At 36.0% G+C, this 72,089-nt stretch overlaps 1 protein-coding gene across 8 annotated transcripts; it reads right to left on the minus strand.

Annotated features, from left to right (window-relative positions):
- Window positions 1-21,800: 21,800 nt before the first annotated feature.
- Window positions 21,801-57,191, minus strand: LOC110607855 (disease resistance protein At4g27190-like). Of its 8 annotated transcripts, none has more exons than XM_043951249.1 (9): window positions 56,962-57,191; window positions 56,719-56,785; window positions 56,588-56,626; window positions 29,971-30,028; window positions 27,265-29,878; window positions 25,628-26,191; window positions 24,958-25,494; window positions 23,074-23,760; window positions 21,801-22,232 (listed from the first exon to the last, which is right to left on the minus strand). In XM_043951249.1, the coding sequence occupies exons 5-9, from the start codon at window positions 29,860-29,862 to the stop codon at window positions 22,152-22,154; spliced, it is 4,467 nt and encodes a 1,488-aa protein (XP_043807184.1). In that variant the 5' UTR covers window positions 29,863-29,878; window positions 29,971-30,028; window positions 56,588-56,626; window positions 56,719-56,785; window positions 56,962-57,191; the 3' UTR covers window positions 21,801-22,151. The 8 variants fall into 8 exon arrangements, with proteins under 8 accessions (XP_043807184.1, XP_043807161.1, XP_043807173.1 ...); XM_043951226.1 differs by having other exon boundaries at window positions 56,943-57,191; XM_043951238.1 differs by having other exon boundaries at window positions 27,265-29,894; window positions 56,943-57,191.
- Between the last annotated feature and the right edge of the window lie 14,898 nt (window positions 57,192-72,089).

Raw genomic sequence — 72,089 nt, forward strand, 5'->3', positions numbered from 1 at the left:
ATGCGGAGGCACATTCGGCCCCCGAACGTGGTCTGGCCAGCCACTATAAAAGGGTCCCTTAGCCGAAAACGGGCGAGCTTTTCCCCATTTTCGGCCAAGGTGAGCTTTCCGCCGTCCCTCACCCATTTTTTGATGTTCTTCCTCTAAATCTTTCAAGATTTTCACTTGTTTTCACTTGGTTTGGAAGATTTAAGCTTTTGAAACAAGTTTTGGAGCTTTGGGAACTCAGGAGCTCATTTTCGTGGATCTCCAAGTTTAGGTCGTCTCCCTCTCGATCTTCAAGAGGTAAGAGCCGATCCTAAGCTCCTTATGTGTTTTAAATAAGTTTTATGCAAGATCTATGGGTAGAAATGCATGTTAGGTTATATGTTGAGTTTATGGGCTATTTTTATGATTTGAGCAATGTATGTTGTTTTGGTGTGTTTGAAGTGTTGTAGTTGGGGTATATGATAGCTTGAGACCCCTAGGTGTAATGTATGTGTGGTATGCATGTTGTAGAACGAGATTATGCATGATTGGAGGTTTTGGGAGGCAAGAGGTTCGTTTGAACCAAGTTTCTGCCCTTCTGGCAGAAACCAGGTTCGGCCGCCGAAGGGAGTTTCGGCCGCCGAACCCCCTTTGTGGAGGCAGCATTCGGCTGCCGAAGTTGCCCCCGAAAAGAGACTTTCGTCTCTGTCTGGGACTTTCGGCCGCCGAAGGTGCCGCCGAAAGTGTCTGACTTTCGGATCTGTCCAGGACTTTCGGCCGCCGAACCTGCCGCCGAAAGTGCCCTGTTCAGCCATTTCATGCATATCTCTATGTGATTATTTCATGATGTTTTAGGGGGTTTTTGGGGAGTAGTTTATAGTTATGTTCAGGTGTATTTGGTCCCTCATTTGAGTCCACCCGTGTAGGTTCGGACCCGAAGAACCGAGGACCCCAGCAGTGAGTCCAACTGCTTCGGTGTTGTCAGAGTCAGCCAGAGGTGAGTGGAACTAAACTTAATCTTTTAAATTAAATGTTTTATCATGTTTCATGCATCATGATTATGCAATAGGATGATTGCATTAGTATCCACGAATATGTTGCATTGCATCGATTGTTGTTGATGTGGGTGAATGTTGGATGACCCAATTAGTCCATGACAGGAAGACCAGGACCCCATTCTACGGCCTGGCACGGAAATGAAAGACCAGGACCCCATTCTACGGCCTGGCACGATTGTGGACTCGAAGACCAGGAGCCCAGAGGAGGCCCTGGAATAATGGTAAGTAATGTATGTATGACAGGAAGACCAGGACCCCATGCTACGGCCTGGCACTATGTTAGCTTGGACTAATTGGTGACAAGTTCACCCAACCCTTATGTGAATTGTTTGTGTTATGATGCATTCCATTTGAGCATAGTGTTAATGTGTTTTACTAGCTCTACTCACTGGGCTTTTAGCTCACCCCTCTCCCTTTACCCCCAGGCTTGCAGGTACAGTGTAGAGCGGGAGTCCGGATAGAGTAAAGAAGTCATGTTTATGTAATAGCTAGCAACGGACATGATCGGACTGTAATGTAATGTCTTAAGTACAGTATAGTTATGTAATGAGGTTTATGGATGTTAGTGTGTGCTTGACCATAGAATGTTGTATCCCTTTTTATACATGATCTTGGTTATTTTATGTCACTTATGTAAACCAACTCAGCATATGTTTTGTCACCCATTGGGGACACTGACGAGATCCCACAGAGGGATCAAAGTTATGTTAATGTTATGCACAGGTTGAGTTTGGTTGATGTTTATGGAAAGAAAAGTTTTAATTTTTATGCATGTTGTTGATCATGTATGGGATTATACAGGTTTACAGGTTTTATGTCAGGCTTGCTACGGGTCCCGGCGGCCTTAAGTCGACCCGGATCCTAGCGCCGGTAGCGGTCCGATTTTCGGGTCGTTACAGCCGAACCCCTTGAGGAGGTTGTTTCGGCTGCCTAAACTCGCGCCCAAAAGCTAGGACTTTCGGCTCTGGCAGAGAGTTTCGGCTGCCGAACATGCCGTCGAAAGATGGGGACTTTCGTCTCTGGAGGGGTCCTTCTGCCGCCGAACCTGCCGCCGAAAGTGCCCTGTTCAGCTTTCCTTTGCCCGTTTTTCCATGCATGTTTATGATGTTTTAGGAGGTTTTTGGAGAAATGTTTATGTCTATGTTAGAGTATGTTTAGGACCTCAATTGAGTCCACCTGTGTAGGTGCGGACCTAAGGAACCAAGGAGGCCCCCAGAGTTAGTTGTGTTCTGAGGTGTTCAGCAGAGCTAGAGGTGAGTGGATCTACCTTATGTTTTAAATGAAATGAAAGTTTTAGCATGAAACATGCATCATATATGCCATGAATATATTAGGATGTATTGCATTAGAAACACGAATATGACGCATTGCATTATTTCATGAGATTGTGGACGGACATAGAGTATTATCCACTAGCCCTTGAGATAGAGTTAACAGAAGTCCTGAAGAGCCCCGTGAGGGCCAGACACAGAGTTTATGTATATGTTGTGTGTAACAGTAGCCTGAGGAGCTCCTTTGAGAGCCAGGCACAGAGCAAGGGAATTTTGGATCCGTCTGTCCGAATGTGATTACTTGTGATGTGATGCATTTCATGCTAGCATATGTGTAACAGCCCGAAAACCGAACTGCTACCGGCACTAGGATCCAGATCGACTTACGGTCACCGGGACCCGTAGTAAGCCTGCTATACTGTCTGTGTACCTGTGAGATCCCATACATGATCATACATTTCTGTAAAAATTAAAACTTTTCTCTGTTCCAAGGCTCAACCTGTGCATACTCTATTTCTCTACTATAAAACCCCTACTATAGCTCTCATCTTTGCTCTAGGCGGGTCAACTCATCATAATGTTAAGCCTGGTTTTCAAACATATCAAATAAAACATTTACATAAACAGACCATGTATTTATAAAAAGGGACTACAACTCATATAGGTCAAGCACCATTCTATACACTGTACAACATAAACTATCTCTTTACAGTTACATGTCCATGCTATGCTATTACAAAACTTTATACTCTTCCTGTACCCTGCAGACCTCCCTCTGGACTCTGAACCTGTAAAACTGGGGTTAGGGGAGAGGGGTGAGCTATACTAGCCTAGTGAGTAGAACATATAAAACACGTTAATAAAATATGATCTCATGGAATGCATCACCAACAAGTAAATCACATCATCTCAGACAGACAGATTCAAAATTCCCTCAGCTATGCCCGGCCCGCGAAGGAGCTCCTCAGGTCTTTACTCAGCACCCTAAGGTACCGTATATGCCCGGCCCTCTCAGGGCTCCTCAGGTCTTTACTCAGAGGGCTAATGAATCCAAAACTATGTCTGATCCGTACATGCACTGATTAATGCAACATCTTCACGATCACTAATGCAATACTATAAATATGGCATACATGATGCATGAAATATGCTAAAAATGTTTGAGTTCTCATTGTAATACCCGGCTAGAGTCCGGCATCGGAATTCCCGTAGTCCGATGGAATCTCGGGTGTCGGAACCCTCTAGAAGGGTAATAGGTATGTTTTCTAAGTGTTTTAAGATGGTTTTGATGTTTTAAAGAATAAAGGAAAATGAGTTTTTGAAAGAAAAGAACCAAGGAAGATTTGCCAGGTTCGGCCGCCGAAGGTGAGTTTCGGCCGCCGAACATGTATGGCATTCAGCTTCACGTTTGGCCGCCGAAGGTGGTCTGGCCAGCCACCTATAAAAAGGTCAAAGGTCGGTGATTTGGATAGGTTTCTTCCATTTTCGCCACCAGAGGTGAGGCTATGATCCTCCTTGGGAGATTTATATGTTTTTCTCCAAATCCTTCAAAGTTTTGATGAGTTTTATGTTTGTTTTGAAGATTTGAGTAAAAACCCAAAGTTTGAAGCTTGAAGAGTTTGAGAGTGGATTTCTCCATATCTCCATGTTAGGATCACCTATCCTCAAGTTCTTTAGGAGGTAAGAGTTGATCCTTAGCTTCTTTAATGATTTTTAAAGGTTTTATGGGAGTTGTATGGGTAGATATGCATGTTTAGGTTAAAGTGTGTTTTTGGAGGGTTTTGTGTATATGCATGATAAGTGATGTGTTGTGATGTTTTGTTTGGGGTTTTAAGTTAGTTTTGGACCCCTTTAGGCATATATTTGAGTATATGCTGATGTGGTGTTGCTTGATGCAAGTTTGAGTGAGTTTTGGGGGAGTTGTGCATGTGTTGAGCAAGGTTCTGCCCAACTGGAGAACCCAGCTTCGGCCGCCGAAGGAAGGTTCGGCCGCCAAACCTTGCCCCCGAAAGTTTAGACTTTCGGCTCTGGAGGGGAGGTTCGGCCTCCGAAAGTGCCGCCGAAGGTAGGGGACTTTCGTCTCTGGAGTGCCATTATAACTTGTTCTTTAGTTTGTTTAAACGCATATTGATTCACAACAATTTTAAATGGAGAAACTGCAAGAGTCTCCCCTATTTATTAGCAATTAACCCTATGGACAATAGTCATAAAAACTCAATGTTTGCTCATTTCACATTATCAAATTCATAGATAGAACATAATAACTTAAAATAGTAGACACATTTGTATATATTTGTACTATTTTCAATGTAATTCTTTTACAGACTCTTGATAGACTACTAATGTACATGCCAAACATAAACAACCTCTGTACAAATCTTGTGAAAGACTGGTTATGATGATGTCTCTGTGTTTTAGGATGTTTTGGGGGGGGTTTTGGGGAGTTTTATAGAGATGTTCTTGAGCTTGTTTGGTCCCTCATTTGAGTCCATCTGTGCAGGAACAGACCAGAGGAACCAAAGAGACCAGCAATGACCACTGCTTTTGAGTTAGTACAGAGTCAGCCTGAGGTGAGTGGAACTAAACTTAATCTTGTTAATTGAGAAATCAAATGTTTTTAGCATGTTTCATGCACCATCACAATGCAATAGGTTGATTGCACTAGTTCACGAATATGTTGCATTGCATTCTTTTGTTGTTGATGCGGGTGAATGATGAATGATCCATTAGTCCCTGAGGAAGTCCAGGAGCCTTTGACTACGCCCTGACAGGTATATGGAAGTCCAGGAGCCTTTGACTACGCCCTGTCATATGGTAAGTTATGTTATGTGATGGTATATAGGAAAATCCAGGAGCCTTTGACTACGCCCTGGTAACAGTAAGGTATGCTGGGACTAATGGTGACATGTTCACCTGAAATTATGTGGCTTGTCTGTGATGTGATGCATTTCATGAGAGTATGTTTTATAATATGTTTTTATTGGTTCTGCTCACTGGGCTATAGTAGCTCATCCCACTCCCTTAACCCCAGTTTTGCAGGTACAGAGTCAGGGGATGTCAGAAGAGTACAGAAACAGTATGTAATAGCCTAGTGTGGACATGTAAATATTGTAAAGGAGATGTATTATAATAGTAAGAATGATGTATAGAATTGTGCTTGACCCAGTTGTATGTAAATCCCTTTTTGTTTACATGATATGCATGGTTATGAGTTTGAAAAACGAGGCTTAACAGGTATTGTGTAGACCCAACTAGAGCTTTGATGAGTGCTCTGGTCAGGGGGTCTATGCACAGGGTACAGAGATAGTGCATGCACAGGTTGAGCCATGGAACAAAACAAAATTTTTACAGTAATGTTTAATCATGTATGGGATTTTATAGGTATGCAGAGTGTATAGGAGACTTGCTACGGGTCCCGGCGGCCTTAAGCCGATCTGGATCCTAGCGCCGGTAGCGGTCCGGATTTCCGGGGCGTTACAGATTGGTATCAGAGCCCTAGGTTCTTATGGTCGGACCTATAGAGAGAGAGTCGGGCTCATAGAGGTTATAGTTGGTCAAGCACAATAGGAAACATGTCCACTAGGATAGGATGTTGAGTCCTGTCTATATGATGATGTGAAATGCCATGATACATGCATGTGCATTAATGATATGTGATATATGCTTGAGGGTTCATGTGTTTCCACATGGCATATATGTTGCTAATGTGCTATGCTATGTGCTGTTTTCTCAGAAGTAAGATGCGGGGTACTCGTTGATCAACGAGATTGACTAGAGTTCCATCTGAGGACGAGGGCACAAGTGTCGGTCCCCCTGCTTTGCCGGGTACAAGGCCTAGCAGAATAAGCAGAGAAGGTGCGTCAAGGGACCCTAGAAGGTCCTCTGACGATAGCAGAAGAGGAACAGATAGAGGAGGAAGGTCTGATGAGGTGAGGGAAGCTATGGAGGTGGATTCAGGAAGAGATGAAAGCATGGGTGTGGGCAGGTCTGAAGAAGAAGGAATGGGTGAGTCCCAGGGAGGCGCTCAGGCCTCGGGGTATGGTTATCCACCCCAGTATCCACCCTTTCCATAGGGCTCGGGGTATCCGATGGGAGGTACGTCGGATTACTCCAGTTTTACCCCATATCCTACCTACATGCCATACATGCCTTATCCTCCCTTCTATCCACCATATCCACAGTATCCTATGCATCCCCCTACACCTTTCCATCCAAGTGCAGCACACCCAGAATCAAGTAGTGCAGTACCTCCTCCACCACCAGAACCAGAAACACCAATTGTTCAAGTACCTCAGCCTAGCTCGTCTGGGGGAAGAAAGGTGAAGATGACAGAGTATCTGAAGTTGGATGCTCCCAAGTATAATACGGCAGATGATCCTTTTGAGTACCTCAGGTCAGTGAAAATGATAACTGATGAGCTGGGGGCTGATGATAGCAGAGCCATTGAGATGGCAAGATTCACATTAAAGTGTAAGAAGGCCAGAGAGTGGTATAAGAGCTATGTGGATCCCAGAATTGACAGTATGTCTTGGGGAGAGTTCGCTAATGAATTTGCTGGGTGGGCTTTTCCTGACAGTTCCAGAGAGATGAAAGTTGTAGAGTTTGAGCAGTTAAGACAGACCGAGGAAATGAGTGTTGATGAATACACGGACAAGTTCCTGGATCTGTTACAGTATGTGGGTCAGGCCTATGATACTGACCAAAAGAAGGCAAGGAGATATACCATGAGGCTTCATCCCAGGTATTCTTTCTTGATTTTGCCAGCAGAGAAGGAGAGTTTCCACTCTATAGTGGATGCAGCCAGAAAGATGGAGGCAAGTGCTATTATTCAGGGGACGGTTAAACAGCCTAAAGCACAGTCTTCAGGGACCAAGTTGGATCCTTCTTCTCAGAAGTCAGCAGGTACAAGCAAACAGAAATGGGATAGAGCAAAGGGTAAAAAGAATAAGTTCTGGAGCAAGGTTAAATCTAGTCTGGGAATGGGCAGTGGCTCGAGTTCTGGCGCAAGTAATCCAGTGTATGGGAGATGTGGAAAGCCACACAGGGGAGTTTATCGGTTGGGATCTACAGCCTGCTTTAATTGTGGGCAGGAGGGGCATTTTGCACGGGAATGTCCTAAGGCAACCATGATGGCACCATCCCAGTAGATGACTTCTGGTAGTATGGCACAGCCAGCAGCGCCAGCCATGCCTCAGAACAGTGGCAGAGGAAGAGGGAGAGGGGCAGCCTCTTCTTCAGTAGCAGGTTCCCGAGGTGGAGGTCCTGTAGCCCCAGCACGGATCTTCACAGTGACACAAGAGGAAGCCAACACATCTAACACCGTGGTGTCAGGTAATCTCATCATTGGGTGTTCTAATGTGTATGCTTTGATGGACCCCGGTGCTTCTCATTCCTTTTTTGCTTCGAGAGCCATAGAGAGGTTGGGTCTGATAGTCTCTGGGTTAGAGTGTCCTCTCTGGGTCAGTGGACCTAAATGCGACCCATCAGTGGCAGATTCAGTCTGCAGGTTCAGTCCAGTGTTCATAGAGGGTAGATGCCTACCAGCTGACCTGGTGGTTCTAGATTTGACAGATTTTGATGTCATTCTAGGGATGGATTGGCTATCTACATATGGTGCTACCTTGGACTGCAGGGACAAGGTAGTTAGTCTCAGGGATTTGGATGGGTCTGTGTGTGTCTTCAGAGGTGATAGGAGGGGGACGCCTAGAGGCTTGATATCAGCTCTTCAGGCTCGTAGGTTGCTTAGGAGGGGTTGTCAGGGGTTTCTGGCTCATGTGAGAGAGCTAGATAAAGAGGTTAGGAAACCAGCTTCGGTACCAGTAGTCTGTGACTTTCCAGATGTGTTCCCAGACGAGCTTCCAGGACTACCACCTGATAGGGAGATAGAGTTTGAAATTGAGTTGCTGCCTGGTATGAGACCGATCTCTATTCCTCCCTACAGGATGGCACCAGCTGAGTTAAAGGAGCTGAAAGAACAGTTGCAAGAGTTGGTTGACAAGGGTTTCATCCGCCCTAGTACCTCACCTTAGAGTGCTCCAGTGCTTTTTGTCAGAAAGAAGGATGGATCCCTCAGACTTTGTATCGACTACAGACAGTTGAACAAGGTCACTACCAAGAATAAGTATCCCCTGCCGAGAATCGACGATCTATTCGACCAGCTAGCTAGAGCAGGTTGTTTTTCTAAAATAGATCTGAGATCTGGATACCATCAGCTGAGAGTCAGAGAGGAGGATGTTCCAAAGACAGCATTCAGGACCAGATATGGGTATTTTGAGTTCCTGGTAATGCCGTTCGGGTTGACTAATGCCCCTGCAGCATTTATGGACCTTATGAATAGAGTTTTCAGTGAGTACCTGGATCACTTCGTTATTGTCTTCATAGATGATATTCTAGTGTATTCCAGGGATGCAGAGGAGCATGCCCATCATCTGAGGACAGTTCTGCAGACCTTGAGAGAGCATGGTTTATATGCTAAGTTCTCCAAGTGTGAGTTTTGGTTGAGGAGCATTTCTTTCTTGGGGCATGTTGTTTCAGCATACGGTATTGAGGTAGACCCTAAGAAGATAGAGGCGGTAGCTAACTGGCCCAGACCCACCACAGTGACAGAGATTAAGAGTTTCTTGGGTTTGGCCGGCTACTACAGGAGATTTGTACAAGATTTCTCAAAGATAGCAGCTCCTATGACCAAGCTGACCCAGAAGAATCAGCAGTTTGTGTGGTCAGACCAGTGTGAAGAGAGCTTTGAAGAGCTTAAGAGAAGATTGACGACAGCACCAGTGTTAGTTCTGCCAGTCAGTGGTGAGGACTTCACAGTGTTCTGTGACGCGTCCCGTGTGGGACTGGGTTGTGTTCTGATGCAGAATGATAGGGTGATAGCTTATGCTTCTAGACAGTTAAAGAAGCATGAGTTGAATTACCCTACACACGACCTGGAGATGGTAGCAGTTATCTTTGCACTCAAGATGTGGAGACATTACCTGTATAGGGTTCCAGTGTCTATTGTATCAGATAGAGGATCTCAGTTCACCTCCAAGTTTTGGCGGAGTCTGCAAAGTGCGATGGGCACAAGGTTGGATTTCAGCACTGCATTCCATCCCCAGACTGATGGATAGTCAGAGAGGACCATCCAGACCATAGAGGATATGCTCATAATGTACGTGCTGGATTTTGGTGGATCTTGGAGGCAGCATCTACCCCTGGTGGAGTTTGCCTATAATAATAGCTATCATGCCAGCATTGGGATGGCTCCTTATGAAGCTCTGTATGGGAGGAAGTGCAAATCACCTGTTTGCTGGGAGGAAGTAGGAGAGAAGGCTCTTGCAGGGCCTGAGCTAGTAGAGATAACCAGCAGAGCAGTGCCCATGATCAGAGAGAGAATCAGAACTGCAGTTAGCAGACAGAAGAGCTATGCAGACGTTCGCAGGAAGCAGCTAGAGTTTCAGGAGGGGGATATGGTATTGTTGAAGGTGTCTCCAATGAAAGGGGTGGTTTGGTTTGGGAAGAAGGGTAAACTAGCTCCACGATACATTGGACCTTTTGAGATCTTGCAGAAGATCGGGAAGGTATCGTATAAGCTGGATTTACCTGCATCTATGGAGAGGATTCACCCGGTTTTCCATGTTTCTATGTTGCGGAGGTTTGTGTCTGATCCGAGTAAGGTTCTTAGTGAGCCTGATGTGGAGATCCTTAGAGATCTCACCTATATAGAGCAACCAGTGCGGATCTTGGACACGCAGATCAGAAAGCTGAGAAACAAGGAGATTCCGATGGTGAAAGTCCTGTGGAACCACCATAACCTAGAAGAGTGCACCTGGGAGATGCGGGAATCCATGCTTCAGCAATACCCATATCTGTTTTAAGGTGAGTTTCTTCTTCTTTTTTTTTTATGTGTTTAGTTGTTTGAGGAACATTCGGGGACGAATGTTCTTAAGGGGGGGAGAATGTAATACCCGGCTAGAGTCCGGCATCGGAATTCCCGTAGTCCGATGGAATCTCGGGTGTCAGAACCCTCTAGAAGGGTAATAGGTATGTTTTCTAAGTGTTTCAAGATGGTTTTGATGTTTTAAAGAATAAAGGAAAATGAGTTTTTGAAAGAAAAGAACCAAGGAAGATTTGCCAGGCTTGGCTGCCGAAGGTGAGTTTCGGCCGCCGAACATGCATGGCATTCGGCTTCACGTTTGGCCGCCGAAGGTGGTCTGGCCAGCCACCTATAAAAAGGTCAAAGGTCGGTGATTTGGATAGGTTTCTTCCATTTTCGCCACCAGAGGTGAGGCTATGATCCTCCTTGGGAGATTTACATGTTTTTCTCCAAATCCTTCAAAGTTTTGATGAGTTTTATGTTTGTTTTGAAGATTTGAGTAAAAACCCAAAGTTTGAAGCTTGGAGAGTTTGGGTGTAATACCCGGCTAGACTCCGGTATCGGAATTCCTACCGTCTGGTGGAACCTCGGATGTCGGAAACCTCTAGATGGGTAATATCATGTTTTATGAAATGTTTTTAATGTATTTTATGTTTTTAAGTAAGAATGAAATTGAGTTTTGAATGAAAAGACCAAGGAGGCATTTGCCAGGTTCGGCCGCCGAAAGTCAAGTTCGGCCGCCGAACATAGGGAGGTTTTGGGGAGCGCTTTTGGCCCCCGAAAGCCTTGTTTGAATGAGCCAAGGTTCGGCCGCCGAACCTCATGTTCGGCTGCCGAACATGCATGTGATGTGGGGGCACGTTAGGCCGCCGAAAGGTGGTAGGGCCAGCCCCTATAAGAGACCCCGTGACCGAAACAGGCGAGGTTTTCTCCCCTATTTCGGCCAACGGTGAGTTCATGCTCTCCCCTAGTCGATTTTTGATGTTTTCTCAAATCTTTCAAGTTTTAACAAGTTCTATTTTGGTTTTGAAGAGTTTTGAGCAAAGGAACAAGTTTTGAAGCTTGGAGACCCAAGGAGCGAGATCTCCCCATCTTCAAGCTAGGATCGCCTTTCCTCTCGATCTCCAAGAGGTAAGCTTCAATCCAGCCTTCCTTGCATGTTTTAAGTAAGTTTTATGAAGTTTCTTGGGGTAGAAAGGCATGTATAGATTTATGTGAGTTTTTGGGTTTAATGTGTGTTCTTGAGCAATGTGGCATGTTTGATGTGTTGTAGATGGGGTTTAAGCTAGCTTGAAGCCCCTAGGAGCTTGTATGCTTGAGAATGCATGTTGTAGAATAGGAAAATGCATGTTTGTATGAGTTGGGAGGTGTTTATGCATGTTGAACCAAGTTTCTGCCATTCTGGGAGAAACCAGGTTCGGCAGCCGAAGGGACTTTCGGCCGCCGAACCTACCTGAGGAGGTTTGCCTTAGGCAGCCGAACCCTGCCCCCGAAAGTGGACTTTCGGCTCTGGAAGGGAGTTTCGGCCACCGAAGGTGCCGCCGAACATGCATGAGTTTCGTCTCTGGAGCTCACTTTCGGCCGCCGAAGGTGCCGCCGAAAGTGGCTGAGTTTCGGCTCTGGAGGGACTTTCGGCCGCTGAACCTGCCGCCGAAAGTGCCCTGTCCAGCCTTCCCTTGCATGATTTTCATGATTGTTTCAAGGTGTTTTAAGGGGTTTTTGAAGAGTCTTTTAGAGTCATGTTTATGTTTGTTTGGTACCTCATTAGAGTCCACCTGTGTAGGTTCGGACCCGAGAAACCGAGGACCCCAGCAGTAAGGTAGCTGCTTTAGAGTCGTTTGAGCTCCAGCTAGAGGTGAGTGGAGTGAAACCTTAAGTTTTAAAATAAATAAATAAATCTTGAACACGTCCATGCATCATGAATGCCATGAGATATATTAGGTTGCTTGCATTAGACTTTCACGAATATGTTGCATTGCATATTATATGTTGATGTGGATGAACACTGAATGATCCATTAGCCCTCGTATGTTATGGCATGGTACGATATGATGATACGGTATGAAAGTCCAGGAAGACCCATTCTACGTCCCTGGCACCATGTAAGAGAAAGTCCAGGAAGACCCATTCTACGTCCCTGGCATCTTGGAATGTTATGTTATGCATGTTAAGAGAAAGACTAGGACCCATTCTACGTTCTGGCACTATAGATTATGTTGAGGGCTATTGGTGACAAGTTCATCCTTAAGGTGAATTGTTTGTGATGTGATGCATTTCATGAAGCATGAAAATTTAATTAAATGTTTTATTATTCTGCTCACTGGGCTTTAGTAGCTCACCCCTCTCCCTTAACCCCCAGGTTTGCAGGTACGGGTTAGTTCAGAAGGTCAGCAAGAGTGAAGAAAGGTTTATGTAATAGTTAGTTAGTGGACATGACCAAATAAAATAATGTAATGTAATGATGTATTGAGGATTAGAGTTGTATTTGGCCCTAATATGCTGGTTATCCCTTTGGTACATGATCTATAAATATTTTTATGATGTTTATGTTTAATCAAACTTAATGTATGTTATGATACCCCATTGGAGCATTTGATGAGGGCTCCAGTGTGTGGTTTATGCTTATGGTTGTGCATGCACAGGTTAAGCTTGGCAAAGAAATGAATGAATGAATGAATAAGAAAAGTTTAAAATTTTATGTTATTGTTGATCATGTATGGGATTAAACAGGTTTACAGGATGGATGTCAGGCTTGCTACGGGTTCCGGCGGCCTTAAGCCGACCTGAATCCTAGCACCGGTAATGATCCGGTTTTTGGGTCGTTACAGAGTGGTATCAGAGCCCTAGGTTCATATGGTCGGACCTAGAGTATGTCGGGCTCATAGAGGTTATAGAAGGTCAAGAACAATAGGAAAATCATGTTCACTAGGATAGGATGTCGAGTCCTGTCATGAATGAAAATGTGAAATGCCATGATATGCTATGTATGTGATGTATGTGATGCGGGTTCATGTGTTTCCACATGAACCATTTGATGCTAATGTTGTGCTATGTGTGCTATTTTTCAGTAAACAGGATGAGGGGAACTCGTCGATCGGCGAGATTGACTGGAGTACCACCTGAGGATGAGGACATGAGCGCCCGTCCTCCAGCATTGCCAAGGGCAATGTCTAGCAGGTCTAGCAGGGAAAGAGCAGTGAGAGACCCTAGAAGGTCTTTGGATATGAGCAGAAGCAGATCAGTTAGAGGAACGGTTCAGGGAGGAATGTCAGCTGATGTGGGAGAAGATATGGATATGGATCAGAGGAGGGATGGCAGTCTTGGTGTAAGCATGTCCAAAGAGGGCATGGATGAGTCTCAAGGAGGCACTCAGGCCTCGGGGTTTGTCCAACCGCCCCAGTACCCACCTTATTCACCATATCCCGGGTATTCGATGGGAGGTACATCGGATTACCCTAGTTTCAATCCTTACCCTTTTCATATGCCATACCCACCTTTCTACCCACCATACCCACAATACCCTATGTATCCACTCCCATCCTTCTATCCAGGCACAGCAAACCCTACCCCAGGGGATGCTGCACCTCCTCCACCACCAGCAGAACCCGAAACCCAAATACCTCAACCTAGCTCATCTGGAGGGAGCAAGGTCAAGATGACTGATTATATGAAGCTGGGTGCTCCCCAGTATGAAACCGGTGATGACCCGTTTGTGTATCTTGAGAGGGTCAAGATGATAACAGATGAGATAGGAGCTGATGACAGCAGAGCCATTCAGATGGCTGGGTTCACGCTGAAATGCAAGAAGGCCCGAGAGTGGTTTAAGAATTATGTGAACCCGAGGTTGGATAGTCTTTCATGGGAGGAGTTTGCGAATGAGTTCGCAGGATGGGCTTTCCCTGATAGTTCAAGGGAGTTGAAGATGATTGAGTTCGAGCAGTTGAGGCAGACAGATGAGATGAGTGTGGATGAGTACACCGACAAATTCTTGGAACTGTTGCCTTTTGCTGGGCAGAATCTGGACACAGATCAAAAGAAGTCAAGGAGGTATATCATGAGGCTCCATTCCAGGTATTCCTCCTTGATCCAGTCAGCAGAAAGGGAGAGTTTCCATGCCATAGTGGATATGGCTCGGAGAATGGAGGCTAGTGCAATCATCGAGGGAAATGTTAAACAGTCAGTGGCACAGCCTTCTGGTTCCAAGACCCCAGGTGGGGGAAGATTGGACCCTTCTTCTCTGAGTTCAGCCAGTAAGAGGTGGAGCAATACCACCAAGAAGCCAAAGAAGAACAAGTTCTGGAACAAGATCAAGTCAGGTCTGGGATTAGGAAATGGCTCAAGCTCAGGTACAGATAATGCAGTATGCAGGAAGTGTGGGAAGCCGCACAAGGGAGTATGTCTGGTGGGGACGACAGCCTGCTTCAGATGTGGGCAGGAGGGGCACATGGCACGGGAGTGTCCCAGAGCAACTTTTGTGGCACAGTCTCAGCAGACAGCTTCTGGTAGTGTGGCTCAGCCAGCAGCTCCAGCCGCGACTCAGGCCAGTGGCAGAGGCAGAGGGAGAGGGGCAGCCTCTTTTTCAGCGGGTTTCAGAGGTGAAGGTCCATCAGCTCCGGCAAGGATCTTCACGATGACACAGCAGGAGGCAAATGCATCAAATACCGTGGTGGCAGGTAATCTCATCATTGGTTGCTCAGATATTTATGCCTTAATGGACCCGGGTGCATCCCATTCTTTTGTTTCTCCGAGAGCAGTCGAGAGGTTGGGTTTGATGGTCTCTGGGTTGGAGTGTCCCCTATGGGTCAGTGGACCCAAGTGTGACCCGTCAGTGGCAGAGTCAGTCTGCCAGTACAGTCCAGTTTTTGTTGAGGGAAGATGCCTTTCCGCCGACCTTGTGGTTCTAGATTTGACAGATTTCGACGTCATTCTAGGGATGGATTGGCTATCTACCCATGGTGCTACCTTGGACTGCAGGGACAAGGTAGTCAAGTTCAAATGTCAGGATGGGTCAGGGGTTGTCTTTAGAGGGAGACAGGGGGAGTACACCTAGAGGTCTGATATCAGCCCTACAGGCTCGTAGGTTGCTCAGGAGGGGTTGTCAGGGTTTTCTGGCTCATGTGAGGGAGCTGGATAGTCAGGTTAGAGAGCCCGCCTCAGTGCCTGTGGTCAGAGAGTTCTTAGATGTTTTCCCAAAAGATCTTCCAGGTTTACCGCCTCCTAGGGAGATAGAGTTTGAAATTGAATTGATGCCAGGAACCAGACCGATCTCTATCCTTCCCTACAGGATGGCACCAGTAGAGCTGAAGGAGCTTAAAGAACAGTTGCAAGAGCTGGTAGACAAGGGTTTCATCCGACCGAGTACCTCACCTTGGGGTGCTCCAGTGCTGTTCGTGAGAAAGAAGGATGGATCCCTCAGACTTTGTATCGACTACAGACAGTTGAACAAAGTCACTACCAAGAATAAGTACCCGTTGCCAAGGATTGACAATCTATTCGACCAGCTAGCAGGAGCGGGTTGTTTCTCCAAAATAGATCTGAGATCCGGGTATCATCAGCTAAGGATCAGAGATGAAGATGTGCCAAAGACAGTGTTCAGGACCAGATATGGGCATTATGAGTTCCTAGTAATGCCGTTCGGGTTAACAAACGCCCCTGCAGCATTCATGGATCTCATGAACAGAGTGTTTAGCCAGTACTTGGATCACTTCGTTATTGTCTTCATTGATGATATCCTAGTGTACTCCAGAAATGCAGAGGAACATGCCCATCATCTGAGGACAGTCTTGCAAACCTTGAGGGAACACGGCTTGTATGCCAAGTTCTCCAAGTGTGAGTTCTGGTTGAGGAGCATTTCATTCTTGGGGCATGTTGTGTCAGGAAATGGAATTGAGGTAGACCCCAAGAAGGTAGAAGCTGTGGCTAACTGGCCTAGACCCACTACAGTAACAGAGATCAAGAGCTTTTTGGGTTTGGCAGGTTACTACAGGGGGTTCGTTCAGGACTTCTCTAAGATTGCTGCTCCTATGACCAGATTGACCAAAAAAAGCCAGAAGTTTGTTTGGTCAGATCAATGTGAAGAAAGTTTCGAAGAGCTGAAGAAAAGGTTAACGTCAGCACCGGTGTTAGCTCTGCCGACCAGTGATGAAGATTTCACAATGTTCTGTGATGCGTCCAGAGTGGGTTTGGGTTGTGTGTTAATGCAGAAGGAAAGGGTGATCGCTTATGCTTCTAGGCAGTTGAAGAAGCACGAGTTGAATTACCCTACACACGATCTAGAGATGGCAGCTGTTATCTTTGCACTCAAGATGTGGAGGCATTACCTCTATGGGGTGAAATGTGAGATCTTCACAGATCATAAGAGCCTGCAGTACATTTTGAGTCAGAGAGAGCTAAATTTGAGGCAGAGAAGATGGGTAGAGCTGCTTAGTGACTATGATTGCAAGATCCAGTACCATTCGGGTAAGGCGAATGTTGTGGCAGATGCCCTAAGCCAGAAATCACTAGGCAGTCTATCTCACATCACAGTAGAGAGGAGACTGGTGGTAAAAGAGTTTTACAAGCTTGTTAATGAAGGTCTACAGCTAGAGTTGTCTGATACAGGTGCTTTGATAGCCCAAATGAGAGTGACACCTGTGTTTCTGGAGCAGGTGGAAACATTATGAGGGAAGCTCATAATGCAAGGTATAGCGTTCACCCTGGAGCCACCAAGATGTATCAGGATCTGAAAAGAGTGTATTGGTGGCCAGCTATGAAGAGAGAAGTGGCACAGTTCGTGTCCGCCTGCAAAGTATGTCAGAGGGTGAAGCTAGAACATCAGAAGCCGGCTGGAATGCTTAACCCACTGCCGATTCCAGAGTGGAAATGGTAGAACATCGCCATGGATTTTGTAGTGGGGTTACCGGCGACGTCCAACAGATTGGACTCCATATGGGTGATTGTGGACAAACTGACCAAATCTGCTCACTTCATCTCTATCAGGAGCAACTACTCTGTGGATAAGTTGGCACAGGTGTATGTCGATGAAGTGGTAAGGCTGCATGGGGTTCCTGTTTCGATAGTGTCTGATAGAAGGCCCCAGTTCACCTCCAGGTTTTGGCAGAGTCTGCAGAGTGCTATGGGTACCAGGTTGGATTTCAGTACTGCCTTCCATCCCCAGACTGATGGACAGTCAAAGAGGACCATCCAGACTATTGAAGATATGCTCAGAATGTGTGTGCTAGAGTTTGGCGGTTCTTGGAGGCAGCATCTACCCTTGGTGGAGTTTGCCTACAATAACAGCTATCATGCTAGCATAGGGATGGCGCCATATGAAGCTTTATATGGGAGGAAGTGCAGGTCACCTGTTTGCTGGGAAGAAGTAGGAGAAAAGGCCTTGGCAAGCCCTGAGTTAGTAGAGATCACCAGCAGGGTAGTGCCCCTTATCAGAGAGAGAATCAGAACTGCTGTGAGCAGGCAGAAAAGCTATGCAGACATCCGCAGGAGACAGATAGAGTTTCAGGAGGGAGATCTGGTATTGCTCAAAGTGTCTCCTATGAAAGGGGTGGTTCATTTTGGGAAGAAAGGTAAGCTAGCCCCACGATACATCGAACCCTTTGAAATCTTGCAGAAGATTGGGAATGTGTCGTACAAGCTGATTTACCTGCTTCAATGGAAAGAATCCATCCGGTTTTCCATGTTTCCATGTTGAGGAAGTTCGTGTCAGATCCGGGCAAGGTTCTTAGTGAGCCAGATGTAGAGATCCTAGAAGATCTCACCTATGTAGAACAGCCAGTGCGGATTCTTGACACCCAAATCAGAAAGTTGAGGAACAAGGAAATCCCGATGGTGAAAGTCCTTTGGAACCACCACAATGTGGAAGAATGCACCTGGGAGACACGGGAGTCCATGCTCCAGCAGTACCCTTATCTTTTCTAAGGTTAGTTTTATGTGTGTTCTATGTGTACGTTGTTGTATGCTATGCATGTGCTAGTTAGGGAACATTCGGGGACGAATGTTCTTAAGGGGGGGAGAATGTAATACCCGGCCAAACTCCGGTATCGGAATTCCTACCGTCTGGTGGAATCTCGGATGTCGGAAACCTCTAGAAGGGTAAAATCATGTTTTTATAAAATGTTTTAATGTATTTTATGGTTTTAAGTAAGAAAGAAAATGAGGTTTTGCAAGAAAATAACCTTGGAGGAAGACCCAGGTTCGGCCGCCGAACCTCAAGTTCGGCTGCCGAACATGCATGCGCTTCGGGAGTGCTTTAAGCCCCCGAAGGCATAAGAAAGGGAAGTCCAAGTTCGGCCGCCGAACCTTATGTTCGGCCGCCGAACATGGCATGCATGCGGAGGCACGTTAGGCCCCCGAAAGTGGCCTGGCCAGCCACCTATAAAGGGGTCCCCATGTCCAAACGAGCGAGCTTTTCTCCCCGTTTTCGGCCAAGGTAAGTCTCCGCCGCTCTCATACCGATCTTGAGTTCTTCCTTCAAATCTTTCATGATTTTTACGAGCTTTCACCTTTGTTTTGAAGATTTTTGAGCAAAGAGCAAGTTTTGGAACTTGGAGATTCAAGGAGCTCGATCTCTCCCATCTCCGAGCTAGGATCGTCTTCTCTCTCGATCTTCAAGAGGTAAGCTTAGATCCACCCTTCTAGTATGTTTTAAACAAGTTTTATGGAAGTTTATGGGGTAGAAATGCATGTTTAGGACAATGTGGAGTTTATGTGCCTTTTTGGATAATGTGGGTTGCTGAGTTGCTTGTTTGGTGTTTTTGTTGGGGTTTAGGTTAGTTTGAGACCCCTAAGTATTGATGTATATATGTATGCATGTTTTGGTTGAGTTGAATGCATGATTGGAAGGTTTGGGAGGCGAAATGTGCAGGAGAGCCGAGTTTCTGCCACTTTGGGAGAACTCAGGTTCGGCAGCCGAAGGGACTTTCGGTCGCCGAACCTGCCTGTGGAGGCAGACTTTCGGCTGCCGAACCTGCCTGTGGAGGCAGACTTTCGGCTGCCGAACCCTGCCCCCAAAAATGGACTTTCGTCTCTGGAGGGGACTTTCGGCCGCCGAAGGTGCCGCCGAAAGTCACTGAGTTTCGGCTCTGGAGGGACTTTCGATCGCCGAACCTGCCGCCAAAAGTGCCCTGTTCAGCCATTCTTTGCATGTTTTCTATGATTGTTTTGAAGTGTTTTAGGGGGTTTTTGGGGAGTATTTTAGAGTCGTGTTCATGTATGTTTGGTCCCTCATTTGAGTCCACCTGTGTAGGTTCGGACCCGAGAAACCGAGGACCCCAGCAGTGAGATAGCTGCTTCAGTGTCTTGTCAGAGCTAGCTTGAGATGAGTAGAATAAACTTTTATATTTTAAAAGTAAACGAATTATGAGCATGATACATGCGTCACGTATGCCATGAGATATATTAGGTTGTTACATTAGAATTCACGAATATGTTGCATTGCATACCTTGATGTTATGTGGATGGACGTTGAATGATCCATTAGTCCTCAGTATGATGAGATATGTTATGATATGATATGGAAGTCCATGTGTGGCCGTATCGCCCCTGGCACTATGTAAGTGAAAGTCCGGGTGTGGCCTGCACTACGCCCCTGGCACAATTGGATATGTATGTTATGATATGTGTAAGAGAAAGACCAGGTGTGGCCTGCACTACGCCCCTGGCATGATTGGACTATGTAGAGGACTATTGGTGACAAGTCCATCTTTGATATAATTTGTTTGTGATATGATGTATTCCATGAAAGCATGAATTTTTAATAGAATATTTTATTATTCTGCTCACTGGGCTCTAGTAGCTCACCCCCTTTCCCTAATCCCCCAGGTTTGCAGGTACGGGCTAGATCAGAAAGTCAAAAAGAGTAAAGTCTTGAGTTATGTAATAGCTAGATGTGGACATGAGAAATATTTTTGATGTAATGTAAAAGTTTCGAATAGTCATGTTATGTATTTGATGATATTGAGGATTAGAGATTGTGCTTGACCCTATGTATATTGTTATCCCTTTTGATACATGATCTATAGAATGTTTTATGATGTTTATGTTCAACCAAGCTTAATATATGATGTTTTACCCCATTGGAGCATTTGATGAGGGCTCCAGTGAGAGGTTTATGTTTATGTCTATGAGTATGTACAGGTTAAGCTTGGTTAATGAAAGAAAAAGTTTACACGTTATGTATATGTTTGATCATGTATGGGATTTAACAGGTATACAGGTTGTATGTTAGGCTTGCTACGGGTCCCGGCGACCTTAAGTCGACCTGGATCCTAGCGCCGGTAGCGGTCCGGATTTTCGGGCTGTTACATGATCCGTGACACCAGAATCAATGCCCTATTTATACAAAAAGGAAATAAGACAAGTTTTACCTGTTTCAGCAGCTACTGAAGGCATTAGGATAATTTTAACAATATGAGTCTTACTATCAGAAACCATTTCAACCAAAACTCTATACTCTTATACCAGAATGTGATCTAAACCAAAAATACCTCCACTCAACACCCAAACGGTAAACGGACCATAGATCTGAACGTGGGGACTTCGAGGTGAGTGAAAAAACAAATAACCCTATATTGATAACCTAAAAGAACAGGAGCCCTAAGTCTCCAAACAGAACAGAAAAGGAAAAATTCAAATCTCTACATAAGAGACTCTGATACCATGTAATAAAATAAGAAATAATTGGGCAATTTTAGTGTATATTCTATATTGAAGTAAGTGTGTATATATACAAATTACAAGGTCTTAATAAGCCAACTTTTAAGAATTCTCTATCAATTAATTAACCTATGATTATATAATCTCCTATAATTATATACAGATTATGTTCACACTTTAACATTAATGAATTGGTCCCTGTATTTTTAAAATCGTACTCTTAAATCCCTTTATGGTCAATTCATCCTTATTTATTATAATTTAAACATTTTGATCATTCATTTTTTATTTGAAAGAATACTTAAGTTTTCATTAAATTTTATCTATAATATCTCATTTAATTAATTTTTAACACTTTTTGATCTTCAATTTCCATTCATTAAAATACTTCAACACTTACAATTTTAAAACTTTTATAAAATACTTATAATTTCAGTTATTTTTAAGTAAATTGTAAATTTTTATAAAGAGTATTTTAAGAAGAAATTGTACTTTCAAAAAAAAATTTAACCATACATTAGCTTTGAACTAATGTCTATAATGATGAAATAACTTTAATTTTAGACGAATTAAATATATAGGGATTTAAAAATTTAGTTTTAAAAATATAAAAACTAATTTATCAATTATACTAAAACTTAAGGATCAAATTATAATTTATATAACATAAAATTCTCACTTATATTAAAAAGGATTTAAGTTTTTATGATGATATTTTAGGTATTTGAAATATTTATTCTCTTTTGACCAGTTTATTAATGGAATTATGGAGAGAAAGACCTTCAATTTAGACGGAATAATTATATAGAAATTTAAGTGTTCAATTTTAAAAATATAGGAACCAATTTATTAATTATGTTAAAATTTAAAGACTAAAATATAATTTATTTTTTTTATTCATAAACAGTAAAAATATTATCAAAATAAAAATTTAAAAAAAATAAAAAAAAAATTGAACCAAACAATTTTACGCGTATACAACTAGCAACCACAAAATAATAAAATAAGACAAAGAAATCACCTCACTGATGATAGAGAATCCATATGAACTATGGACATAGTTGTCTTTCGTCCCATTGAAAAATTAAGGAAAAGAACTAAACATAACATAACAATAACATGAACAAATCTTCCATATGTCTTTAATTGCAGCAAAGCTATTTCACACATGCCTTAAAATTTCAAGACTCAAAAAATAAAAAGCAGCTCCAGAATTTATAAGCGATTCATGAAATTTTGTTGATGAGAAATCATGGGAGAAGGAAATTGTTTATTTTTTTCAACTTCAAGACTCGAGAAAAAAAAATGCTAAATCTTCGATTTTCATTGAACACCTTGATCCCAATGCTATTCTCCATTAAAAGCAGCTTCATCACTTTCCTCTTCACCACTCAAACTCATCGACTCAAACTCAGGTTCCCCTTCTTCCTGTGTAACAAATAAATTATTTATCATATTTAATTATTTATAAGATATTCTTGAGATTATGCAAGTGTGGGTTATTCACCGATCAAAACTAAATTCACAATTTCAAAAGACATATGATAACTAAAGAAAAGCAATGCTTAGATAGAGGAAGAGTCAAATCTATTCCCCTTGTTTGGAATACAATTTTTTTTTTTTATAGAAAAATTTTTTTGTTTGAAATAAATTTTAAAATAATAGAATTCAATTGAATTTATTTTATTTTGAATAAATTAATAATAAATTCAAATTAATTTATTTTTTTATAATCCTTATTATTTTAAACTAAAATATAAATATTTATTTCATAAATACAATCATTTTATCATATTGAAAATAATTTTGAACACCATTATTAATATTTTGCAATATTTAAAATATGATCTTTACATAACTTTTTTACTACTAAAAAATTACATTAAGATGGATAAGTTAAGAAAAAAAATAATATAATAAAATTGTCCATATCAATTATAAATATATTAAATATTAAATTAAATTAAATTAAAAAAATAGTTACTAATTAAAAAAAATAAACAAAAAAATAAGGAATAAAAGAAGAGACAAATGGAGTTCTCAAAAGCTAATTAAGTAATTTTAATGCAAATAAATTTAAATAAAATCATTTATTATAAAATTCTTACAAGATTTACTTTTTAATTCAAAATCAATTGTCATAAAAATTTCAAAAGAATTCTTATATTCTTAATTTCTCTAAACACAAAAATTTAAAAAAAAATTTAATTCACTTAAATTCTCTAAACATTTACCATTCCAAATAAAGGCATTAGGAAATGAATCATACCTCTTGTTGATTCATCTTCAACAACTCATAGATTTTTGCATTAAGGTTTGGATCAGATCCCATTAATTGATGCCACCCTCCATTTATCATATCCGTCTGTAGCTTTGGCATGCTTAATGATCCATAGGAGAATGTCTCCATCCTTTTACAGTTCTGAAACACCAATGTTTCTAGAAATGGAAATTCAAGAGCATAAATCGTATTGCAGAAACTGTTGAGGTTGGGTAAATCCTCAAGTGTCAGATACCTTAGTTGAGGGAACACAATTTTTTGCATGCTAATTTCTTCATCCTCTTTTCCAATAATTTCCTCCATCCTCTTGCACCTTCTAATCACTATTGATTGTAGCTTTCCAAAAAGTTTGGCCGAGCAAATTGAGAAAAGGTTTATTAAATGATCACAATCTTCTACCATCAACCTTTGCAGGTTTTGGAAGGCTGTGATTTCTGGTGGAATCTTGAACCAAAGGTGCTTCAAATTTGGTAAACTAGCTAAGCATATCTCTTCCACTGAATTGAGCACTCCATTAATCAGCCCTTCAAATGAAAATATTACTTCCACTGAATCGCTACCCTCAATCTCAAGGTCTTTCAGATTTTGCAACTGTTGAATCAATTTGGATGGAAATGCACAACTTTCATCAATATTGCTAACAGATGGATCCCTTTGATTCTTTATTAATGAAACCTGCCAAACCAACATATATATTTTATAAAAATACAAAACATCATTTAATAATATGATTCACTTTCATAAATCAGTAATTAGATTGATAAATTTTCCCTATAAAACAACATAAATAGATAATTTTTTTTAATAATAAAACTAAAACTTCAATATTAGTTACAGTTTTAGCTAATAAATTAAATTGAATTATAAAATTAAAATATGGTCATTTGAAATAAATATTTTTATTTTGATAATATCATTTTTTGTCATTATTAAAGTCAATTGTGTACTTTTTCATCAATTATAATAATTTTCTCTTCAATAATTAAAACATTATAGAAAATAAGTTTTAAATTGAATTCCACACATTTTAAATTTTTATTAACTAATGCTAAAATAACAAAATAATATATTTAAAAATTTTATTTTATTTTTAATTCTTAAAAGTTACATGCATGATTTTCAATATTATTGAGTTAATCTATCAAAAGTTGTATTCAATATTTATGTTCATATTCCATGCTTCATAATATTAAAAATTATGTACATAAGTTTTTAAAATTAAAAATAAAATACTGTTAAAATTAATTTAAAAACATCATTTTGTTATTTTAATATATGTTAATAAAAATTAAAATACATTAATTTGATTTGAAGTTATTTTTCACAAAATTTTAATTATTAAGAAGGAAAAATAATAAACTAATAAAAAATTGAATGAATTTAATATATATGATTAAATAAAAATATTTAGTTCAAAGGACTATTTTATTAATAAAATAAAATTTTAAAAACCTTAGTACATGTTCAGTACTAAATCTTAATGTTTTACCTTTATCTTAAAAAAAAATTATATAAATATGAATTTGTGTAAATATTTATCTTATTTTTTATATCCAATATAGCAGAAAAATAATCATATTGATAGATATTGAATAAATTTTTATAAAATATAAAATTTAAAAATATATCATGTGTCGCATAAAATAGTTATAATATATTATTTAGAAAATGTGAATTTTTTTTATTTAACTATAAAAATATGAAATTTTTAAATAAAAATAAAATATATAACTGATTTAAAAATTTTAATAAATGAAAATTGAGAAATTAAATAAATACTAAATTCAAATTCACATTTATTCATTTCAAATAATTATAATTTATATTGAAAGGCATACCTCAAATAATTATAATTTATATTGAAAGGCATACCTCATTGCTGAAATTATTATCTTGCTTTTTTCTTTTTCGTGGTGTTGATAATTTATCTTGCTTTTTCCTTTTTCGTGGTGTTGAATCAAGGTGATCAACCTCGGCACTCGTACTCAATGTTGATGATTTTGGAACTGAAATGCAAAATGTCTTCATTTTCGGACATTTAACAAAGCTCAATTCTTCTAACAAAGACCACTCAAGAGAAACATTATTATCTTTGCAAAAACCCATCAAATTTGGCAGATCTGAAAGGCGAAGATAAGTTAGGCTAGGAAACAATACAATTTTGCTTCTTCCCTTATCTTTTGCAACAATGTATTCCATCTTCTCACATGACGAAATGGTTAAGTCTTTAAGCTGCACCAATTGTTGAGCTACAGAGAGAGGAAAGTCTGCTTCTTGAAAATCACAGTGACCGATATGAAGGTCTCGCAAATTTAATAATGGTGAACTTGGTAGAAAAAATAATGTAGAAATCATTTCCATTGGTCCACTTTTCATTTGAGATGTGCTTGGCTGCTCCATCTCCATATCCTGCCAAATTTATTAGGGAGATCATCTAATTCATTCATTGCTATTGTAGGTGTAATGCTTCTAACTCCCAAACCCTAAAGTAAATTTCAACAATTTCAATGGCATTACGTTATGAAATTCAATGAGTACATACCTTTTTCTTGGAAACATCTTTTGGCTTTCCTCTTCTTAGTGAGCGTTGAGCAATTGAGCTTGTTGCTAACATGAGTTTGAGCTCACTTTGATCGTAACTTTTGTTCAAAGTTGATGAGTCTGGAGTTTCACAATAATGTGTCTTCAGTTTAGGACAAGAGACTATCTGCAAATATTCTAATGAGGACAACTCAAACGAAATATCATTGTCTGCAAAGAAAGCCACCAGCTCTGGTAGATCATAAAGACGAAGCTTAGTTAGATTAGGAAATGCTATTTTACTTATGCCCTTGTTTTTTTCTTCTTCTTTTGCTTCTGCAACTATATATTCCATCTTACAGCATCCTGAGATTTTTAATTTTTTAAGCAGCGTAAATTGCTGGGCAACAGAAGGAGGAAACAATGCTTTTACCAAACCACAATTTTTCAAGGAAAGCTTTTGCAACTTTGATAGTCGTAGCCAAAGAAAAGAAAATAATATAGAAATCTTTTCCACTGGTTCAGTCTTAGATTGAACAATTTCCATCCTATTGTTCATTTCAGATATACTCGACTCTTCTATATCCTGTCAAACACGAATATATATATATATATATATATATTAGCCATTGGAACAAAAATTAAAACTCAATTTCTTCTATATAAAATGAAAACAATTAGCAAAATGTAGAAGGTATGTATGAAAATAATTATAGAAAAATAACATATATCAGTAATGGGCAGATGATTTTGGATAAATTTTGTTTTTTTTTTTTTTTTCCAAATGAAAATTTAAAAATAAAACCTGAAATATCTCAAATTTACTCAAATACATTTACTATTAAATTAATTCTGTAAGTGCAATTTTAAATAAATTTATAATGTGTCAAGTGAGTTTTATGAAATAATAATAAAGTAAATTATATACTTTCTATGCAGATGGAGACATATATACTGATTGGATTTAAATTTGAAATTAAGGTTTTATTTATATATAAAAAATAATTTATATTTAAAAAATATTTTTTATAAAAAATGTTTTTTAAAAAAATTTTTTTAATGAAATACTTATTTTTTATTATTTAATTTTAATTTAAAAAATAAAATTTATTAATAAATTTATATATAAATGTCTTGATAAATATTTTAAGATGTGAAAAATGATTTTATTTTTTCAAAAGTAAAAATTATTTTCTTGGTTTATTTTTTTATTAGAAAAATATTTTTTTTAACTAAATTTTTTCAAAAAATGAAAAATATTGTTTAAAAATTTTTTTTTGTGAAATAAGTAGAGCTTATTAAAAAAATTTAATTTTTTTTTTCAGTCACGCTATGAAGCAAGGGATTAATATATCAGTGCGAGGGCTTCACAAGAAAAAATTTTCTCATTAATTTCTCGCGAAGTCATATTAGTGATAAAAATAAATTATAAATATATTATGTTTTCATCAAGTGATTACTCATATATATTTAAAATAATGAAATATTTTTTTAAGTAATAAAAATAATTACTAAAAATTTAAAAACAAGTAAAATTATTAATTGGTCTTCATATTTAAAATAAATAAGGGTGATTAGCAAATAAGTTTTACCTCAATAATATTTGAAGTTATGTTAATATGATCAAATCAATTAGATCGAGAAAATATAAAAGCTTACCTTGTAGATAAATCCAATGAAGTTTCGAAGGTTCTTCAAGCAGAGAGTTGTAAGTGGCGACTCAATCTCATCATTCACTTTGTTTCTGTAGAAAATTCCCTCCATCTTTTCGCACGACGCTACAGTCATGCTGTGAAGTTGCCTCAACTCTCTAGCCATGGATAGTGGAATCAAGTACTTCAACTCATCACATCTATATATTTCTACTTTTCTTAAATTGCTCAAGTATGGGAGGGGACTTTTTGGAGACTCTGGAATTCTCACTAGTGCATCAACACATTCATCTTGCTTCAAATCCGCAAAACTATTATCTTCTATCTCATTAACAATTTTCTTCAAATTTTTCACTTCTTCCAAATACAAGACTTCAACTTTCCTCAACAAAACACATATCCCACTCCCTTTAATATCACTTGCATCTCCTTTAAGATGCAACACATTCTCTGAATCTTTGTGAACGATACCAACCAATGAGTAGCCTACAAAAATGTGGAATCTTTTTAAGTTTCTAAAGACTGAATCTTTAGGTGAAATGTAGGCATTTACTACAGTAATATGCAATGCAGTTATATGATGAGTCTCTAGCTCGCTGAGGCTTGCATTGGTTTTCTCTTCGTCTTCCTTCCATTCCCATTTCATCATATATCCAGGAGGAAGATACAACTCTTCTAGTTTGGACAACCCTACTAATACATCTGGTGGAATGTATCTAAGGCCCTCGACCCTGCGCAGGTTTAGCAACCTTAGATTTTTCAGATTTCCTATTTCTGCTGGCAGCTCTTCTAAACAATAACTACGAACTTCAAGTATTTCCAGTTTCACGAGATCTCCAATTGTATGCATCTCGTTTAGCCAATCATTCCAAAGACATAAGGTTTGAAGATTCTTCAAGACATCAATTGATTGTGGCAGTGATGGGATACGGGAGGCTATAGACAGAACTTTGAGTCCTTTCATCCCTTCTAACACGTTGATTGGAAGGCTTTGTAACTGACAATCATGCCAAAGCTGTAAGAGTTCGAGGTTCGGACACTTCAAATGATCTTTAAGTTTTTTGATGTCTTCACACAGAAGTGAAATTGCAGTGCAATTTTTGTACCAATCCTTACCTTGCCACTCATTTATTCTACCTTGACTTTGTAATGTGTGCCACTGCTTATTTCTGGAGGCAAGTGATATGGCTACATCACGGACAAGGTCATGCATTTTGACAGACTCGTCCCATTCGCCATCAACTTCAAGCAACAAATTTGACCCTTTGAGCATATCAATAAGCTTATAGATCCTATCTCTTCCTTCATGCACATATTCAACACCTTTAAACAGCCTTAGGCCCATTCCAAATTCAAGCAAATCTTCAACCGGAATATTGAAATCTTCAGGGAACAAGCTACAAAGCAAAAAGCATGACTTGGCCTCTTCATCTTCCAAAAACTTGTAACTTAATTCAATTGCAGAAAACACCTTTGTCTTCATTCCTGAGATATCTTCCAGATTAGAATTCTTTAATTGTAAAAGCACATCATTCCAAACGTGTTTGCTTTTGTTTTTTAATGCCTTGGAAAGAGTTACAATGGCAATTGGTAAGCCTTCACATTCATTTACAATCTCCTTCACCGTGTCGAGTAAATCATGGCCAATTGAGTCGCCTGCTGTCTCTTTGAAAAGAACGAGAGCTTCTTCATCATTCAGAACTTTCATTAGGAAATTTTTTTGACTTTCCAAACTAGAGAACACAAATTCATTTCGTGAAGTCAACACAATTTTGCATCCATTGCTCCTGCAACCTAAAGGAACTCCAATTTCTCCTAAACCATCCTCCTTCCAAACATCATCCAATATTAGAAGGATCCTCTTATCACAGTTGGTAAGCGTCTGATGCAGTTTGCTTGCTCTTACCACCTCACTTTCATCATTCTTGAATTCCAATCCCAAGCAAGATGCAATTTCATCTTGGATCTTTCTGAAGTCAGGAGTATGAGACACGGTTGCCATAGCAAACTCGTCAAACAATTTCTTTGTTTCCATTATTTTCTTAAGCTGCTTTGCCATAGTGGTTTTACCGATACCACTCATTCCGCAAATCCCAATCACACGAAGATCGTCATCCTTTAAGGCCATCAAGATGTTATTTAGAATTGATTCCCTTGATTTAAAATTCTTGATACCTTCAGCACCACTGATCCATAATTCTATCTTTTGAGGATAGGCTATTTCACCAAAATTCCTCGCTTCTTCGAGCAAAGCAAGCATATTTTCTGTCATCTTCTTAGCTTCTCTACTCAAGGAATAACGATTCAAACACTTGTTCATGTTCATTTCATTTTGAAGAAATTCTGTACTCCTCCTATCAATGCCATCTGCTTTCTCTTGCCACCGAATTACAGAATCAAAAACCACCTGCAAGTTGCTTTTGGCGTTATTCACACGTAGCCCCACCTCAGTTCTCTTGTCATTCAGTTTCTGAAGCTCCTCTTTCAAATTCTCGATGTTATGTTTGTAGTAAATCAGATAATAAATCGGTCGCCAAATAGGAGCCACCAAGTTTTCAGCAAGTTCACCAGCAATTGTACCTCCAATGGCAAGGAGAACCTCCATTTCTCTTGTTATATTTCTACAATAACCAAGTCCTAGAATTAATATAATTGCACGACAAGAAAAGTAAAACACAGTTTAAATTAAACAATAGGTATGTTAAAATCTTACAAAATCCAAGGATGGATTGCTAATAGATTTGCAAAGAGAAGTATACACGTACACTAATCTGCAAAAGAAAATCAGCCAATCATTTAAAAACATTTTATTTTCATTGAATTTGAACATTAAAAGCAACAACTAACCAATAAAATAAACACTAGTTAAATAATAGCAAAGATCAAGAATATCATTGATCTCCAAATTAATAATTACCAGCGACTGAAATTAATCTTTAAAAAAGAGTTAATGAGAAGAAAGCCAATTTTTTTTATATTTTCTTATCTCTATTCCCTTTAAATTTCAGCACTTTTGTAGCTTAATGTATCTTGTGTTGAAATTTATTACTTGAGATATTTTTGAATTAAATTAAAGAATCAACTCCTTAATTTTTCTAATTTAAATTGTGATATCTTACTTAATGGTATTTTTTAATTAATCGTGTATTTACTAGGTTGGTTGCTTACATATTGCATATTTAGCTGTGCATAAACTACAAATATGCCCTAATCGTAGTTCGATTTGGTTTAGGACTGTGCACTTCTCAGTGCTAAATTGAAAAATCAAATCGAACTAAATCAGTTAAATTTAATTCTACAATTAAATTGGTGTGGTTCAATTAGTATCTCATAGAATTTTCAATTTTCAGTTTAATATTTTTTTTTAGTTAAAAACCGAAAAATAAAACCAAAATGAAATTAGTAAAATACATGTAGTATATATATGTAATATTTCTTTAAAATTTGCGTTTTATTTTGGCACTATATATTTTGCATTTTTAATTATTACTTGGAATTGGATTGTTTGATTTTTATTGTTTCTTATATAAATTCAAATGATATCGAGGTTGTATATTTGTATCTCAATTTGATTGAGAATTGAACACAAATTCACAAACTATATATATACATTTAAGTAAATCTGAGAGATCTCAAATTTTACTTAATTTCCATTTCAACGATGAAAAAAAATTATTAAATTTTTTTTTTGTTTATTTAAACCCCTAATAAATTTTTTTATCTATTAAAGTCCCTAACTTATCGATAATGAACAATTAATTCAAAACATCTATTTTTGTTATACCCTACTGTTACTCATCTTTAGTCATTACATATTCGCCTTTCTCATGGATAACATAATTCCATTCTTAATCAATCTCCATTTCCTCTTTCCCATGGCAAAACTCTTCCTCTCTAAACCATGGTTATCAAGTAATAGATTTCTCTCTAAACATTATTTCCATTCTCAATCAAATATTCGTTTCCTTTAAAAATCTCAATTTCCTCTACAAATGCCAATCCTCTCATCACCTTCACCAATAACCGATCAGTTGTCATCCTCGATCTCAATAACCATCGATATTTTCATTTATGGTCCATAATTGTCAAGTCACCATTGCTCATTGCAAATGTGTCATTTTTGCTAATGTCAAAATTTGAAAGTTTATAATTATCATGTCTTAAAGAAGAAATTTAAGGTTTTATCTAATTAGATTGATTGTCTTTAGTAGTTGCTTGATGGATTTCGTCTATTTGGTAATGCTTTATTTCTTTCACCTTTTCAATCATAATATATTTTCTTAATTCTTTCTCCGCAGTTTTTTTCTTTTCTTCATAAAAATTGATAAACAACTTTCTTGCTAAAGAAAAACACTTTAAGTTCTCAAAAAGTATAACAACGAAAGCATAACAACTAACATGTAAACATTCATAAAAGAGTTTAAACTAGAAGAGAGAGGTCTCTTTTAACATGGGTTAGCAATGTAAAGATCACATATTTTATTTCTGCTTAATTTGATCTCCTTTAATTATAATTAAGTGTTAATTATTTATTATCGATAACTTAATGTCTTCCCCAAATCAAAAAATATTATTAAGATTTTAAGTAAACAATTGAAAATTTATCAAAGACCTTTAACTTATATCGTTGTTTCTTTGGTAAGCTTAAATATTGAAATAGAGTCTGTCATCGTAATTTGATTTTTATTTAAAATTATGATATTGTCTTACAGTAATTTTACTGTTGGAAATCTTGATTGCATATGATTGCAAATTTCACTTTTTATCAAACCGAACCGAATCATTATTTATTAGTTTGATTTGATTCGATTATGGTTCAGTAATTTAAGATGATTCAATTTTTTAGTTTTTTAAATTTTGTTCGATATGGATCCAAATCGATCGAATACTCTCTCTTAATTTGGACTATGAAATAGACAAGAACCAGACTAGTCAAATTCGAAACCAGAGTAAAGCCAATCCCTTTTTTGAATTAAAATTAAAATCAAACTAGAATCGATTAGTTTAAACTAGCAATTCCGATTCATATTCGGTTTGATTTTTAAATTTTTAAAATAAAGCATACATAAATAAATTAATTATCAAATAATTAATTTAAGTTCATTCTTTTTTATTTGTGAAAAATATTATTTTTCTAATTTTATTTGTTAAGTATTCACGTCCAAATCTATTTATATAAATAATTATTTTAATATAAAATATATATTTTGTAATATAATTTAGAATTTTTCTTTTATCTATTTTTATTTAAAAATAGATTATAATTTTTTTGAAATATAACTTTTTTAAAAAAAATTATTAATTAAAAATATTTTTTATATAATTTATTAATTAAAATATATAAAATAAATTCAAATATTAAAAATATTAATTGAGTTCGACATGATAATTTTTATAAGTAATCTACCTGTTGGCGTCCCTGCTTTTTAACTTCGATGATAAGTTAGAAGTATATGTTTATAAAAATATTAAATTATTTAAAAAATTAATTTGATTAATGTTTATTTATCTTATAAATATTAAATTAATAATAAAATTATATAGAAAATATATTAATTATTGATATAATTAAATTTATATCTTTATATAAAATGTAAGAGTTATAAATTCAATTTTTATAACAAATATTTTTTTTCCTATTTTCATATATTTATAATTTTTTTATTTAAGGTAAATTATTAATAGCTCCTTATTTTGTTAAAACTAACTATATAGTTCTTATTTATAAATCACACGATTAAAATATTTATATATTTTATAAAATTAAATTTTTTAATCTTTAACTAATATAAAATTTAGTCATTAATTAAAATTTTAAATTATAACAATTAAATACTAAATTAATAACTATTAAAAAATAATATATTTTTTAAAAAATAAAAATATTTTAAAAATAAAAAATAAAAATATATAAAAAATTAAAACGAGTAAAAAAATGTGTTGCATGTAAATAAAATTAGTATATATAAAAGAGGGAAGATGAGTTGTCGTCCCAAAACAACTATCCAAAAGGGAACAAATAGGCCAATTTTTTAATTTTTACTTTAAATTTTATGAAAAATTATAGTTGACCAAAATTAATAGTTTATTAAAATTAAAATTAGATAAAAAAAAAATGAATATGACTTTCCTCGCTCTCCCGATTGAAATGACCTAGATGATTCCAATCCTTACTCTAATCGCGCCACAAAGAAGGTGAAGCATAGGGATCACATCCCTTTTGTGCAATTTGATGTGTCTGTCAAAAACAAAGTTATAGGAATTGCATATATGGATCATGGATCGTTTGCATATATGGATCATGAATCGTTTGCATATATGGATCATGAATCGTTGAAAGGTGGGCTTTAAAGCCCTTGAGACAGGTCTCAAGGAGCTTTGGAATATGACGAAGTTCAATCTCCTTGATATAGGTAACGACTTCTTTTCTAGCCAACTATTCTGATGATGAAGGGTACTGCAGAGCCCTTGTAAAGGGACCTTGGGTGATGCTAGGAAGCTACTTATAGATTCAACCATGGCATCCCTCCTTTGATGCTTCGTCCAATGTTATGGAATCTACAGTGGTTTGGATCAGATTATCTGTCTTACCCTGCATCTTTACAATAAGAAAATGATCCACAGAATTGGCTTGTCAGTTGGTAAGATTGTTAAAATCGACGAAACTAACTTTGTGGTTTTAAAAGGAAATTATGGGAGAATGGCTGTGTCGATGAATCTCACCAAGCTGCTTTTCTCTAAAGTGGATATTAGGGGTAGGGTTCAGTTGATTGGGTATGAAAACCTACCTCAGATCTGTTTCCAATGTTAATGGATAGGACATTCTATACCTACTTGTGCTTTCAAAGAAGGTTGCTCTGAGAAATCTAAAAGCTCAAATGCAAAAGAGTAGACTCCTCTGATCCTGAAAACCGCCTCTGGGGAATGGATTGTTGTGACTAGCAGAGGAAGGAAAGTGCAAACTACAAAGTTTCGAAGAGCATCAATCAAGCTGGTAATGGATCTCGATTTGATTCCTTAAGAGAAAATGTTGAGATGAAAACTCTAGCTTATGAGAATCAATCAGTTGACGCCCTATTTGTGGCTAGTATTAAGCCTATCCCTACAATGGATACCCGCGAAAAAAGGAAGGTCAAATCTGCTAAATAGGCAGACATACCTCGGGTAGGGGGCACAATCGAAGCAAAAAGGATAAGGTGGAGATTCCAGAAAAAGATATGCTCCTTCAGACCAACACACTGGCAGATTCCCCACGTACAACAAATCCCATGTAGAATCCGCATGCAAATATCTCTTGCATGAAGACTTCCTTAGACCCCAGGAATCATTTTGTCATTATTATTGAGCCCTCGATGAAAACTGTAAATAAAGAGGCCCTTACCCAAAGCCATAAGAGTGGGACATCGATTAAAAATAAGAACATTATTGCGCACAACAGACCGCTAGACACAGGCCTTAGCTCCTATTCGATTCCTTTTTCCTCCATGCCAAGCTTGCTCTCTAGTGATGGGCTCTTATGTAGGAAGCTTTGCCATCCATCTCCACTCAGCTAGCCATGGATGAGGAAATGGGAGAAGACCAAAATGGTGACAACGAATATATGGATCTGGTCAATATTTGTAGTGATTTTGAGAAGGAGCCGTTAATGGATCTTCACCTACGGGACTGAGGTTTGGTTTCATTGGTTTTCATTCTCTCTTCTCTTACATCTTTAATATGTCCATATTTATATGGAACTTCCAAGGAGCAGGAAGCTCTCCTTTCTTTAATGCTTTTAGATTATTTATGGAGAAATATTGGTCGGATCTAGTCGTATTGCTGGAACCATGAATCAGTGGCGATAAAGCAAATACGTTTATAGAAAAAACGGGTTTCCCTTATTCCCACAGAGTTGAGGCTTAGGGTTTCTCTAGGGGTATATGGCTGTTGTGGATAGGAAATTGGGATATTCAGATTATTCTCAATAACGAGGAATTTGTGCATATGGTTATTTTTTAGAACAATACATTTCTCATGTATCTAATAGCTGTGTATGGGAGTCTAGTGGCTCATTCAAGGAAGCTTCTTTAGACAAATCTACAGTCACTTCTCTTGCTTATGAATGGGCCTTAGCTTTTAGCCAGTGATTTCAAATCTCTTCTAAAGTCTAAAGAAAGAAGGGGTGGCTCATCCCACAAGATAAGGATTTCTTGTGATTTTGCTAACTGGTGTTACAACTCTCATCTTATTGATTTGGGTTATAAGAGTCCCACGTTTACTTAGCAAAAAGGTACTCTGCTGCAATGGTAGGACAGAGCTATTTGTAATGAGCAATGGCAGTTAAGGTACCCAGAAGCCTGTGTTTTTCACCTCCCCTGAATTCAAAGTGATTGTAGACCTCTTCTCATCAAGTTTTAAAGTTTTTTTCCTGCTTTAGGTACTAAACGACGTTTGGATTTCAGGTTTTCTAAATGACTCATAATGACTTCCACTCCCTACTGAAAAATAATTGGATCCCTAATGAGTCAGTTATGAATAATCTTAGCAATCTCACGGCTAAGTTGAAATATTGGAACATGAGTACCTTTAGGAATGTGTTTCGACAAAAAGGCCTGCTATTTGCCAGCATTAATAGAATCCAACATACACAAGAAGTGAGATTCTCTGATGCCCTTCAAAAACTTGAGCTTCATCTTTGGCGAGAGTTAGATATCATCATGCTTCGAGAGGAGATCATCTGGTACCAAAAATCTAAAGCGGATTGGATTCAATGAAGGGATAAAAATAAGACGTTCTTTCACACCAAAACTTTGATGAAAGTAAGCTTATTCGCACCATTTTCTATTAAGCACGTACTCGTGTGTTTTGTTTTCTATTTTATTGATAAAGCACTATCCACGTGTTTCTGCATATTTTTCAATTTGTAAAGAGTCTGTTGCCCACGTGTTCTGTAATCCGAATCTTACGGGATGTGGCTTTAAGATCGGAGTAAGTTTCATTTTCAGTTTGTAATGGTTGATTTGATTCAGTATAAAAAAGAATAAAAAGCTGAAACAATGTGATCAGCTAATTGTAAAAGAAGGAGGTTACACTTTGCACAGAAAAATTTTGCACATGCTCGTAAGTTTGTTTTGAGAGAATTGCTGGAGCTCGGCAGTCCGGCTATTGTGTTTGCACAAGAGAAGAAGAGTGCTCACACTCGTTAAAGCTGATCTGCTGCAGAATTACAGCAGGTCGGAGAGCTCGGCAAGGTCTGCTGCAGAACTACAACAGGTCGGAACTTGGCAAGGTCTGCTGCAGAATTACAGCAGTTTGAAACTCGTCTGATTTGTTGCAGAGTCATAGGAGGTCGGAGCTCGGCTCCTATGTTCACTTACTTTCGAGAGAGCAGACTAAGAGGTTACAGGAGATCAACTACACTTGGTATCAGAGTCCGGGACCTTGTTTATGCCCAAATACATGCCTCGGCACAAATCATCATCGTCCAGTACTGTCCGTAGTGGCAATGGCGGCAATGGTGGTTGTAATACCCGGCTAGACTCCGGTATCGGAATTCCTACCGTCCGGTGGAATCTCGGATGTCGGAGGCCTCTAGTAGGGTAGAAACATGTTTTCATGAAATGTTTTTAATGTATTTTCATGGTTTTAAGTAAAGAGGAAATGAGTTTTTGAATAAAAACACCCTTGAAGGAAACTCAGGTTCGGCCGCCGAAACTCCAAAGTTCGGCCGCCGAACATGCATGCTTTCGGGTGAGCCTTAGGCCCCCGAAGGCACAAGTGAGGGAAGTCCAGGTTCGGCCGCCGAACCTTAAGTTCGGCCGCCGAACATTGCATGCATGCGGAGGCTCTTTCGGCCCCCGAACGTGGCCTGGCCAGCCACTATAAAAGGGTCCCTTAGCCGAAAACGGGCGAGCTTTTTCCCCCTTTCGGCCAAGGTGAGTCTCTCCGCCATTCCTCACCATCCTTGAGTTCTTTCCTTCCAATCTTTCATGTTTTTCACAAGTTTTCATCTTGTTTTGAAGATCTACAAGTTTTGAGCAAGTTTTGGAGCTTTGAGGTTCAAGAACTCAAAATCTCCACCTCCGAGCTTAGGGCGTCTTTCTCTCTCGATCTACAAGAGGTAAGAGCCGATCTTAAGCTCATTTCATGTTTAAAGTAAGTTTTATGCAAGATCTATGGGGTAGAAGGCATGCTTAGCTCATGGTTAGGTTTTTGAGCTTTTGGTTAGGTTTGATGTGTGTTCATGGACAATGTGGCTTGTTTATGCATGGTTGATGTGTTGTAGATGGGGTTTATGTTGGTTTGAAGCCCCTAGGAGCTTGTATGCTTGAGTATGCATGTTGTAGAATAGAAAAATGCATGTATGTATGGTTTGGGAGGCAAGAGTGCATTAGGGAGCCAAGTTTCTGCCCTTTGGCAGAAACCAGGTTCGGCAGCCGAAGGAGCTTTCGGCCGCCGAACATGGCTGGGAAGGCAGGCCTTTCGGCTGCCGAAGTTGCCCCCGAAAAGAGACTTTCGTCTCTGTCTGGGACTTTCGGCTGCCGAAGGTGCCGCCGAACCTGCCTGGGTTTCGGCTCTGGAGGAGCTTTCGGCCGCCGAAGGTGCCGCCAAACCTGCACTGTTCAGCCTTCCTTTGCATGTTTTTGCATGATTGTTTGAGGTGTTTTAAGGGGGTTTTTGGGGCATGTTTTTAGAGTTTTGTCCTAGTTGTTTGGTCCCTCATTTGAGTCCGCCTGTGTAGGTCCGGACCTGAGGAACCGAGGACCCCAGCAGTGATAGCTGCATCAGTGTCTGGTCAGAGCTAACCAGAGGTGAGTAGAATAACTCTCTATGTTTTCAAAGTAAATAAATGAAAGTTTTAGCATGATTCATGCATCATGATTTGCCATGAGATATAATAGGGTGCTCGCATTAGAATCCACGAATATGTTGCATTGCATACTATGCTGTTGATGTGGATGAATGTTGAATGATCCATTAGCCCTCATATGTTAGACCGGGTTGTGCCTTTGACTACGCCCCCGGTATTCAGGCATGTGTAATATCCCATGTTCGTCCGGGTTGTGCCTTTGACTACGCCCCCGGTATACAGGTATGTGTGACATTCCATGGAGGTCCGGGTTGTGCCTTTGACTACGCCCCCGGTATACAGGTAGTAGAGAGGGCTAAATGGTGACAAGTTCATCCTTGATGTGGATAGTTTGTGTTATGACGCATTTCATGTTATCATATGTTTTAAATACCATGTTTTACTATTCTGCTCACTGGGCTCTTGTAGCTCACCCCTTTCCCTAATCCCCCAGGTTTACAGGTACGGGCTAGTCAGAGAAGTCAAGGAGAGTAAAGTCATATGTATGTAATAGTTAGAATGTGGACAAGATGAATTGTAATATTATGTATTATGATTGAGGAGTAGAAGTTGTGCTTGACCCTTACAGATGTTGTAATCCCTTGTTGATATATGATCTAAATGTTTTCATGTCTATGTTTAGCCAACTCAACCTATGTTATGCCACCCACTGGGGGCATTGATGAGATCCCATAGAGGGGTCAAGTTATGAGGATGATTATGTTCAGTGCATGCACAGGTTGAGTTTGGCATATGATGGAATGTATGACAAAAAAGTTTTAATTTTTATGTATGAGTGTTGATCATGTATGGGATTACACAGGTTTCCAGGATGTATGTTAGGCTTGCTACGGGTCCCAGCGGCCTTAAGTCGACCCGGATCCTAGCGCCGGTAGCGGTCCGATTTTTGGGTCGTTACAGTGGTCAGACGGCAGAAACTGGTCAGACGACAGAAACCGTGGTGAGAGCGCCCGTAAGAGAAGGGGGTGTCTCTCTACAATATCCGCTACTAACAAAGACAAATTATGCGGCTTGGGCAATCAAGATGCAAGTCTATATGCAAGCTCAAGGTGTATGGGATGTCGTTGAGTCGGAAGATCCTGTTGATCCTCGTTCAGACCGGATTGCATTGGCAGCAATCTTTCAAGGGATCACCGAAGATACCCTATTACAGTTGGGGGTAAAGAAATCAGCTAAAAAGGCATGGGATGCTCTCAAGGTTATGAACCTCGGTGCAGAGAGGGTCAAAGAAGTACGAGCACAAGCTCTTAGATGGGAGCTCGAAAGCATGAGAATGGAAAATGGTCAGTCTGTCGATGATTTCACAGGAAAAATCTCAACTGTTGTCAACAAGCTCCGAGCACTTGGAGAAGTGGTTAATGAAACTTATGTAGTAAAGAAAATGTTGCGATCAGTGTCTCCTAAGTATCTTCAGATTGCCTCAACCATAGAAGAATTCGGGAATCTTTCTGTAAAGACGATTGAAGAAGTAGCCGGTTCTCTCAAAGCTCACAAGGAGAGGTTGCGGAGCTACGACTCCAGAATAGACGAACACGTGCTACTCACTAAAGGAGAGTGGAAAGCACGAGCTGAGTCCTCAAAAACTAATGAGAAGCGTCCCTAGGACATGAGTAGAGGTCGAGGACGCGGAAGTGGGCGTGGTAGAGGATGCAGCAGAGGTAGAGGAGGTGGTCGCGGCAGGGGTCGTGGCCCTCCTAGAATAGGTCGAGGTCAGGATGATGAAGGACAACACCGTCAGAAGTTTGACATTAAAAAGGTTAGGTGTTACAATTGCAATGAATATGGCCATTTTCAATCTGATTGCAAAGCTGAAAGAAAGGAAAAAAATGAGGCACATTTAGTGGAGCAATTCGAAGAGGAGTCGACATTGTTGATGCTAGAAACCAGTGAGCTGATTTACATTGGTGAAGAGAAAGGAAAAGTGCTAATGCTGAATGAAGAACAGATGCATGACTTTGAAGGTGTAGAAACAAAAGGCACCATATGGTACTATGATACGGGGGCAAGCAACCATATGACCGGCAATAAGTAGGCCTTAACCGAACTCAATGAAACAATCAAAGGGAATGTCAAGTTTGGTGATGGTTCCGTCGTCAAGGTAGAAGGCCGAGGCACTTAGTGTTTCAGTGCAAGAATGGAGATCATTTTAAACTAACAAATGTGTACTACATTCCTCGATTAAGATCCAATATTATAAGTCTTGGTCAACTCAACGAATCAGGAGCAAAAGTGGTGGTGAATGGAGGAATTCTCAGAGTCTATGATGCAAAGGATAGATTGATAGCCAAGGTGCAGAGATCTGAAAATCGTCTGTATACGATGAAGATGATACAAGCTAAATCGGAGTGCCACTTGACAAAGTTGTTAGAAAAGTCTTGCTTATGGCATGCACGCTTTGGGCACCTGAACTATCAAGCTTTACGCAAGCTTGCACAAGAAAGCTTGGTGAAAGGTTTACCGGAGATAGAAACAGTGAAGTACGTTTATGAATCTTGTGTGATCAACAAGCAGCATCGCACAAGTTTCCCGAAAGTAGGAGAGTATCAAGCAACTAAACCTCTGGAACTCATGCATGGTGATCTGTGTGGGCCGATATCACCTACCATATGCGGTGGAAACAGGTATTTTCTTTTACTTATGGATGACTACAGTCGTTATATGTGGATTGAAATGCTTAGAAGTAAAGATGAAGCTTTTAATGCTTTCAAGAAAGTGAAAGCTCAGATCAAAGTCCAGTCTGAATGTAATACCCGGCTAGACTCCGGTATCGGAATTCCTACCGTCCGGTGGAATTTCGGATGTCGGGAACTTCTAGAAGGGTAAAGACATGTTTTATGAAAATGTTTTCATGTTTTTAATGATTTTAAGTATTAAACTAAATGAGTTTTTGCATGAAAATAGCATTGGAGGAAAACCCAGGTTCGGCCGCCGAAAGTCAAGTTCGGCCGCCGAACATGCATGTGTTTTGGAGGCACGTTAGGCCCCCGAAAGCATGAGTTAGGGAAATTCAGGTTCGGCCGCCGAAAGTCAAGTTCGGCCGCCGAACATTGCATGGATGCGGAGGCTCATTCGGCCCCCGAACGTGGCCTGGCCAGCCACCTATAAAAGGGTCCCTTAGCCGAAAATGGGCGAGCTTTTTCTCCCCATTTCGGCCAAGGTGAGCATTCCGCCATCTTTCCCCGATCTTGAGCTTTTCCTTCTTTTTTTCCATGATCTTTACAAGTTTATAACTTTGGTTTTGAAGATCTTTGAGCTTAGAACGAGTTTTGGAGCTTGGAGACCAAAAGTTGGAACTTCTCCCATCTCCAAGTTTAGATCTCCTCAACCCTCAAATCTTCAAGAGGTAAGAGCCGATCTTAAGCTCAATGTATGATTTAACAAGTTTAATGAAGTTTTAAGGGGTAGAATGCATGTTAGGGTATATGTTGAACCTATGGGTTTTTGATGATTTTTGAACAATGTAGCTTGATTTTATGTGATTGAAGTGTTGTAGATGGGGTATATGCATGTTTGAGATCCCTAGGAACTTGTATGCATGCTTTGGTTGAAAAATATGCATGTTTGGAAGGTTTGGAGGTGAAATGTGCAAAAGGAGCCAAGTTTCTGCCCTTTGGCAGAAACCAGGTTCGGCAGCCGAAGGTACTTTCGGCCGCCGAACATGGCTGGGGAGGCAGGCCTTTCGGCTGCCGAAGTTGCCCCCGAAAAGAGACTTTCGTCTCTGTCTGGCACTTTCGGCCGCCGAAGGTGCCGCCGAACCTACCCGAGTTTCGTCTCTGTCCAGGACTTCGGCCGCCGAAGGTGCCGCCGAAAGTGCCCTGTTCAACCACTCCATGCATATTTTCATGTGATGTTTTCAGGATGTTTTAGGGGGTTTTTGGGGGATATATTAGAGTTATGTTTATGTGTGTTTGGTCCCTCATTGGAGTCCACCTGTGTAGGTTCGGACCCGAGGAACCAAGGACCCCAGCAGTGAGCCAGCTGCTACAGAGTTTGTCAGAGTCAGCCAGAGGTGAGTGGAACTAAGCTTAACTTTTTAAAATAAGAAATGAAATGCTTTTATCATGCTTCATGCATCATGATCATATTATAGGTTGTTTGCATTAGAATTCACGACTATGCCGCATTGTATTGTTGTGATAGATGATAGTGGATGGACATTAGGATGATTCATTAGCCTTCTATATACGAAGTCCTGTGGTGCCCATAATAGGGCCGGGCAATAACTCCGAGTACGAAGTCCTGTGGTGCCCATAATAGGGCCGGGCAATACGAAGTCCTGTGGTGCCCATAATAGGGCCGGGCATGGAGTTGAGGGATTTTTGAATCAGTCCATCCGTGGTGTGATTTGTTTGTGCAGTGACGCATTTCATAATGGCATGTTTTAAATATTCTTTTTATAGTTCTACTCACTGGGCATCTAGCTCACCCCTCTCCCCTAACCCCCAGGTTTGCAGGTACGGGATAGATAGAGAAGGCAAGAAGAGAAAAAGTAAAATGTATGTAATAGTTAGTTTGTGGACATGACAATGACAATTGTATTATGACGAAATGTATAAATATTCAGGATGTTATGTAATGAAGTCATTGAGGATAGAGTTGTGCTTGACCATGATGTATTGTTAATCCCTTTTGTATATACATGATCTTATGTTATGATGTTTATGTAAACTAACTCAACACAGGTTATTATGCCTTTAAGGCTTGATGAGATCCCACAGAGGGATTTTGTTATGTATATGTTCAGAGTATGCACAGGTTGAGTTAGTTGATGACAGTATGGATGTAGAAAAGTTTTAAATTTTTATGTTTGATGTTGATCATGTATGGGATTATACAGGTTTACAGGTTATATGTCAGGCTTGCTACGGGTCCCGGCGGCCTTAAGTCGACCCGGATCCTAGCGCCGGTAGCGGTCCGGATTTCCGGGGCGTTACAGAATGGTATCAGAGCCCTAGGTTCATATGGTCGGACCTAGAGTGTCGGGCTCATAGATGTTATAGAAGGTCAAGCACAATAGGAAGGTCATGTCCACTAGGATAGGATGTTGAGTCCTGTCTTGCATGATGATGTGAAATGCCATGACTTTATGCATGTGCATTAATGATATGATATGCTATGTGATGTTTGCGATGAGGGTTCATGTGTGCCCACATGAACCATATGATGCTAATGTTGCTTGTTATGAGCTGTTTTACAGAGAATAGGATGCGAGGAACTCGTCGATCTGCGCGATTGACTGGAGTGCCACCTGAGGATGAGGGCACGAGCGCCCGTCCTCCTACATTGCCTAGGGCAATGTCTAGCAGGTCCAGCAGGGACCGAGCAATGAGAGACCCTAGAAGGTCTTTGGATTTGGACAGAAGCAGATCTGTGAGGGGAACAGTACAAGGGAGAATGTCAGTGGATGTGGAGGACAGTATGGACGTAGAGCAGAGGAGGGATGGCAGTTTGGGGATGAGTATACCAGAGGAAGGCATGGGAGAGTCCCAAGGAGGCACTCAGGCCTCGAGTTTTGTTCAGCCACCTCATTACCCACCTTTCTCACAGAATCCCGGGTATTCGATGGGAGGTGCATCGGATTACCCTAGTTTCACCCCTTATCCCACACAGATGCCATACCCACCATACTATCCACCGTACTCTCAGTACCCCATGTATCCACCTCCACCCTATTATCCACATCCAGCAAACCCTACCTCAGAAAATGTTGCACCACCTCCACCACCTACAGAACCAGCAGCCCCAGTTACTCAACCTCCTAGACCTAGCTCAGTCGATGGGAGCAAGGTAAAGATGACAGATTACCTCAAGCTAGATGCTCCCAAATACAAGTCAGGGGATGACCCCTTTGAGTATCTGAGAGTAGTGAAGACAATAACTGATGAGCTAGGGGCAAGTGACAGCAGGGCCATTCAGATGGCAGGGTTCACCTTAAAGTGCAAGAAGGCACGGGAATGGTTCAAGTGTTATGTGGACCCGAGACTAGACGGTATGACATGGGAGGAATTTGCGAATGAGTTCGCGGGATGGGCTTTTCCAGACAGTTCTAGAGAACTGAAAATGATTGAGTTTGAACAACTGAGGCAGTTAGAGCACATGAGTGTAGAGGAGTTCACGGATAAATTCTTGGAGCTATTGCCTTTTTCAGGGCAAGCTCTAGATTCAGATACGAAGAAAGCCAAGAAATATGTTATGAAGCTGCATTCCAGGTACTCCTCGTTGGTTCAGTCAGCTGAGAGAGAAAGTTTCCACACTGTGGTGGATATGGCTCGAAGAATGGAGGCAAGTGCTATAGTTGAGGGGTCAGTGAAGCAGTCAATGACCCAGTCTTCAGGGGTTAAGACCCCAAGCAGAGGAGGACCAGGTTTCTCTTCTCAGAGCTCAGGTAAGAAGAGGTGGGATAACACCACCAAGAAGTCGAAGAAGAATAAGTTTTGGAACAAGTTGAAATCCGGTCTGGGATTTGGCGGTGGCTCGAGCTCAGGCTCAGATGGTACAGAATGCCAGAGATGTGGAAGACCACACAGGGGAGTGTGTCGAGCTGGGACTAATGCATGTTTCAGATGTGGACAGGAGGGACACATGGCTCGGGATTGTCCTAGAGCGCCTTTTATGGGCCAACCCCAGCAGACAGCTTCTGGTAGTGTGGCACAGCCAGCAGTTCCAGCCACAACTCAGGGCAGTGGCAGAGGTAGAGGGAGAGGGGCAGCCTCTTCTTCTGGTTCCCGAGGTGAAGGTCCATCAGCTCCAGCCAGGATCTTCACCATGACACAGCAGGAGGCTAACACATCCAACACCGTGGTGTCAGGTAATCTCGTCATTGGGTGTTCTGATGTGTATGCATTAATGGACCCGGGTGCATCTCATTCATTTATTGCTCCGAGAGCCGTTGAGAGGTTGGGTCTGATAGTCTCTGGGTTAGAGTGTCCCCTATGGGTCAGTGGACCCAAGTGTGACCCGTCAGTGGCAGTGTCAGTCTGCCAGTATAGTCCAGTTTTTATTGAGGGAAGATGCCTCTCCGCCGACCTTGTGGTTCTAGATTTGTCAGACTTTGACGTCATTCTAGGGATGGATTGGCTATCTACCCATGGTGCTACCTTGGACTGCAGGGACAAGGTAGTCAGGTTCAGAGATCAGAACGGGTCAGAGGTCGTCTTCAGAGGAGACAAAAGGGGCACACCTAGAGGTCTGATATCAGCTCTTCAGGCTCGTAGGTTGCTTAGGAAGGGATGTCAGGGGTACTTAGCTCATGTGAGAGAGCTAGACAGTCAGGTCAGGGAGCCGGCCTCGGTGCCAGTTGTCAGAGAGTTTCAGGATGTCTTTCCTGATGAGCTTCCAGGTTTACCACCTGCTAGGGAGATAGAGTTCGAGATAGAGTTGGTGCCTGGCACTAGACCGATCTCTATCCCTCCCTACAGGATGGCTCCAGCAGAGTTAAAGGAGTTAAAAGAGCAGTTGCAAGAGCTAGTAGAAAAGGGTTTCATCCGACAGAGTACCTCGCCTTGGGGTGCTCCGGTCTTGTTTGTGAGGAAGAAGGATGGATCCCTTAGACTTTGTATCGACTACAGACAGTTGAACAAAGTCACTACCAAGAATAGGTACCCATTGCCTAGGATCGATGATCTATTTGACCAGCTAGCCGGAGCGGGTTGTTTCTCCAAAATAGATCTAAGATCGGGGTACCATCAGCTAAGGATAAGGGATGAGGATGTGCCAAAGACGGCTTTCAGGACCAGATATGGGCATTTTGAGTTCCTTGTGATGCCATTCGGGTTAACTAACGCCCCTGCAGCATTCATGGATCTCATGAACAGAGTGTTTAGCCAGTACCTGGATCACTTTGTTATTGTCTTCATAGATGATATCTTAGTGTATTCCAGGAATGCAGAGGAGCATGCCCATCATCTGCGGTTGGTCTTGCAGACTTTGAGGGAACATGGCTTGTATGCCAAGTTCTCTAAATGTGAGTTCTGGCTGAGGAGCATTTCGTTCTTGGGGCATGTAGTGTCAGAGAATGGTATTGAGGTAGATCCCAAGAAGACAGAGACTGTGGCTAACTGGCCTAGACCCACTTCAGTGACAGAGATCAGGAGTTTCTTGGGTTTGGCAGGTTACTACAGGAGGTTCGTTCAGGACTTCTCGAAGATAGCAGCTCCTCTTACCAGACTAACCAGGAAGAATCAGAAGTTTCTGTGGACCGACCAGTGCGAAGAGAGTTTTGAAGAGCTTAAGAAGAGGTTGACTTCAGCACCAGTTTTAGCTCTGCCATCTAGTGGAGAGGACTTTACAGTCTTTTGTGATGCGTCCCGTGTGGGACTGGGTTGTGTACTGATGCAGAATGAGAAGGTGATCGCTTATGCTTCTAGACAGCTGAAGAAGCATGAGTTGAATTACCCCACACATGACCTTGAGATGGCAGCAGTAATCTTTGCACTCAAGATGTGGAGGCACTACCTCTATGGGGTGAAATGTGAGATCTTTACAGATCATAAGAGCCTGCAGTACATCTTGAGTCAGAGGGATCTGAATCTGAGGCAGAGGAGGTGGGTAGAGTTGCTGAGTGACTATGATTGCAAGATTCAGTACCATCCGGGTAAGGCGAATGTCGTGGCAGACGCCCTAAGCCGGAAGTCACTAGGCAGTTTATCCCACATATCGGCAGAGAGGAGGCCAGTGGTGAAGGAGCTTTACAAGCTCATTGAAGAAGGTCTACAGATGGAGTTGTCTGGTACAGGTGCCTTGGTGGCCCAGATGAAAGTGACACCCGTGTTTCTGGAGCAGGTGGCTCAGAAACAGCATGAGGACCCAGAGTTAGTGAAGATTGCCAGGACTGTTCAGTCAGGCAATAACAGTGAGTTCAGATTCGACAGTAAGGGGATCCTTCGCTATGGGAGCAGACTATGTGTACCAGATGACATTGGGCTAAAAGGAGACATTATGAGAGAGGCTCATAATGCAAGATACAGCATTCACCCCGGAGCCACCAAGATGTATCAAGATCTGAAGAAAGTTTATTGGTGGCCAGCGATGAAGAAGGAAGTGGCACAGTTCGTGTCAGCCTGCGAAGTGTGTCAGAGGGTGAAGCTGGAACATCAGAAGCCGGCTGGAATGCTTAACCCGCTACCTATTCCAGAATGGAAATGGGAAAATATAGCTATGGACTTTGTAGTGGGGTTACCGGCGGCGTCCAACAGAGTGGACTCCATATGGGTGATTGTGGACAGACTCACCAAATCTGCTCACTTCATTCCTGTCAGGAGTGGCTACTCTGTGGACAAGTTGGCGCAGGTATATGTGGATGAAATAGTTAGACTGCATGGGGTTCCTGTTTCGATAGTGTCAGATAGAGGGCCCCAGTTCACCTCCAGATTTTGGCGGAGTCTGCAGAATGCTATGGGTACTAGGTTGGATTTCAGTACTGCCTTCCACCCCCAGACTGATGGACAGTCAGAAAGGACCATCCAGACTATCGAGGATATGCTCAGAATGTGTGTGCTAGACTTTGGCGGTTCTTGGAGGCAGCATCTACCTTTGGTGGAGTTTGCCTACAACAACAGCCATCATGCTAGTATCGGGATGGCTCCATATGAAGCTTTGTATGGAAGGAAGTGCAGATCACCTGTTTGCTGGGAGGAAGTTGGAGAAAAGGCCTTGGCAGGGCCTGAGTTAGTAGAGATCACCAGCAGGGTGGTACCCATAATCAGAGAAAGAATCAAGACTGCTGCAAGCAGACAGAAGAGCTATGCAGACGTCCGCAGAAGACAGTTAGAGTTTCAGGAGGGGGATCTGGTATTGCTCAAGGTGTCTCCAATGAAGGGAGTGGTTCGCTTCGGGAAGAAAGGTAAACTAGCCCCACGATATATCGGACCCTTTGAAATCTTGCAAAAGATTGGGAATGTGTCGTACAAGCTGGATTTACCTGCTTCGATGGAAAGAATCCATCCGGTTTTCCATGTTTCAATGTTGAGGAAGTTCGTGTCAGATCCGAGCAAGGTTCTTAGTGAGCCTGATGTGGAGGTCCAAGAGGATCTCACCTATGTTGAACAGCCAGTACGGATCATAGACACCCAGATCAGAAAGTTAAGAAACAAGGAAATCCCGATGGTGAAAGTCCTGTGGAACCACCACAACTTGGAAGAATGCACTTGGGAGACACGGGAGTCCATGCTCCAACAGTATCCCCATCTCTTTTAGAGGTTAGTATCTAAGTGTTTAGTATGTATGTTATGTTTTATGCTATGCATGTACTAGTTGAGGAACATTCGGGGACGAATGTTCTTAAGGGGGGGAGAATGTAATACCCGGCTAGACTCCGGTATCGGAATTCCTACCGTCCGGTGGAATTTCGGATGTCGGGAACTTCTAGAAGGGTAAAGACATGTTTTATGAAAATGTTTTCATGTTTTTAATGATTTTAAGTATTAAACTAAATGAGTTTTTGCATGAAAATAGCATTGGAGGAAAACCCAGGTTCGGCCGCCGAAAGTCAAGTTCGGCCGCCGAACATGCATGTGTTTTGGAGGCACGTTAGGCCCCCGAAAGCATGAGTTAGGGAAATTCAGGTTCGGCCGCCGAAAGTCAAGTTCGGCCGCCGAACATTGCATGGATGCGGAGGCTCATTCGGCCCCCGAACGTGGCCTGGCCAGCCACCTATAAAAGGGTCCCTTAGCCGAAAATGGGCGAGCTTTTTCTCCCCATTTCGGCCAAGGTGAGCATTCCGCCATCTTTCCCCGATCTTGAGCTTTTCCTTCTTTTTTTCCATGATCTTTACAAGTTTATAACTTTGGTTTTGAAGATCTTTGAGCTTAGAACGAGTTTTGGAGCTTGGAGACCAAAAGTTGGAACTTCTCCCATCTCCAAGTTTAGATCTCCTCAACCCTCAAATCTTCAAGAGGTAAGAGCCGATCTTAAGCTCAATGTATGATTTAACAAGTTTCATGAAGTTTTAAGGGGTAGAATGCATGTTAGGGTATATGTTGAACCTATGGGTTTTTGATGATTTTTGAACAATGTAGCTTGATTTTATGTGATTGAAGTGTTGTAGATGGGGTATATGCATGTTTGAGATCCCTAGGAACTTGTATGCATGCTTTGGTTGAAAAATATGCATGTTTGGAAGGTTTGGAGGCGAAATGTGCAAAAGGAGCCAAGTTTCTGCCCTTTGGCAGAAACCAGGTTCGGCAGCCGAAGGTACTTTCGGCCGCCGAACATGGCTGGGGAGGCAGGCCTTTCGGCTGTCGAAGTTGCCCCCGAAAAGAGACTTTCGTCTCTGTCTGGCACTTTCGGCCGCCGAAGGTGCCGCCGAACCTACCCGAGTTTCGTCTCTGTCCAGGACTTCGGCCGCCGAAGGTGCCGCCGAAAGTGCCCTGTTCAACCACTCCATGCATATTTTCATGTGATGTTTTCAGGATGTTTTAGGGGGTTTTTGGGGGATATATTAGAGTTATGTTTATGTGTGTTTGGTCCCTCATTGGAGTCCACCTGTGTAGGTTCGGACCCGAGGAACCAAGGACCCCAGCAGTGAGCCAGCTGCTACAGAGTTTGTCAGAGTCAGCCAGAGGTGAGTGGAACTAAGCTTAACTTTTTAAAATAAGAAATGAAATGCTTTTATCATGCTTCATGCATCATGATCATATTATAGGTTGTTTGCATTAGAATTCACGACTATGCCGCATTGTATTGTTGTGATAGATGATAGTGGATGGACATTAGGATGATTCATTAGCCTTCTATATACGAAGTCCTGTGGTGCCCATAATAGGGCCGGGCAATACGAAGACCTGTGGTGCCCATAATAGGGCCGGGCAATAACTCCGAGTACGAAGTCCTGTGGTGCCCATAATAGGGCCGGGCAATACGAAGTCCTGTGGTGCCCATAATAGGGCCGGGCATGGAGTTGAGGGATTTTTGAATCAGTCCATCCGTGGTGTGATTTGTTTGTGCAGTGACGCATTTCATAATGGCATGTTTTAAATATTCTTTTTATAGTTCTACTCACTGGGCATCTAGCTCACCCCTCTCCCCTAACCCCCAGGTTTGCAGGTACGGGATAGATAGAGAAGGCAAGAAGAGAAAAAGTAAAATGTATGTAATAGTTAGTTTGTGGACATGACAATGACAATTGTATTATGACGAAATGTATAAATATTCAGGATGTTATGTAATGAAGTCATTGAGGATAGAGTTGTGCTTGACCATGATGTATTGTTAATCCCTTTTGTATATACATGATCTTATGTTATGATGTTTATGTAAACTAACTCAACACAGGTTATTATGCCTTTAAGGCTTGATGAGATCCCACAGAGGGATTTTGTTATGTATATGTTCAGAGTATGCACAGGTTGAGTTAGTTGATGACAGTATGGATGTAGAAAAGTTTTAAATTTTTATGTTTGATGTTGATCATGTATGGGATTATACAGGTTTACAGGTTATATGTCAGGCTTGCTACGGGTCCCGGCGGCCTTAAGTCGACCCGGATCCTAGCGCCGGTAGCAGTCCGGATTTCCGGGGCGTTACACTGAATGTAAGCTTAAAATGTTTAGAACAGACAGAGGAGGTGAGTTTGCATCGAATGAGTTCGAAGAGTACTGCAAGTTACATGGCATTAAACGCCAGCTCACTGCACCTTACTCCCCACAGCAAAACAGTGTAGTAGAGCGGAGAAACCAAACCGTAGTAGAGATGATGAGGTGTCTATTAAATAGCTCCGGGGTGCCAGCTACATACTGGGGAGAAGCTGCACGTACTGCAGTATACATATTGAACAGATCACCCACAAAAAGTGTCCAAGGCATGACTCCGTATCAAGTGTGGCATGGAAGACTCCCAAGTGTTCATCATATGCATGTTTTTGGTTGCATTGCATATGCCAAGAACACAGCTCCTCACTTGAGAAAATTAGATGACAGGAGCATGAAGCTGGTCTTATTGGGATATGAGCCAGGGTCCAAAGCATATCGATTATTGAATCCAAATTCTAACTGAATTGTGGTAAGTCGGGATGTTGTGTTTCAGGAAGAAGAGAAGTGGAAATGGCGAGGCCAGACGACATCAAACTCCTCAACAGAAGGACCATTTGTCATCACATACAAGGAAGCACAAATACAAGAAGACAAAAACTTTCGAAGTTAGGAACTGACGCCGGTTTCCTTATCACCTATAGCCGGGTTAAGTCCAGAACATTCAGAGACAGGAGAAAGCAGCTCGGAGGGACCAAGGAGGTTCAGGACTCTTCAAGAAATTTATGACAACACAGTGGAGGTCGACCAAGACTACGGTCTTTACCTCATGTCAATTGAAGAACCAGCATCTTATCATGAAGCTGCCTGCAGTGAACATTGGCGACAAGCAATGATAGAAGAAATGGAGGTTATCCGGAGAAACGGAACATGGGAACTAGCAGAACTCCCAAAGGACCAGAGAGCTATTGGTCTGAAATGGATTTTCAAAATAAAGAAGAATCCGGAAGGGGAGATCATTAAGTATAAAGCAAGACTAGTTGCAAAGGGGTATGTGCAGAAACAAGGCATAGACTTTGAAGAAGTCTTTGCTCCCGTAGCCAGACTGGAGACTGTGAGAGTCTTACTTACTGTAGCCGCTTAAGAAGGCTAGATAGTGCATCATATGGATGTCAAATCCACATTCTTGAATGGTGAGATAGAAGAAGAGGTTTACGTGACACAACCAGACGGATTCGTTGAATAAGGGAAAGAGAAAAAGGTTCTGAAGCTACGGAAGGCCCTGTATGGTCTTAAACAGGCGCCTCATGTATGGAATATAAAGCTAGACAAATGTCTCCGTGAACTAGGGCTTCAAAGATGTGTGATCGAACATGCAGTCTACAAGAAACACAAAGGAGATGAAGTGCAGATTGTGGGAGTGTACGTAGATGATCTGATAATCATGGGTTCAAAGCTGAGAGCAGTGGACGATTTCAAAGCCAATATGAGAGAGAACTTCGAGATGAGTGATCTGGGAAAGCTAAGCTATTATTTGGGAATAGAAGTCAAGCAGAGGCCGTATAGTATCACCCTTAACCAGGCAGGGTATGCAGAGAAGATACTCGAGAAGCTTGGCATGGCTGAGTGTAAGCCGTGTCGGGTTCCAATGGATACACGAGTAAAATTGAGCAAATTAGACGGAAGTCCTCCAGTAGATGCAACACTTTACAGAAGTGCAATCAGAAGTTTAAGGTACTTGGTGAACACCCGTCCCAATCTCGCATACTCAGTTGGGATGGTAAGTCGCTTCATGGAAGCCCCAACAACGAAACATCTAGCAGCTGTAAAACAGATATTACGCTATGTAAAAGGCACTTTGCATCATGGCTGCAATTACAATAAAGTTGAAGAGGAGGAGTTCAAGCTGGTAGGCTATAGTGATAGTGACTTAGCCGGAGACGTAGATGATCGGAAAAATACGACAGGGGTAATCTATTTTCTTGGCCAAAGCCCAGTCACCTAGATGTCACAGAAGCAGAAAGTCGTAGCCTTATCTTCATGTGAAGCCGAGTATATTGCTGCAACAACAGGGACTTGTCAAGGCACTTGGATTAGTAGAGTGTTACATGAGCTGATCGGTTGGAAGACAAACAAGTTCGTGTTAAGAGTGGACAACAAATCTGCAATCGCGCTCACAAAGAATCCCGTTTATCATAACAGAAGTAAGCATATAGACATTAAGTTTCATTTTATTCGGGAATGTGTTCAAAGAGGAGAAGTCGAAGTCGAATATGTCAAGACTGAAGAACAACTGGCTAACATTTTGACAAAGCCATTGTCTCGGGACAAGATCGACGAGCTGAGCATGATGATCGGGATCGGAGATGTGAAGAACAAGCTTACGGGGGAGAAATGATGAAAGTAAGCTTGTTCGCACCATTTTCTGTTAAGCACTGACTCACGTGTTCTGTTTTCTGTTTTATTGATAAAGCACGTATCCACGTATTTCTGCATGTTTTTCAATTTGTTAAGAGTCTATTGCCCACGTGTTCTGTAATTCGAATCTTACGGGATGTGGCTTCAAGATCGGAGTAAGTTTCATTTTCAGTTTGTAATGGTTGATTTGATTCAATATAAACAAGAATAAAAAGTTGAAACAATGTGATCAGCTAATTGTAAAAGGAGGTTACACTTTGCACAGAAAAATTTTGCACATGCTCGTAAGTTTGTTTTGAGAGAATTGTTGGAGCTCGGCAGTCCGGCTATTGTGTTTGCACAAGAGAAGAAGAGTGCTCACACTCGTTAAAGCTTATCTGCTGCAGAATTACAGCAGGTCAGAGAGCTCGGCAAGGTCTGCTGCAGAACTACAGCAGGTCGAAACTCGGCAAGGTCTGCTGCAGAATTACAGCAGGTTGGAACTCGTCTGATTTGTTCCAGAGTCACAGGAGGTCGGAGCTCGGCTCCTGTGTTCACTTGCTTTCGGGAGAGCAAACTAAGAGGTTACAGGAGATCAACCTCTCAGCCTACAAACTTTGTCGAGAAGAAAAAGGAACTGCATTGAGTTATCACAAAATGATCAAGGTAGGTGGATTGATGATCAAAATGACTTTAGCAGCCATGCTTGTAACTTTTTTCGTTTGGTTTTCTAGGCTGGAGATTCTGAGCCCCCTTTATGGAATCACAGGTAAGTTCCTACTCTCTCTCAAGTTTCTGTGATATATCTTGTCTCCTTGGCAACCACTAATGAGGTCAAGAAAGCCCTCTTTAAAATGAAGCCCTCCAAAGCTCCTGGCATTGATGGCTTTCACGCAGGATTCTTCCAGAATCATTGGTCCCTCATTAGTGAGGACATTTGTGCTGAGGTAAATCAAGTTCTACAAGGGGTGCTCTTAATGATAATATAAATAATACTCTTATCTCTCATATCCCCAAAGTCCCAATTCCTATTTCTATCAAATATTTCAAACCTCCTTTGCTCCCTTTTATGATTGGCCCCAACTAGACTATTTTTGTTCCTGAAAGAAGAATTACAGATAATATCATTATTGCGTAGGAGATCATTCACTCTATGCCCCAAAAATAAGAGCTAAAGGTTCCTTGGATTTGAAAAAAGCCTATGATTGAATTAGTTAGGCCTTCCTCTAGGAGATGCTTTTTGAAGTAGGTATCCTTTCAAATTTCATGTGTATAATAATGAACTATATTACTTCAATTTCTATGCAGGTTATATGGAATGGAGCTTTGACCGAAGAATTTTATCCAATCATAGGTTTAAGACAAGGAGACCTGCTATAACTTTACTTATTCGTCCTTTGTATAGAAAGACTGGCTCATGGCATTTCTGATGCGGTGAATAAAGGAGACTAGGGAACCATCATTCTTGGTAAAGGTGGCCCTCCAATTTCTCACTTATTTTTTACTTATGACCTTATTCTTTTTGCAAAGGCCTCAACTGCACAAGTAGAAACTATTCTTAAAGTTTTAAAGGATTTTTGCACTAGTTCTGGCCAGAAGGTGAATTTGAAAAAAAAAAAACTCACGTCTATTTTTCTAAAAATATTTCCCTACAGGACAAGAGAGCCCTTAGCAACAAATTGGGTGTCTCTAAGACTGAGAATCTGGGAAAGTACCTTGGGGTTCCCCTGCTGCATTTTCGTGTCTCCAGATAGACTTACCAATACATCATCAATAATATTAAGAACAAATTTGCCAAATGAGATAATAGAAAGCTCTCGCTTGCAAGTTGTATTACTCTTGTTCAATGGATTATCTCAACTATTCCATCTTATGCCATGCAAACTTATATTCTGGCTAGCCTTATCTATGAAGAAGTGGATAAGTTGTGTAAAAAATTCATATGAGATAGTTTGGATGGTTCCAAGAAAGTCCCCCTGATTCCTTGGGAGCAAGTCATTGAGCCCAAAGAATGTGGTGGCCTTGCTATTAGATGTGCAAGAGTGACTAATCAAGCATACATGATGAAACTTGCTTGGGCTGTCATAAATAAAAGTGCCATATGGGTTAGGATCCTTCACTCTAAATACAAGTTCAAATGTGAATACCCAACTGCTCCAACCTTTATAGAGGCATATATTTTTTATACTATGTAGTAGTCAAATGTTCTACATTTGACTTGAGAGATTAACTTTAATTATATATATATTTATACCATATATAAAAAAATAGAAGAGGAATACTCAGATTGCCAATTATGCTACTAGATTATTTACCATTGAATTTAAATTTAAAAATAGATAATGATTTTATTATTTAAAATAATTTAAATTTAATAAATTACTCCTCTATTTTATAATTTTTTATCTATTTTTTAATTTTTAATTTTTAATTTTATCTTAAAATTATTAGTTACTTTTCCATGTATATATATATAAATTAATTATTATAATCCTATTTAATTTTATTTTATATAAAAGAATCTTTCAATAATTATCAAAATATTTTTTATTATTTAATAAAATTTAATATTTTAAAATGAATATAATTGAAAAGTTAATAAAAAAATATCAATCCTAATATGTATCGAAAAATAAAGTGAACAAAAATTATAAAATAAAAAGAATATTAACTATTTAAAAATTTTTATTTTTTAATTTAATTAATTTTATTTAGTATTAATATTTAAATATATTTTAATAATTCTTGTCTTAAAATTTTAACCTTGATATATTTTTGAGCATTCAAAACTTTGACACTTTTAATAAATCTAAAAATATATTAAATGATAAAATCATTATCCATTATTATATATAGGTTGTCATATAGAGAGAGAAAATTATTAAAAATTAATAATTTCGATAATATTTAAATTTTAATAAATTAAAAAATAAATTTTTGATATACGATTATTAAAATAATAAATTCAAATATTAATTCAATGTATTAAAATATTAAAATAATTATCACAATACTAAGTTTAAATTTAAAAAAATAAAAATTATAAGATATACAAAATAATCATAAACATATTAATAATTTTAAAACTAATAGTAAAGTGATTATCATAATTTTAAAAATTATTATTTTAAATGTTAGTAATTTTAAGATTATCCAAATACTTAAAAAAATTTAAAAATTTTAAATATATTATCTTATAAAAATGTCTCATTTAATAAATTAATTATAGAATAATAAATTAATTATATAATTTTTTAAAATTATCCAAAATAATTATATATTTTAAACTCATTTATATAGCATTTTTTTTGGATGGCTAACGAAAATGTCTTCATCTGCTTAATATTAAATTTATTTTTCTAAAAAATTATAGGATAATAAATTAATTATCCTCTATTTCAATAATATTAATAAATTTACTAACAAAAATAGAAATAATGCTAAAACTAAAGTATTATTAATTGCACATTAAAAATATATATTATCTCATCTTTGTTATGGTATATTATTTATATAAAATAAAAATTTTAATTAATAATTTTTAATTAAAATTTAAATTATCAAACAGAAAAATTTGAAAGAAAAATAAAGAAAAGCAAATATATATCTTCATGAATTACCTAGAAAAAAAAACTCATGCAAAGACATCCAAATTCATCCTATAATACAAAAAAAATATCAATTGAGTGAGACTATATCAATGGAAGTAAACAAAAATGATAAATTATTTGGAGAGAGAAAGTAATTTTACCAGCAAATGTACTGAAATGACAATGAGAATCTCAATTTTCTCACTTTGTTACTGGAATAACCAAGAGCTGGAACACAAATAATTAAGCCAAAAAAACAAAATAAAAAACGAGTTAAAATTTAAAAAAAATAAAAAATAAAAAAATAAAAGGAGGGCAAGTAAATAAAAAATAATTAAAAATTAACTTATAACTAATAAAATTAAAAATAATAATAATAATGAACCTAGATCTGAAGAATAAACCAAGATCTGCAACATGTAGAGTCCTTTGGAGCGTTGATTTTGATGAGAATGATCAGCAGGCATGGGATGAGTAGCTAGCTAGCAAGCAGGAACTCTTCCATCTCTTTACACACAGCAACAGCAACGGCAACGGCAACGGCAACAGCAACGGCAACGGCAACGGCAAAAGGTTCAGCCAGTGCAGAAAGCTCAACCACAGACAGGTATCCAATGATAAAAAAATAGCTATTAGCTTAGAAGATCGATGCATATCAGAGAATATAAAAGCAAGGGAAGGGAAGGGAACAAATAATACTGGTCATGATGTACATTCCACGTCATTGCGGTTGCTTGATACACGTTTTTCCAAGTCAAGTCAACCTTGGGTCTTGACTATTCTAAAATTATTAGTGTTTTGCTAATAAACTCCTAATAATTAGAAGTTAAATAGATAGAGTTAGTTTTGAATTAGTCTATAATAAATACCACGAATTGTAAGTGGTTGTTACTAATAATCTTATTATGTAAAGGCTATAAAAGTTTGATATTGTTTAATAAATAAAAGATTTTTTTTCAGATCTCTATGTATGATTAAGAGTCTTTCAAATATGGTATCAGAGTCACAGAGAGGTCTGTAGTGCTCAAACACTGCGAGTGTAAGTGAGTGTGTGACAACGACTAAAACTTTTACACAACTATGCATCCCCAAGTTTAACAGGATTATGGTCATTGGAGTTTAATCATGGAAAATCTCCTTAGATCAAATGAGTACTAGAGTGTCGTCCAAAAAGATTACACAAAACCAGCTGATGAAGAAGTACTAACACCAGTTCAGAAGAAGACCTAAAAGAAACGAGGTTAAAGGATTTGGAGGCCAAGAATTATCTCTTCAGTTCCATTGACAAGACCATTCTTAAAACAATTTTTCATATAGGTTAATGGTAGATAAATAGTTCATTATATTCTCTCAAAATTTTTAATTAAAATAATAATATTATAAAATTTTAAGAATTTTAGTCTATTTAAACTTATTGACCGAAATCATTAAATATTTTTTTTAGATAACCATCTCAATAATTTATTAATTTCATAAATCAGTATCAAATGTGATATATTATTCATTCAAAATTTCTTAATTACCATTATGTGACTAAACTTTAATTATAATTTTATTTACTTTTTCTTAAAAAATACAATAAATATATTAATGAAATATATTTAAAAATATTTTCATATTAAAATTTAACATTTCTGTTTTAAAAAATAATTAAATAATAATTTACTTTATGAATGAATCTAAAATATTTTTAGTATAGAAAGCAAGTTTGAGACATCAAATGGGGTCCATATTTATTTAAAATTTCCAAATTACCATTCAGTGCCCACCCAATTACATATAAGAAAATTCAGACCATCATCCAAATCTTAATCTAAACGAGGTTAATTATGTTCCATAAGATATGGAATAACTATAAAATATATGAGTACAAAAAAAATATTAATTATTAGTGAGATTGAAGCATTTTATAAATTTCTCATCTCACAATTATTTTCTTTTTTTTTTCTTGTTAATTACTAGTTGTAAAACTCATAAACTTATTATTTTTTAATTTATTAGGACTTCTAAAATTAGAATATATAAAATTGAAAAACAAAAGTAAAACCTAATGAATTTTTATTTTCAAAATTTATCTATGCTTAATTTTATTTTTAAAATTTACAATAAAATAAAATTAATTTTTTAAAAATTAAATTTATTAATGGAAATTTAATATCTCTTTACAAATTCTTTACAATAATTCTTTTTAAAAAAAGGAAGGAATCAATAAAAAAAAATATAAAACTATATTTTTTAAGAGAAAAAATAGTTTATCTAATGAAGGACTTTTAAGAGGAAAAAATATTTAAAAATTAAATTAATATAATTTCATATGAAAAGTCATAAAGAAAAACATAAGAAGTTAAGAACGTAAAAGAAAATGGACTTGGTCCACTTGGAAAACGAAAATAGAAGAGACAGAGATGGAAAGGAGTGCAATTTGGTGTGATATATGGACCACAGTCACTTCTATTTTGGAATTCCGGATTTGAAATGATTTACACTTTCCGGATTTGAAATGATTTACACTTTGTAAAATGACTTGATTTATCGACTACTTTTTATTTATTTTTTCTATTTCATTTTTTTATTTTGATATTGTGCAAATTATCATTAGTTTTCAAGATTGAGTTTAGTAAGTTTTCGACTTCACATACAGTTTGCCGAATTATTTTATGATTGGTGATTTTTTACATTTTATTGTTTTAGTAGATTTATAGTTTTTTTTTAACCCCTATTTTTAATTTTTCTTGCCGATTGTGGACTGCTTTTATTTTGCATGTTCTAGTCTTCTCTAATGAGGGATTTGCTCGATAAATTTAATTTACGTGATGATTTTTATATGACTTCAAAAAGGATTTGATTTTAGTAATATTGGACTTTTGAGACCACGCTATCATGTTCAACGATCGGTATATCATTATTTAGCTGAGCTCTGAATACCTCCCCTGTATAGTAGTGCTTAAATGATCAATGCTCTTATTTTGTTTCTGTTTATAAAACTTTAAAAATAATTAAATAACAATTTATTTTATGAATAAATTTAAAATATTATTTTAGGATCATGTTGTTGCCAATATTTTTAATGATGTGTCATATTCCTCTTAAATTTTCTATAAAGACAACTATATATCAAAAAAATTTTGAGAATTTTATTCTATTCAAACTTATTAACCGGGATATTTAAGTCTTGCATAATAATTTCAATGAATCATTATTGTTTATCAACTATAATCAATGATAGATGAGTGACTTATTGTATTTTTTCAAAATTTTCAATTAAATTGATAATATTATTAAAATTTCAAGAATTTTATTCTATCTAAACGTATTGATTGGATCATCAAAATTTTCTTTTCAGATAACCATCCCAATAATTTATTAATTTCTTAAATCAATATTATATACCAAATTTTAATTGGTACCACTGTTTATTTGGCATTGATATTTACTTTTCTTTTTAAAAAAAATGCAACAGTATATTAATGAAATATATTTAAAAATATTTTCATATTAAAATTTAATATTTCCATTTAAAAAATAATTTACTTTTTAGTAATATCATCAAAATTTCAAAAAGTAAAATCCTAATTATCATTCAATGGCCAAACTTCATAATCACTTTAATTTTAGTGGCCCACCCAATTCTCTATGAGAAAATTCAGACTATGAGAAAATTCATACTATACATGGAATAACTATAAAATATATGAGTATAACAAAATATCTTAGATGGGTTACCAAATTACCTAAAAAAATACAAAAAGTTGAGAATGCTAAAAAAATCAAAATTATAATGGACTTAGATTAAGTCTTTACAATTTCTTTTCAATCCATCTTTCACCATTATTTTCATCCGTCTCTTCATATCTTTATCTCTCTAAATATTATAATTATAAATTATTTCATATATTATTATTAATACTTATTTCAGTAATTTAGATTTTATTTGTTTATAAAAAATAACTTATATTTAAAAAATATTAATCAAAAAATATTTTATAACAAAATAATTTTATTTTTTATTAATAAATTTTAATTTAAAATATAAAATATATTAATAATTTTATATATTGATATTTTAATTAAATTGATAATATTATTAAATTTTAAAAAATTTTATTATATCCAAATATAATGACTGAGATTATCAATATCATATTTTCGTGTATTGTTGAGCGAGAGCTTAGTTACGTGTGACCAGTGGTTGTGTTGCAAATGACATGCTCCCATTCACAACAATCGCTGATTGGATCATCAATCCATGAAGGAAGAAGATGGTCTGCGTCGAACCCATTTGATCTAACAAATGCCTTCGAAATCTAAGAGAGCCAATCTATCTTCTTCAAAGCAACCTTTGTTTCCATGAAATCTAAGAGAGCCAATATTATATTTTTTCTTTTAACAAAAAGGCAACTTTTAAAATTTAGATCAATAAATAAATTAATAAGACATTTAATTTTTTGATGTGTAATTAATAAAACTATTAAACTTTAAAAAAATATCAAATAAATTTTAAAAAATAAATCAAATAAACCTTTAAAGCAAAACATTCTCTCCTTTCTATAATTTTTATTCACTTTTTCACATTTATTAAAAAATATAATTTTTTATTATCTTTTCAATTATACACTCTAAAATACATTAAATTTTATTAAATTTTATTTCACACATATTAAAAACTTATGTTTTGAAAATGCGATCCTACCATTCATCACTCTTTTTTTTTAGATAACTTTTTTATATAACTTTTACTTTTTAGAATTTCCAGTTGAAAGCCTATCAAATTCTAAAGATTACATTGCCAATTTCAATATTTTTAATAAAAATTTGAGAGGAAGTGTTTAGAACGGCCATCTTAGATATTTTCATTCTTAAATTTGAGTTAAAAATTATTAATTGATTTCCATCTCGAACTTAATTGAGCTAATGGTCTAATTTCAAATATAACCGTACTTGGACGGAAATATTTTCAATCCTAAATTTGAGTTAAAAATTATTAATCGATTTTCATCTGGAGCTTAATTGAGTTAACGATCTAATTTCAAACATAACCGTATCTTGAATGGAATTTGAAAACGAAAATAGAAGAAAACGAAATGAAAAGGAGTACAATTTGGTATAGTATGTGAGACCACAATCACTTTCACTTTGAAATTCCGGGTTTGGAATCATTTAGACTTTGTCATCAAATGACTTAATTCATTGATTTCTTTTTATTTATTTTTTATTTTGATATTGTGCAAATTATCGTTAGTCATTAGGCTTGTGTTTAATAGGGTTAAATCATTTACTTTTTTTAATTTATTTTTTTATTTTGATATTATGCAAATTATTATTAGTCGTTAGGCTTAAATTTTGATAGAGTTTTCGACTTTGCCTACGGTTTACCAAGTTATTTTGTGGTTGGTGACTTTTTGTATTTTGTGGTTTTATTAGATTTATAGTTATTTTTTTAATCTCTACCTTTAATTTTCCTTGCCGATTGTAGGCGGCTTCTCCGGCGAGAGATTTGCTCGATGAACTTTGTTTGCTTGAGGGTTTCTATATGATTTTGAAAAGGGTTTGATTTCAATAACAGTAGACTCTCGAAACCGCATTGTTACGTTCGGTGATCCCCGCTCCTGCATGTCATTGTTTAGTTGAGCTCTGAATGTCTCCCCTTTATAGTAGTGCTTGGATGATTAACGCTCTTGCATTAATTAAGATTACTATTTGCTTTGCATTGATATTTTACTTTTTCTTTTTTAAAAAATAAAATTTCTGTTTATAAAAATTTAAAGATAATTAAAAATAATTTATTTTATGAATAAATTTACAATATTACTCTGAAAATCATATTATTACCAATATTTAATTTATTATTAACTGTATTTAAAATTTTATTGATTAAATTTTAAATTTTTATAAAATAATAAAATAATAATAAATTTATAATAATTCATAGCATAGCAAAATTTAAAATACGGTTAGTATTATGTGATCAATTTTTACTTTTTTAATAAATTATTAATATTATAATTAATTATTTATAAAAAATAATATAATTAATTTATATTTAATTAATATGATTTTTATAAGTTTTAATGTTGAATAAATTAAAATTTTAATGCAGATTAATCACAATTAATATAAAATATAATTATATATTCAGCTATTTTAATTTATAACAAACTCTTTGTTTCATAATTTAGTGGATTACAATATTTTATTATGAATTTTCTATTTTAATGATGTGTAATATTTCTCTCAAATATTCCAGTTTGAAAAATAATTTTATTGTATTTAAATTTATTGATTGAGATATTTAAATCTTTCTGTACATACAATAATTTCAATGACTCATTATTATATTTTCTCAAATTTTTTAATTAAATTGATAATATAATCAAATTTTCAAAAATTTTATCCTATCTTATCTAAACGTATTGGCTGAGATTTTTTTTTTCAAAAAAGAAAAAAAAAATTCTTAATTACAGTCAAACTTCATTAATTTAAGTGGTCCACCCAATTTTATATGAGAAAATTCAGACAATCTTATATGCAAGTCTTAATCTAAAATGAGATTAATTATGTTTCATAATGTATGGAATAATTATAAAATATATTTTTATTTATTAGTACTTTTAAAATTAGAATATATAAAATAAAAGTAAAATTTTTGTTTTATTTTTAAAATTTACAATAAATAAAATTAACTTTTTTAAAACATTAAATTCATCCATTTAAAAAAAATATTAAATTTATTAATGGAAACATAATATCTCTCGGCAGAATCTTTGCAATAATATTTAAAAAAAAAAAATTTGAATTAATATCCAATGAAGGGACTTTTTCCCCAAATGACAGGACGTGAAAAATCCATTTAAGGGATCTTTGATTTAACGTGTCCAAGTCACAATCTACAATCTAATTTTCAATGCCATAATAGAGGCATGAAAGAATTATTATTCAATTTTTATTTTTTAAAATAATATATTTTTATTTTGATTTAACGTGTCCAACCAAGTCACAATCTACAATCTAATTTTCAATGCAATAATAGAGGCTTGAAAGAATTATTATTCAATTTTTATAATATAAAAAAATTTATTAATTAATTTTTTTTAAAAAAATATATTAAAATATTTTAAATATTTAAAAAAATTATTAATTAATTTTTTTTATTAATTTTAACCGTTAAATATTTTATTAAATTATTCTTATAATTTTAAAAAATTTATTTATTAATCCTTTAAATTTTTAAAAAACATATTAATTAGTTTCTTTATATTAGAAATACTTTAAATTTTTTATAATATTTAATGATTAAAATCAATAGAAAAATGAATCAGTAGACTTTTTAAAACATCAAAAATTTTTATTTGTATTTTTTAAAATTGAGAGATAAATTAATAAATTTTCTCTTATTATTAAAATTAAATAACAATTTTTTCTTCATAAATAAAGTAACCGATTCTATTAAAAATTTATATTTTTATTTATTATTATTATTATTATTATTTATATATAATTAAAGTGGTGAAGTGATAAATGCAGCTACCGACTATATGAGAAGTGATAAATTTCTATTATTGGAAGTAAAATGTGTTAAATTATAGATAGCTTATTAAATTAAATTAATATAATTTCGAATGAAAGATATTAAAAAAAAATAAGAAGTTGAGAATGCTAAAAAAAAATCATAGTAGTGGACTTAAAATTTTATTAAGTTTTTATAAATTTATTTTTTGATATTTTTAAAATTATTGTCCGGAGAATGACTATTAACAAATATTATTATTAATACTTATTATTAATATTTATTCAGTGATTTAGATTTTATTTGTTTATGAAAAATAATTTATATTTAAAAAATATTAATTAAAAAAAATATTTTATAATAAAATAATTTATTTTCTATTAATAAATTTTGATTTAAAAATTAAAATATATTAATAATTTTATATATTGATATTTTAATAAAATTTTTAAAATACAGAAAATAATATATTTTTATTTTGATTAAAAAATATTTTTTGTTAAATATTTTTTATTGACTTAAATGTTAAAAATGTAAGTTTTTTTTTTTCTGAAAAAAGATTCTGGAAAACTAAGATCGCTTGCATAAAAAGTAAATATAATTTTTTATGATTGACATAATAAAAAAATACAATAAAAATAATGACAGTGAGACTTGGATTTTTTATTTTTATTTTTATTTTTTAGTCTTTACAACGAAGAATTAAGTTGAGCTTTCTTTGAATATCATGTTTTTAAAATTCCGGTCCTAGAAAAGAACTTTCATGCGTGGGATGAGTGTGTTTTCATCAATTCATTTTAATTATTTTTTATAATATGTAATTTAATTAATAATGGAATTAATTTAATTTCTTTAATTAACATAGATACCTAAACTAAATATTATTTATATTTTTATCAATAATATTAAAGTATAATATTATTTTTTAATAATATATAATTATATTTTCATTTATATTATATTTTTTTTGAAAGCAAAATTATTGATTGTATTTATAAAATTTTATCAAACAAAGACGGATATCATCCCAAATAGGGAGACGATCATACCTAATAGATTCTATAGCCAAAGTATGAGTATTTAGAGTGGCATGACGACGAACTCATTTAACAGAAATATTAGTTCTAGAATCTAACAAAGATTTACAATCATTCAAAATCAAATCCAATTCAGAAATATCTAAATGTGTAAACTGAAGAATTTGAACTATATGCAAACAGTCTGTAAGAATGCAGCCATTAAAAGGCAAAATTTTCGTCGCAAAGAGCAAACAGTGACGGAGAGCTAAAACTTCAATAATTACCAGCGTACCATTACCTTCCGAGAAATTAAAAACACCACATTTAAATATACTCTCAGAGTTTTCCACAACAAAATTGTAAGCAATAAAATCTTGAACTTGAAACAAAACCCCATCAACTTGACAAAACCAACTGAAATTGTCCAAACTTAAAGATGACGCATGAATTTGGAGAGGAATGGCTTCAGGATCACGAGTAGGGTTGGAGGAATAAAACAAGTTTCTGCCATGATATAAAGTAGCAGTGGTATTTCCATGCAAAGCACCACCACATTGAGCAGCTTCTCAATCCAAGATATGATGCAGGACGTCTTCCACAAGGTGAGCTGCTGAATTTTGCACCTGGTTTCATAATAATGAGTTCCTTGCTGACCATAATCTCCATGCACAGACCATTATAATTTTTTTTTGTTGATTGAGATATTTAAGTCTTTATGTGTAAACAATAATTTCAATGAATCATTAATGTTTAACAGATAAGTGATTTATTGTATTTTCTAAAATTTTCCAATTAAATTGATAATATTTTCAAAATTTTAAGAATTTTATTCTATCTAAACATATTTATTGGGATTCTTTTAAAAAAGAAAAAAAATCCTAATTACCATTCAATGGCCAAACTTCATAATCAATTTAATTTAAGTTGCCCACCCAATTTCATATGAGAAAATTCAAACCATCTTTGTATGCAAGTCTTAATCTAAATGAGAATTATAAAATAGTACTTTTAAAATTAGAATTATAAAATAGAAAAACAAAAGTAAAATTTAATTCTATGCTTAGCTTTTTCTTTTTAAATTTACAATAAATAAAATTAACTTTTTAAAAAAATTAAATTTATTAATAGATAATTAATATCTCTTTACAATAATAATTTTAAAATTTTTTCGAATCAATATATTTTTTAAGAAAAAAATAGTTTATCCAATGAAAGGAAAGAAATGATAGCGTTAAGGGATCTTTGGTTTAATGTGCCCAAGTCACAATCTAATTTCCAATGCAATAGTAGGGGCTTCATTAATAAAAAGGAAAACTACTATTCAATGATATTAAAAAAAATTTAATTAATATTTTAATTTTAAAAAATACTTAATTATTTCTAATATTTTAAAAAATTTATTAGTTAGTTTCTCTTAATTTCAGTGGTTAAAATGTCAAAAACGTTTTAATATATTTTTCAAAATTAGAAAATTAATTAATTAATAAATTTTCTCATACTATAGAGATTAAATAATATTTTTTTCTTTCGTAAAATAAAATATTTTATTTTACCAAATTACCTAGAAATTTGGTAATATAATTTCGGATGAAAGATCGTTGAGAAAGAAAAAATACAAAAAGTTAAGAACGCTAAACAAGGAAAAATGATAGCAGTGGGCTTAGAATTTTATTAAGTTTTTATAAACTTATTTTTTTCGATTGTGGTGTTTTTAAAATTGTGGTATGTAGAATGACTATTAACGTATATAATAATTCTTTTTCTTTCCGTTTCTCTCTCCATTATTTTAATTCGTCTCTCCATATCTTTATTTCTCTCCAAATATTATAATTATAAATTATTTCATATATTGTTATTAATACTTATTTCAATGATTTAGTTTTTATTTATTTGTGAAAAATAATTTATATTTAAAAAATATCAATCAAATAAAATATTTTATAATAAAATAATTTATTTTTATTATTTAATTTTAATTTAAATATTAAAATATATTAATATTTTAATAAAATTTTAAAATACAGAAAATAATATATTTTTATTTTGATAAAAAAATATTTTTAGTTAATTTTTTTTATTGACTTAAATGTTAAAAATGTAAAATATTTTTTTGAAAAAGGATTGTGGAAAACTAAGATCGTTTGAGTAAAAAGTAAATTAATATAATTTTTTATGATTGAAGTAATTAAAAAAATACAATAAAAATCATGACAGTGAGACTTGGATTTTTTTATTTTTGAGTCTTTACAACGAAAAATTAAGTTAAGCTTTCTTTGAGCACCGTGTTTTTAAAATTCTGGTCCTAGAAGAGAACTTTCATGCTTCGGATGAGTGTGTGTTTTCATCAATTCATTTTAACTATTTTTGATAATATGTTTTTTAATTAATAATGGAATTAATAATGGACTGTTTGCTCCATGGTGGCGTGATGATGCTCGTGGTGCAACTGTTAACAACCTTCTGATGCCTTTTCTTTCCCCTTGACTTTCCATTTAAATGACTAAGATAAATCCTTAATAGGTAAATTGTTAATTCTTATGTTAATATTGACGTGGATTCTGAAATAATAAATTTGATTAGCCAGTTGTTTTACCTGCTGATATTCTGCACATCTTCAATCTTATGCATTATTTACTAAATTAGAAATCACATGTTAATGTGTTGTCCCTCTTGGTAAATTTAATGTATTGAAACTTTCTGTTTTGTTAATGCTTGGCCACCAAAGATTTTTTCCGCTAGCTCTCTGCCTCTTTGGCTTATGATCATGATCACGGGAGATTTTCGGTTCTGAATCCTTGATTGTCGCTGATTCAGAAGGTGAACAAAGGATATTTTAATTTTTTAATTACGAAAGACAACAACTTGTTTTGTTTAGTTTAGTGAGGAAGTGAATAGAGAAACTATTTCACTAAATCAATGTCCGGATCGGTTAATTCAATTTTCAAACAAGTGACTCGTTAGTATGTTGTAATTTTGACCTAACCTTAAGAAATAGTTACTCAGACTTAAACTTGTCAAGTATTTGCTCATTGAAGAGTTTTATTGAGGGAGCACACTGGCCTAGTGGATCCTCAATTTTTTACTTTTGAATAATACAAGTAACAAAAACAAAAAACCAATGCATGAATTTGACTTAGTTTTCCTCTTGTATTATGCGATAAGTTGACATAACTGAATTGGAATAGTACCAGCCAAATAATTTCCTTTCAACGAAAAAACTTATAAATTGGAAAGTGAAGTTATTGAATCAAGAATCTTACCGGACATATTATTGTCTCTAATGTCCAATGTTGTTAGTATTGAAGAGTTGATTATAGATTTTGGTACAAACCCTATGTATTTTGTATTTTGTAGTTTTAGGTAGGTAGGTATTAATCTTGTCAAATAGTTGTAAAAAAGTCTATAAGACTGGGCGAGAGAGTAATAAGCAAGTTCCAGTTCAAGTCTAGATGCTCTAACTTGTTCATTATTCTTTTAATTAGACTATTCATAATTAAAAATTCTAATATAAATTAAATCACAATCAATTTTGCATATCCGATTTAAAATTAATTTGGTAATTAATACTCAAAATTATTATAAATACAATAATCGTAAATTCACATCACCAGTTCAAGCACTATTAGCTCCAGATGATCTAAGAACTAATTACATTAATTAATGATATGAAAATTAGACAAATAATTTCACTAAATTATCATACAAAAAGTAATAACACGAAAATAGATACTGTCTAGTATGATAGATCGATCTCTGTTGCCAATAAGGATTGACATATAAAATGGTAATGGCAGACAAAAAAAACATTATAAAAGTTATTGAAAAACTTGTAAGGAAAATCTCGCGATCAATTTCATACCATTTCCCACTTGCTTCTTGTGATGGTAATCCAATAATTTTAGTTTTCATAATTTACTAATTTATACTTCATCTTATATTTCTGATAATTTACTAAATTGTCGGAAACTAAAATTTTATACTAACAGTATTAATTTGAAATGTTATTATTAATTTCTATTACTATATATTTTATTTAAAAAATCTCAAAATTTAAACATTGATTTTGTGCATTATATAACAATTTATAAAAATTATTAGTTTATAAATGCAAAGACAAATTACACAGGAATTTGAAGATTACTTTAAAACGATACTTAATTTTAAACAAATAGCAAAAAGTATAAATTTAATTTCAAATGAATTTATAATATAAATATATAAAATTTTATATAAATGTTGAATCCAAAAAATTCAATTTAAATAATTATTTTTTTATATTTTTATATATATAAAGGGTATGGTTGAGTGGATTTAACTAACTAAAGAGTCAAAGAACTACTATTATTTTATCTTTGAAAATATATTTAAAATTTTATAGATTTTTTAATTATGTGTTTTTTTTTAATTCACATAACAAATAATAAATATTCATCGATTTTAATATTCTTAATTTAACATGCTTTATATATTTATATGAATTGGAAATTTTAACGTATAAATTAATAGCGATGATGAACAATGTTAAAAAAATAATGTCACCGAAGATTGTATTTCTCAATTATATAAAAAAATTACTTTTTTTAGTATAAATTTTAGTTATTTTGTAGCTAAACTCTTATTTCATTCAAAAATATTTTAATAAAATTATGATTTACATTTTATTTATCTTAAAATTTGATTTCAATTATATTATTTTAACGCAAAATATGAATTTATGTATATGCATAATATATATAAAATGAAGAGAAATATTTTAGTTTATACATATTTTGTAAAATTATATATAAAACCATTTGAGAAATTTATTTATTTTTTTAAAAAATCAATTTATAAATACAAAGATAAGGGATTTAAACTTTACCTTTAAATGATAGGGTGCCGTTGAAACTGTTATCACTTATATCCAAGAATGTTAAATTCTTAAAGTTCTTTAATTCTGCAGAAATAGCCGAATAAAAAAAGAATGTTGTGATATAATGAATGTAAGAGAAATAAATTTAAGATTAATCAAACGAGCTACTAAGAATTAATGTGTTGAGTAATGTAAGAGCTCCCAATGATGATAATATGCTTTTATTGAATCTATTCCCACTAATATCTAACTTTTTCAATCTTTCAAAACTTATAAAATATTTCGCATTTAAGTAAGGATAATGAAAAAAAGTCAAATTTTTTTATTAAAATTACAATTTAATCTAATAATTTTGATTATCATACATATATATATTTCTTATTTATATATAGTAATTTTTTATATTATTTTCGATGATATTTAATTTTATTGAAACTTTTTCGATTAAAAAATATTTTATAAAATTACGATTAAAGTTAATGTGATGACCACTTTATTCAAATTTATTATTAATTATAATTTAAATGATAAAAAATAATTTTAATTATCTCTCAAATTTTATTTTATCAATAAAATGATATTTTAATTAGAGTTTTTATTTAATTTAAAACTAAAATATATATTATGCGTAGAGTATAATAAATATAACATTTTTATTATTTTCCAATATGAGTTATACATTAAATTTGTAAAAATAATTCTATTAAAATATTTATATATATAATTTATTTATTAAATATGTCTTAATGTAATAAAGAAATAAGTAAAATGAGGTGAATTGAATAATTCATCTTAAATTTTTATACTTTAAATGAAAAAATTAGCCTACTTCACCAAACTTATTTATACAAATAAATACAAAATATCAAATTGTATAAAATAAATACTTTCTCTTTTTTATAATTTTTATTTATTTTTTATTTCTTATTGTCCTAAAATTATTATTTATTTTTTTACACTATAATAATATATAAATTAACTATTATAATTTTATTTTATTTTATTTTATTTTAAAAAAACTCTCAAAATATTTTTTAATATTTAATAAAATTTAATATATTTAAGAGATGTATAATTAAAAAGTTTATAAAAACATCTTTTCAATGTTTTATTAAATATATATATATATATTTAATAAATATATATATATATATACATCAAATATACCTTGATTAGGTGATTAGGTGATATATTAAATTTGATTAGGAAATGAACCTTTCATGTAATTGTAAGTGAGAATCAAAGTGTTGAGTGATGGAAGCCAGTGATGATAAGATACTATTATTGAAATTATTCTCACTAAGATCCAACTCCTCTAATCTTTGAAACCCTGTATATCATAGGACTTGTATGTTATTTCATAATGCAATTAATTAATTAATTAATTAATCACTTTCACAAAATTAAGTTAAAAAAAAATAGAGGTATATAAATAAAAAATAATAAAAAAATAATCTTAATTATCTCTCAAATTTTATTTTATTAATAAAAGAGCTTTTTAATTAAAATTTTTAATTAATTTAAAAATATAATATATATTAGCCCAGAGTATACTAAATGTAATGTTTTTATTATTTTTCGATATGAGTTACACATTCAACTTGTAAGAATAATTTTATTAAAATATTTTTATATATAATTCATTCATTAAATATGTCTAGCTAAAATAGGTGAATTGAGTAATTTATCTTAAATTTTTATAAAGAATAAATAAAAAAATATCAAATTGTATAATAAATATTATACTTTATATATTAAGCAAATTATAATTAAGTATCTACTTTATATATTCTTATGTTTCTTAATTATATATATTCAATTATAATAAATATTATACTTATATATTGTATTATTTTGACATGTTTATAATTATCTTTCAGTTATTTTTAATTTTTATTTTTTTAGTTATTATAATTTTGCAGAACTATTAAAAACATTTACAACTCCACTTATTTTTTACAAAAAATAATTACATTACAAATGAAAAGAAAATTAAGTAATATAATTAAGTATTTATCGATTTTAATATTCTTAATTTAACTTGCTTTATATATGTATATAAATCAAAAATTTTAAAATAACGATGATGAATAATTTATAAAAAATTAATGTGACTCGAGATTATATTTCTCAATTATAAAAAAGATACTTAGTTAT

This window comes from Manihot esculenta, chromosome 2 (assembly GCF_001659605.2).
Source record: "Manihot esculenta cultivar AM560-2 chromosome 2, M.esculenta_v8, whole genome shotgun sequence".
NCBI classification, from domain to species: Eukaryota; Viridiplantae; Streptophyta; class Magnoliopsida; order Malpighiales; family Euphorbiaceae; genus Manihot; species Manihot esculenta.

Bases quoted from the DNA above. Each gene is read 5' to 3' on its own strand.
- LOC110607855 (XM_043951250.1), bottom strand. From the start codon at position 29,862: ATGGAGGTTCTCCTTGCCATTGGAGGTACAATTGCTGGTGAACTTGCT. The intron at 25,495-25,627 runs GTATGTACTCAT...TAAATTTGGCAG, and splicing joins AAGATGTTTCCAAGAAAAAG to GATATGGAGATGGAGCAGCC. The intron at 23,761-24,957 runs GTATGCCTTTCA...TTGGTTTGGCAG, and splicing joins ATAATAATTTCAGCAATGAG to GTTTCATTAATAAAGAATCA.